The sequence below is a fragment of the Urtica dioica genome, chromosome 3 (genome assembly GCF_054948205.1).
Source record: "Urtica dioica subsp. dioica isolate 48M chromosome 3, U.dioica_male_clone48M_v1_H2, whole genome shotgun sequence".
Classification (NCBI taxonomy): domain Eukaryota; kingdom Viridiplantae; phylum Streptophyta; class Magnoliopsida; order Rosales; family Urticaceae; genus Urtica; species Urtica dioica.
The window spans coordinates 40,747,668-40,819,756 of NC_142758.1; the positions used below are offsets into that span (position 1 = coordinate 40,747,668).

General features: G+C 39.4%; 3 protein-coding genes across 3 annotated transcripts; 2 read left to right on the top strand and 1 right to left on the bottom strand.

Moving 5' to 3' along the window:
- Positions 1-2,207: 2,207 nt before the first annotated feature.
- On the top strand, positions 2,208-3,638 carry LOC149402790 (suppressor). The gene has a single exon (XM_089610095.1). The coding sequence runs from the start codon at positions 2,456-2,458 to the stop codon at positions 3,386-3,388; it is 933 nt and encodes a 310-aa protein (XP_089466221.1). The 5' UTR covers positions 2,208-2,455; the 3' UTR covers positions 3,389-3,638.
- Positions 3,639-20,102: 16,464 nt separating this feature from the next.
- LOC149402791 (uncharacterized) lies at positions 20,103-22,629 on the top strand. The gene is made up of 4 exons (XM_089609806.1): positions 20,103-20,529; positions 21,107-21,214; positions 21,375-21,486; positions 21,560-22,629. The coding sequence occupies exons 1-4, from the start codon at positions 20,521-20,523 to the stop codon at positions 21,682-21,684; spliced, it is 354 nt and encodes a 117-aa protein (XP_089465932.1). The 5' UTR covers positions 20,103-20,520; the 3' UTR covers positions 21,685-22,629.
- A 1,087-nt stretch (positions 22,630-23,716) lies between these two features.
- On the bottom strand, positions 23,717-27,190 carry LOC149402792 (uncharacterized). Its single transcript, XM_089608533.1, has 2 exons — positions 26,736-27,190; positions 23,717-24,017 (listed from the first exon to the last, which is right to left on the bottom strand). The coding sequence occupies exons 1-2, from the start codon at positions 27,188-27,190 to the stop codon at positions 23,717-23,719; spliced, it is 756 nt and encodes a 251-aa protein (XP_089464659.1).
- Between the last annotated feature and the right edge of the window lie 44,899 nt (positions 27,191-72,089).

Genomic DNA, 72,089 nt, shown 5'->3' on the forward strand with positions numbered 1-72,089 from the left:
TATGTCCAGCAACCGACCACTCTTCTTCTCTTTTATTTGATATTTATAGAGTTTCTATATCGTGGATTGGTCAAGCCCATGTTATTATTCGGTTACCGAGCACGTCCAATCGGAATAGGTAGTTATTTGATCTTTATTGTTAATTGTCTAAGTACGTGTTCTCAAGGAATTTATTTATAATGTGGCCACGTGTTTGAGAAATTTTTTATAACGTGGCCACGCGTGTTTATGTTTTAATTTGTTTTTGACCTACTAATTTTTTTTTTATTTAAAATTTGTCTTGGTAGGGTGTGTTTTTATCTTATGAGCGGTTTAGTTTCTTTGTTTGATATCACTATCTATTAATTAATTACTCGGATTTTAGTGTTGGATTTATGCTTTTTTTTTTTTTTTTGGTGACACCGAGCTCATTGCTTGACGTGTGTAATTTTAAGGAGTAACAACAGCACACATACGACATCAAGGAATGGTGATAATTTAAAAAATGGAGAGAGAGAGAGAGGTTTTTTTTCCTTCCTTTTTTGTGACAATACAAATGATCATGTATAATGTTCATCTCCACCCCAAGTTAACTAAAACTGATGACACCTAACGATTTGAAATGTAAGTTGGATATAAGTTAGCTAATACTTTATAAAAGGTAATTATTGTATGGCCAATATAGATTTTACTAGGCATCTATTATTGTGCATGTATAATTATTCATTAAGTTGTATGAAAACGATGCTCCACGAGGAGGAGGCAGCGTAATATTATTGGGCCATGGTAAATCTGATAGAGAATAATGATTTGTTTATGGGTATTTTAGCTATATATAATCATTTGACTTGTAACGTTTTGTATAATAGCTAATTTTTTGTAATTTTTTTATAAATAGCTACCTCAACTTATTTACGGTACTCAAAAAGATAAAAAAAAAAAAACCCCAAAATATGCGGGAATGTTTTTGGATATTGTTGTCTTTCTGAGTGCCGTAAATAAATTGAGGTGATTATTTACAAAAACATTTACTAAAAGTTGGCTATCTAGCAATTCTTAGACTTTGCGTGGTTTATGTAACTAATTTTTTGTTTGTTTAATGACATTTGTTTTCGATGGCGATTAAATTCACAACCTCTATTTCTCTATTTTGAAGTTGGTGTTGAATTATCATTAGATCAAATTAGATACTTCAGAAAATAATGAGTTATAAAAAAAACCAAAATGAAGAAAACAAAAAGACCCCTAAAAAAATAGTCATTTGGAAAAAAGTCAGAATTGTGTCAATTATCATAACTGAGTCATATAGGATCTATTTGTACATCCCAGAATAATGAATTAGTCTTGAATATACCAAATAGACCCCGTAGACTAATTTTAAGATAATTGACAAAATTCTTAGGATCTTATTCTTTTCTTAATTTAATTTGGCTTTTTTCCTACTCATTTTATATTCAAAATTTCCCCCATCATTTTCTGGAGGGAAATGGACTAAAAATAAGACTGGCAAATTTTTTTATCTGTTATTATTTTGAAATCATTTGAGAGTGTTCTCATACAAAAATATTATTCAATGAGGTCGGATTTGGAAAAAACATTAGACAGGGACTTTAATAAATTAGAAGATTAGGTATTAGATCTTCATTCGGATGGTTATGCTTGATAAAAAAATGAGCCAATAATAATTTTGTAGCACCATCATATTTGAAAATAGACCATGTTTTTTTTTTTTTTCAATTGTCTTAAAATTAGTCTTTCCTTATACATGTCAATTTCTTTAAACAACTAGCGATACATTTAATAAAGAAACTGACACACTAACATATATTATATAGCCCACATCCACTTGAGTGTAAATTCCAATCAATTACCAACTAGAAAGCCTAGAATCCAAGGGAAAAAATAGAGATAAATAAAGCACAAATCTTATGCCCCCGGCCCACCATGCCCAACACAAACCTCTTATTTTTCACAGCATGAGGAAAAAGATCAAATAATAAAAAAGAAAAGGGAAAAAAAGAAAAAGATTTTGTTTTTTTCCCTTTTATTGTAATTGTACCCCAGTAGCCAGTACTTTTATTTTTCTATCATCTCTCTTGTTGATTAGAACTAAAAATCATAAATTAACATCATGTGGGTCTCTGCCAAAGCGCCACCAAAATCTCCTCCATCATATAAGCTCTCTCCCACGCACGTTAAGATAAAATAAAATAAAAAATAAAATAAAAAAAAAGAAGCCATTGTAAGAAAATAAAATAAATTAGTTATTATAAAGGGACCTAATAATTCCACTACACTCGAGATCATTTCAAAACCTCCATAATAGCCCCTCTCTATATTATCCCACAAACTCTTCCCTTTTTCCCTCTCAGAAATAAATACCCTGACATAACCTTCAAACTTATAATAAGAATCACATTACACACATATAACATAAGAGAGAGAGAGAGAGAGAGAGAGAGAGAGAGAGAGAGAGATGTCATCAGTGGCCGGAATTTCACACCAAGACAACAACCTCCTCAAGAAGTCGTTCCACCGGAGAAATGACTCCGGCGAACTCGACGTCTTCGAAGCGGCGAGGTATTTCTCCGACTACAACAACGATGCCACGTCATCATTCTCCCAAAAGACCGCGAGAGAAGACCACAACAGGGCAAGATGGAGATCAGGAGGGAGAATCAGCCTCGACATGCCAAACTTACGCCACGTCATCAACAACCAGAATCCGACACGTCACAACTTCAACGACCACGACGATCATCAGAGCTCGAATAAGGACAAGACCAGCAAGCTACTATTCAAGCAACCGAGCTCTCCGGGAGGGAGGCTAGCGAGCTTCCTCAACTCTTTGTTCAACCAGTCAGCCTCCAAGAAGAAGAAGAAGAACAGCAAGTCAAACCAGTCGTCTCTGTCGACTTCGACCAAGGACGACGATCAGTCGGAGGATCAGAGCCCCGGCGGTGGCCGGAGAAAGCGGCGGAGCAGCATAAGCCACTTCCGGAGCTCGATCTCCGCCGCCGCCGGAGAATTTTCCGGCAAAAAGGCCTCGTCGGGCTCCGGGTTCCGGACCCCGCCGGCTTACACCGATACTCCGACGAAGGCTTACAGAGACTTGAAAAGCCTCGCAAACAAGAAAAACCCTAATAACATTGCAAAAGCCTTGGGCAGCAATGTTGCTGTTGATAATATAAAGGATGAGAAGAAGGTAGAGGCGTTCCGAAAGTTCGACGATTATGATGATGATGACAATGGAGGAGATAGTGATTCGAGTTCTGATCTGTTTGAGTTGCCAAACTATGATTTGTTGGGTGGTTCTTACTCGTCAAATTCAAGTAGCGGTGGTCTTCCTGTGTACGAGACTACAAACATGGAGAGCATCAAGAGAGGACCTCCTATTTCCACTGCCTAGCGATTAGCGATATTAATATTATTTTATCCATACCATGCATGTAAATCTAGTATTACTAATTTTGTTTGGTTTTTTACATTTTATTATTGATGTTGTGGTGGTGGTGTTTTTTTGGAAGAAGCTTTGAGAGAGAGAAGGGACTATCTCTCTCTCTCTCTCTCTCTGCGTGATTTTTGCTTCTTTGTTAAAGGTTTTTTTTTTTTTTCCTGTGTAGATACAGTTTGGAATGTTTGTTTGTCTATTGCTTTTTTTTTTTTTTTTTAGATTCTGGTGAAGCAACAGAAGTAGTTCCAACAATTTTTAGTGGCTCTTTTGATCTAGATTATCATATTGACAGGTAAGAGATATATGGATATGTTTTTCAAATAAGATAATAGTTTACATTATTATGGTACGAAAAGGAAATATATTTATATATATAGAAATATATATTATTATATAGTGGAAAACAAAGGAAAGGAATCATCAGAGCATGTTAGATGGCTTATCTCTATATGTTGACTTTAGAGTACGAGTAATCATAAACATGGGACATCAGTTAATTTTAAATTCTAAACTCAACATTAATTTTTTTAATATCTTGAATATGACATATTTCTAGCGTGCATGACAAAAATCATGTCTCCTTGTCTATCCTTGCATGCAAGATTACGAAAAAAGAAACCATACATTAAGAAATAACATCAGAGGTTTTGGAGATATTATTATTTATATGCTTAGTTAGTTAACTCGCTATTAAGTACCTCAAAGAAGTGATGATGAGTTAGGTCCATGGTACACATTATGATGGAAAGACACCTAATTTGCTATGTATCATATTAATAATAATCAATATTTTAATGTTTAAAATGTATAATAGGAACTTGTATAGGTTGTGTGGGATGACGTGACAATCATTGATCAAGTGGTTAATTTTTTTGGGACAAAAATTATTCACGCACGTATCGTTAACCTTTTTCTTTCTCCGGATTCAATAACGTAGTCAGGGTTTTTTTTTTTTTTTTTTTTTTTTGGTACTAAAGACGGTCTTTTGATATTTCCTTAAGAAAATGCAGTTGGTGTAGATTTGACAGATTAACGCTTTTTTTCCCCTTCCCAAATAATTAGTTGAGATTGATATGCTGAAAGATTGATATATTCTGTCTAATAAAATGATATAAACATAACGAGGGATTATGTAGTTATTAGTATTATAGTTAACTTGTGCTAATTGCCGGCAAGAAATAAATTAATCGCTCAAAATTACGTGGAAACTATTCATAAGTGCAAATAGTCGACGCCCAAGTTAGTTGGATCTTATTAGTGTTAGCTAGCTTATTCCTATTTCTTCCTTCTTCACATGTACATTTGATACATAGGGATAATAGAGAAGGCGAGAGGAACCAAAGGCCAATAGAAAAGGTTAGATCGTCGAAGTGTTTTTTGGTACCAACAAGTTGGGTGTGTGTTGTCGATTTGGTGATTAGGACGTGTCATAATCTCGCGGCAAAAATAGGGCTATGCATATGTATATTTATCGCACTTGGAGTTGGGAAACTAGTTTTTCAAACTTTGTGTCCCTTGCACGCACATATTTTTTTTTTTTTTTTTCACAAAGCTGGTTGGTTGAAGTCGGTAACATCATGTGCCCATCCATATCTCCGAATTTATCGGCTTATCACACATTAGCTTATCTTAAACTTTCTAGGCAGATAATTACTTTTTGGACGACTTTTTTTTTAAAAATTATATTAAACATACACGTATTTAAAAAAATATAATTTTGTAAGTATAAATGAAAAATAATAAATTTAACAATATATATATATATATATATATATATATATATCATTATCATTATTTAATAAATGTGAAATTTGTTGTAATTAGCCAAGTTTGTCATTCATATTGGGGGAATAGCTCAAGTTTCATTTTATTAAGCAAATAGTCCATATTTTCGGCTCAGACCTTAACACCCTTGGTAAATTCGCGAATAGGTTAATTTAATTAACCTACTGGAGTGAGTTAGGTTAATTAATTAACTTATTGGTTGAATATTAGTTTATGTTCTGATTTTTTTGTCAGTAAAGTTAATTTACTAAATGATTGAATTCGGAATTAGGTTAATTAATTGAATGCTTTGAATATCAATTGACTTAAATTATGATTTTTGTAAATTTTTTGTGAATTTCAAATCCTTCACGAATCAGTTAATTAATTAACCTAACTCACTCCAGTAGGTTAATTGAATTAAGCGATACACGAATTTACAAAGTGTCTCTCATCAATCCCCTCCATCGTCGCCGATTTCCTCTCCGCCGTCGATTCCTTTCCCCCCGCCGATTTTCGAGTCAATCTGAGTCGTCGATTCTCCGAGCATCGCCGCCGCCGGAGCTCGACGGAATCAACGCCGTCTATGGCAGATCTTGACGGCGTCTATGGCGGATCTCGCCGGCGACGTTAGGGATCAGCAACGAGGATGGACGATGATTGACGACGACGCAGCGGCGTGAAATGGATCGACGGCAATCGGCGGCGTGAAGTGGATCGGTGGCGTGAAATGGACGAAGATGAGAACGAGTTTAGGTTTAGGTTTTGGAAAAATTAAGTTTTGCGCTTATATATGAGGGTAAATTAGGTAGTGAAATATTAATTGGGCTATTCACTTAATTTATTCAAACTTGGGCTATTCTCCGAATATTGGTGGGTTGATTGGGCTAGTATGCTCACTCTCCCAAAGATTAAATCCTATAATTAAAAAAAACTAATTATATACTTAATTATTTATAAATTTAATAAATATATATATATATGTATCAGTTTAAAATGCCGGCGAAAGTGTCGTCAGAATTCGTCGGCGGAGACGCTGTCGGACAAAAATGGTCAACAAAAGCTCAAATGCCGTTTTTTTCACTAATTGGCGTTCGGAAGCCGACGAAACGACACATCGTTTGGGCGAAAAAAGACCGATCTTTTTTATTTTATTTTATTCGCAAAACACGTAAAACTTTGAAAATATCGACGATATTTGGAAGAAACGAAAAAAAAAATCGAAGCTCCAAATCCAGCAGCTGAGACGACCTTGGCGCCGGCGAAAATCGGCGACAATTGGAGGCGGCCCTTTACTTTCGACACGGCGGAGAGCAAAAGGCTCAAAATTTTGATGACATTCATTGATAATTGGTGATATCTGGTTTCGTTTTGAAACCCAGAAATTTATTTCGTAATTTTGATGAGTAATTTAATTTTTTTTTTCATATAATCTTGTTGATTAAAGTTGTTTGTATTGTGACGATTTATATTATATATTTTTCAGATTTTTTTAGACTTCCGGCAAATCACCACTTTTTTTTGGCGAACCACCCTTTTTTTCCGGCGAACCACCATTTTTTCTGACGAATCAAAAACCAAATTTACAACTTTTTATTTCTGTTTTTTTAAGTAAGCTTCTATATATATATATATATATATATATATATATATATATATATATATATATATATATATATATATATATATATTCACTTATACATATATTAATGTTTGAGTAATAGTTATTGGAATTGAAATTGTTTGGAATGATATCGATTGAATTGAACTTGTTGGAAATGATTTTGAATGAAATGAAATTGTTGGAATTGAAATTAATTGAAACGAAATTGATTGAAATATTGAAATGAATATCTAGGTATATGAAATATGAGTGACGAAGGAGTTCGTAAGTATTGTACAAATGTCAACATATCTGAACCATTTCACATGCAATTATTGTGGGCATGTAACGATGGGTAGAGGAATCACGCGGATGAAGTTTCACTTAAGTGGAAACGATCCAAAAAAATGTCAAAAAGTATCCGAGTTGTCCTACAGAAGTACGGGATGAGATGAAAGCATTAGTGGAGACGACTGTTCAGAAGAAGAAAAGAAAGTCTGTTCTAAATGAAACGGTTGAGCACTTGGCCTGACGTTTCGGTCCCACTCAAAAAGAGTTTGACCGCGACCAATAATTCGAACAAGATACGTTGCAAGCTCTAAAGAGAAGCCGACAAGAGTCACGGTCGGATGCATGGAGATCTGGCCCTTGTAGGGGTTCAAGGAGTGCACAAGCACATCCCCATTTTTCGGTCAGAAAGTGCGCGCCAGAGATCTATTCCTGAGATGACGAATCCTGCGTTGAAGCAATGATTAGGAAAAACCGTAAGCAGTTGCGTCATTCACGAAAATATTCCAACAAACAAAGTGAGGTCACCTCACTTACGACACATGATAAATGAAACTATGGCATTCGGTAAGCCTTTTGAATTTGCAGCAGCTCTTTGATTTTGCAAATATTGTAGTATGAAAATATACTTACGTTTTCAAACTTTACAGGTCCAGATATCCCGCTTGCTAGTCCGTGCGAGATTTACAATACGTACTTGAAAGATGAGGTCGCGTCTGTGAAGAAGTACATCGACAAGCCAAGAGAAACATGGAAGCGGTATGAATGCACCATAATGTCAGATGGTTGGATGGGATCAATGCATTTGAGCATCATAAATGTTAGTGTTTTTGGCTAGTAAGATCGTGTTTTTGAAGTCTGTTGATGCGTCAGACGAGATAAAAAATTATACATACATTTATAAGGTGTCTGCGGTGGTTAAAGAAGTCGGAGAACATAATGTTGTTCATATTGTCGTAGATAATGGTTCGGCGTACAAGAAAGCTGCATTGAAACTCGCGTTAGGCGCTATAATTTGTATTGAAGTCCGTGTACCGCGCATTTTCTTGACTCGATGCTCGAAGACGTGGGCAAAAGAGTAATTTTTGCCGAAGTGATTAAGAATTGTAGAGATGTCACGAAGTTCATCTACAACCACGAGATAGTCCTATCGAAGATGAGAGAACAAGGTCAAGGGGAGCTAATTCTTTCAAGTCCTACTAGATTCGCCACAAATTACTTAGCCTTAATAAGTCTCTGGAGCAATCGATTTGGGTTGAAGAAGATGTTCACTTCAGATTGGTGGGATCAATCTTCCTTTCGTCCAACTGCTGCTGGGCAATTTGCAGAATCAAAAGTATTGGAAAAACAACTTATGTATACATATTGATGGTGTGTCCAAGTGTTTGAGTCTATATACTCTGATTTGCGTCTGGTTGATATTGAAGTACTTTCGACTATGGACTTGTTTTATCACGTCTTTGAGTTGATGAAAAAGAAGTTCGAAAACATTCCTAACAAACAATGGGTAGTAGATATTACGGTTGAAAGATGGACAAGACAATTTTCTCATCCGTTACACCAAGCAGGTAAAAGTCATTTCACTTATTCATTGTAAATGTCTTTGTGTAATTTCTAATTGGTATCTTTGAATGTTTTACTCGTAGCGCACTACCTAAATCCAAAGTTTCAATATAATTTGGAGATCGTGATACTACCCGAGCATCTTACGTCGGTTACGTAAGTCTTTGAGGTTTTATTTCTGAATGATGAATGCGAAAACATTGGAAACGAACTTGTAGTATTTTGCGATGCGAGAGGCATGTTTGGTAACAAAAGCGCAGTAACGTGAAGATCGAAGATGACTTCCGGTAAGAACTCCATCTTTGAATCAAAAGTGTAATATTTAATAATTTAATGTTTACGGAGTTCGATTAATTTTGTAGGAGAATGGTGGGCCATGTTCAGAATCCAAACGCACACTTTACGAAAGTTGTCAATGAGAATCTTGTCTCAAACTGCATCGTCTCGGCACTGCGAGAGAAATTAGAGCATGTTCGTAGTTGTCCACTGATAAGTGAGATTTATTCACACTTATCTACGACTTTTAGATGAGAATCGAAGCTTGTTCTTCGTGTGTTTGATGTTATTTTGTGTAGTTTTAGTGTATTTTACAGTTTTTAAGTCAAAGAGAGAGTTTTGGAGAGTCATGGAGTAAATGAGGCATTCGAGAGCTAAACGAGACTATTTTGGACTTCACAAAAATTCAGAACTTGAGTCTTGTGGTCGGCGCGCCGCACCTAGAATATGTCGACACGCGCCCCGTAGTATATTTGTTGGAAAGAATGTCCGAGGAGCCAACGCACATCCACAGTGTGCCACCCCTTAAGAAATCCAGCTTGGTGCGACGCGCCATTGTGAATTTCCAAGTGGCGTGATGCTCCATTCAAGTGGCGCGGTGCGCCACGCCACTTTTTTAGCTTCCATATTCTCGCCTTTTTAGCAAATTTTGGCTCTTGGATCTCATCCATGGGTCCAAAATGGCTCCGAAAACACACTTTGGAAGGCATTATATCATTGTCTAGGTTTCAACTTGAGGGAGAACTCGTTTTTTTTAGAAAGAGAAGTGAAAAAGCTAGGTTTTGGAGAAAAGCTTGTTTTGTTCTTGAGCTTTGGAGTGACGAAGAAGAAAGACTGAAGTGACACCCTCTCCATCATCATAATCCTCACTAATAGTTCACTCTTATCCATTTCTTTGTTTATTTCTTGCTTTGTTGAACTCTTTATTTCATTTCTAGTCTTTGAACCTTATTTGACTTTTAAGTTGTTATCTTGAGCTGTGCTGATTTCTTTTATGTTATGAGCATTGAATATTGTTAATTTTGAAGTAATTCATTTGTTGAAGTTCAATATTGAAGTTGTGTTTCAGTTATGCAAGTTGGTTGATTTTAATGCAATTTATGGTTGGTTGTTGAGTTTAGCATTCAATGTCTACTTTGTTCTTTGTTTTGTTTCTTTCACTCATCTTTATTTTGCTTTGTTTATTTATAATCACTGTAGATAAGTAGTTAGAGAGGTGCAATGTAGTTAATGAGATGACACTACTACATAAAGTACATTAGAAGACTTGAGATTTAAGACGTTCTCTAAAATGCACAACTTTAATAATCTAAATTTTCGTTTGGATTTTCAAGTCATTTAAAAAACGTCTCAAACAGACTTTTGAAGTCAATAAAATAATATCTTCAAAAAATATATAAAAAATATTTTGAGTCATTTAAAAAATGACTTGAAATGCGTATATATTTTTAAGACATTTAAAGAATGACTTAATAATTTATTTGAAGTTATTTATTAAATGACTTAATAAATTAAATCATATCATTTAAGTCATTTAATAAACGTCTTGTAATATATAGAAATAATTTTACAATTAATTTTATATATTATTTTTTAAATTATTGTAAATTTATTTGTAATTTCCACGTAGGCAAATTAATCTCACGTGGCAATGAAAAAATAATTCCACATGATGTATGTGGGCTGTTACATATAAAAACAAGGTCAAAATTATTAAAAGCAAATCTTTGATTTCATAGCAATTGTATCCATTCGTATATGTAGCTTTACTTTTGAAAACAACAACAGTTTTTCTTAAACACACTTATACTTATCCTATCCTGTTGTTGTAACAAAAAAAAAACAATTCTCCTCCAATCTCTCGCTCACCACGACGAACACTGATGATTCCTCATCACCACGAACGTCAATCTCTCGCTCCAATCCAGAACAAGACGAAGCCGAGGATTTTATTGTCCACCACCAATTCGCCCTTCAATCAGTTCCTTCCACTCCAACTCAATCTTCTTCTCCGAAACGGAGGAGCCTCAGAATACTAGTAGCAGTGAGAGAGCCTACCCGTGGAGCCTGAGCGACGGCGACCCTACCCGTTCGAAGCCGCGGTCGATGAATCCGAAGAACCCTCTGTCGGACGACAACGCGCGGCGCAGGGGAACGCGGCGTACCTGTCTCGGCTGCGGCGGAACCAGGGGCCCTCGGCACAGACTCCGCTATTTCTTCTATGTATGTCCTGTATGATCAGTATTACTTGTTTTTTTTTGTGCAGAAAATCAATGACCATCCGATGGTGATCCAGGCGAGGCAATTTCCGGTCAGGATTGGGCGGTCAGGATGGTGATCCGATGGAATCCTCTAGGTGCTCGACAAAATGTCTGAGACAAAAAACAACGTTTCTCAGACTCAGAGTTTTGTTTCCTAGAAAAGAGAATTGTATTTTTATCCCCTGCCCCTTTGACACTTTTTTATTCAATCATACCCTTATTTATTTCTTCAACAAAAATATTCACTGACTTGTCAATCCATTTTCCAGTCTCTGTTCAAGAAAACTAGGGCAGGAGTAACTAGGTTTGACTAAGCAAACGTAATAGAAGAGTAAAGAGGTAAACTTATTCTTCTGATGCATTCGAAGCTGATCACCCGTTATTTTCTTTACTCTGATGAAAACGATTTAAATAGAAGATTACAATTCGGACGTGTTGTTAATATACCCATGTAAGTCATTTTCCTTTAAACAAAACGGTCAGTTTCCTTTTTTTTCTCTGAAGATGATTTTGTAGGACGTTCCTTTTTTTTATTAACGTAATTAGTTTCCTTTAAAATCATATATATATTCAATTTTTTTATTATTAGTCTTTCAGAAAATAGAGAAAAAAAGGGAAACCTAATTTTTCTTTGTTCTGAAACAGTTTTCCACGTTCTGTGCCTTCACTGTGCCCCCGTCCTTCACGATTTTTTTCGGTCCTTCCCATTGTTCGTCGAGTACGTGCAGACATTGTTTCTCTTCGGCCGACATTTGCTGATTCCAGTGGTTAGTATATATCTGTACTTGACTATGGTCTTCGTTTCTGGCTGGTTTTTTTTTATCTTCTGTATATGACTCTTGTGATGAATCAGTCTTTGTTTCTGGCTGCTTATTTTATCTTCTGTGGTCGTATATGTGTGCCCACTAATTTCAGACTTGGTGCCAATTTGTTTAATGTGCACTGATTAAGGTTCTTTCGCACATAGTTGAGTCATTTGAGTATCACTTTTATTATTTTGTCCATTTTCCTCTTTTATTCTTGGAAAATGTCCATTTTTTCATAGCTAGTCTCCATGGATGTGGGGTTTTGAGTTGAAAAATGAATGGGTTAAGCGGCTAAAACTCTATTACCAATGCCACACCAGAGCCCGTTTAGCTTTTTTTTTATGTCACAAGAGTTGTGGAACACATTCTTTTTGCAAAGTACTCTTTAATTAATTGTGCAGTGTAGGATTTTGTTAGTAACTGTTTGACTATCTCAGTTTACTTTATTAAAGGCTATAGAGTAGAACAAATTATGAAACAGTTAAATTAATATCAAATTTCATATGTAGAGTAGATCCCTTTTTCTCTACAGACCCAAACGAGAAGCTTTAGATCTTCAACTTCAACAAACAAACAGAAAAAAAAACAGTATTCCTTTCGAGAAAACTTTTAAAACGGTTGGTTTGTAAAGAGACCAAGGTTGAGTGAGAGGTAGCTATAAGCAAAACCCTAATTGAAAAGTCGTAGTGCTGAAACTTTACAGCATTGAGTTCTAGTCCCTAAAACGACAATTCACTACATTTACTATTTCAAATATGTCGGCACACATGTATCAAAGCTATACGTCATTTAAAAAATGGTTTCTTGGAGTATATAGCTAGAGTCTGTTCAAAATTTGATTATAGCCAAAACGAGTATCAAATAATTACTATAGTATCTAGGTCTCGAGTTATTAATGTACAATATTAATCTTAAATGACAGTCTTTGTTTTGTTATTTTTATTTTATTCAAGATGAATATATATAATGATGAATCAGTCTTTGTTTCTCAACCTTAGCATATATAGGGGTTCTAGTCACACTACGGCCAGAAAAGGGTGTCAATTTGTGGTATGAAGAGATTCTAGGTTGATATTTGTACAAGTCTAGCCTTTACCCTCCACGTGACATGTGACAATATAATATATGAAGAAGTAAATTAGTATATCTTCAAGGGATTACAGGTCTAGTATTTTTCCACCCACGTTATGTGACTCTAAGTTATAGTTTTAGAAAATATCTTAGCATCCTTATCTAGTTCTAGGTCCAGGCTTTTGGTTTCTATTTATTTATTTTTTTCTCGTATCCTATTAATTAGTGAAACCTCAAAAAGTTGTCAAATACAGGTGTTTCCAAATGGAAGAACATCTACTATTTATTACAAAGACAAATGAAAAAGCATAAACAGCTTATAGATATACGAGTAATTGCAAGCATAGGAAAAGAAACATATTTTCTTGGGTAATCTTGTTTTGTTATTAGTTTTTTTTCCGATATTTGTGTTAAGTCATTATTGATTCAATAGAATGGTAGCGTAAGGTTTGTTGGGTTTCATGATTATATTTCACTTAAATAATTCAAGGAACAAGCTACTATTTTTAAAAACATTCTCTCTTTATATATATAATATATTAAATGATACATGATATTATGAAGCTCACCTTACCACTAACATACACAATCTGTCTCACTTTGTCTTTAATGAAGGAAGTGAATAAAATATTGTGAGATGAAACGAATACCACCGTTTTTTGACATTGTTATTTACGTTTTTTGTCATGTAGAGTCATTGGACATTAGTTGTGATTGATGTTTCAGCTAAGATGGCTTATTACTTTGACCCACTGAGACAAACTATGAGTAAAGACACTTATGATATGCATTTTCTTCATTTCTTATTACACTTATTAGCGACGATGAATACATTTATTTCTCTCGTGATATATAATCATGCTAGAGCCATGATGAAGTTTGCATTGCTCAAATGAATGCGCAAAGTACAGCCAAAAAGTTTGTATTTCAATTTAACACATTGCAATGTAAGTATAGCTGACTTTTTCTTCTTATAAACCTTTAATTTGTTATTGATCTCTGCCTGTTTTGTAAGTAAAAAAATTGTAGTAGTTCTGCATGTCTTTTTAACATACTTTTTGCTTTCATTTTAGTGCCCAAGACAACCGTCGACTTTCGAATTGGCTTTTATGTACTGAGATTCATGCATGACCTTATAATTGCACGTGACTTTTACACTGTTCTTGATTCACATATAAGTGTATATATATATATATATATATATATATATATTAAGCTGGACTTACGCATATTTTTTGCACTTCAGTGCACTACCAGGTATATTTGAGTGCTAGTCTATCTCAGAGGTACCGTTAAGAAATGTGATTTCTTTCATACAGGTTTCTACCATAAAATAAAAATGAAATTAGCTAGTTTCTACCAGGTGTCTAACAGTTATACAATAATATTGCCAATAATCTTCCCTTTTCAGTTATATATTTAGTTTGTATGTATTATTATTGATATAATCTTTCCTGACCCTTTTTTGTTATTTTGAAAATGTACTTTGATAAAAGATCATTATATACGGCCGCTGAAATCAACGAAGTTCGAGCTATTTTGGCGGAATGTGTAATTGAAGGATTACAACTTAAAGTCTAACAAGAAGTTATGCAAAAAAAAAAATGAATGCAGCTTCTTCCCAAGGCATGCTCTTTTTTACACTATTTCCATTTGAATCCAATACTATAGTTGTTTTTGTTGTCACTACATTTCTGCTATATTCCATTGTTGCACTTTGGATTAATATATTGCATTTTGGATTGTTGATGCCAATTTGAGACTATAAATGAATTTTTTTTGTTGTTATGCTATTTGTAATTATAGATAAGGTGTTGAAAATATTATGAAAATATGATCAGGTATTAAATATATTGTGAAAATATTTAAATTTCTCAAAATTAATAATTGGGCGCATCCACGTAAGCATCCCAAATTGACTAATAAAAACGTCTTCTAAATTGTACCCATTTAAAAATAACGTCTTCTTTATTAAAAAAATAATAATAACGTCTTCTTAATATAATTCAACGTCAGCGATATGCAATTAAGACATAAGAAAAATGTCTTAAAAATGAGTACATGCCAGCAACATTGATTATGTCAGCGTTTATTACGTCGTTTTTTAAAGAATTATAAAGACTCTTATAAAACGTCTTCATAAGTTATCCACGTCATCTTTTATTGATGACATGGAACCATTTCAAGTCGTTTTATAAAGAGATTTAAGTCATTTTTTAAAATTCTACAAAGACATATAAAAAATGTCTTTAAAGACACCTCCACGTCAGCATTTCTTTGTCTACGTGGACACTTTTCTAATTCGTTCTATTCAAATATTAAGTCATTTTTTTAGGTGATTTAAAGACATTTAAAAAAAACGTCTTAAAAACTATAGACTTTTTAAGTCACTCACCTAGAGGTCGTTTTCTGGTACGACTCGGAAGGTATTTTAAGTCACCTTTTTTATGTCTTAAAATGTGCTTTATGTAGTAGTGTGAGTTGGTTGGTCAAATCATTATATTAGACTTTGTGCTTCATGGCTGGGTTTGAGAGTGAAATTCTATGGGTTATGGGTTATGTGGTAGTTCTAATTAGATTAGCTACCTAATTAGTGAATCTTAGGCGAGTTTAGAAACTGAGAGGTAATAAACGAGTGAGGTTTACTCTTCCCATCATTCACCTAACTGGAGCTATAGGAAGACTAGGGGTAGATGTAGTTGTTTAAAATCCCGGGCTAACTGCGGTTGTTTGTTTTAATAGAACCCAAACCGAGAGGTGTAAGTTCGTTAAATATCTAGGTCCCTAAACACGGGAGAGAAATTAGTGGATACTTTAGGGGGATTGAGACTAAGTGTTTCCATTCTTTATCTTTGTGTTTGAATCGCTGTTTAATCGCTTTTAGTTAATCTTGCTATTGAATTTCGTTTGCTCTAAAAAAACAATCAACCCCCCCCCCCCTCTATTACATATTCATAACTCGAAAAGGAAAACTAGTGAGTTGCTATCGTAAATCGTCTTGAGTCCTCGTCGGATCGATATTCATGCTCTTTGCACTCTATTACTTGAAGACACGTACGCTTGCGTCGTGCGAGTTTTTTTTAGTTAAGAAAATATCCATCATCCACACAAAGCAACGAGACGTCGCTGGCAGGAAAGATCCTTTGGATCCGACCAGTTCACCTCGACGATCAAGACCAGAATCCTGACCCACGCGTCCTCATGGGCTTGAGAGGAAGGAGTTGATTTGGACCATGTATTGAATGAACACGTTTGTCAGACTTCGCATGGATCATTAGACGATGAACATGATCCTACTAATGGTGACGATGATGGACGTGGTGGTGACTTTCCATAAATTTTTGGCAGAGTCGTGGTTTACAAAGAAGAAAGGAAAAAAATGCAAATAAAAAGCATCCATTGTCTAATGGATATTACAAAGGTCTTCTAAACCTTTGGTATAGGTTCAAATCCTATTGGACGCAATTTTTTTACATTTTATATTTATATGTGAGTAATGTTTTTTTGAATGATAAGAGGTACACATCTTAATATATGCTTTTTTCCTTATAACTTACCTAACCAAATTAATTTCAAGTAATTAATTTACTTATACTTTTTTTAAAGGACGGCTTTGGAGCTAGACAAGATGTTGGTGGGTGCTAGTGATGGAGGTCAACATTACGATCCTTGGACTATGGAAGAAGGTTATCAAGCTACACAAGATGAAAATCACAGGGCACGGCGTCAAAGATCTGACAGGTTAGTGTATTAAAATTTAAATGTTATGGATTTCTCAAACAATCTATTTATGACTAATATGAAAAATAATATATTATATGTTTCACATGTCGGGAGAATACTTTGACTTTGAGACCGGGTTATATTACGGAGGTGGGACACAAAGAGGAACAACGCACTTCATGTCTTCTAATAATATTACGGCAGTGTAACACAACAAGGATATGAATCATACATGTCCTCTGGTACTGAATATGTCGTTGATCACTTGATGTCTCAGGTCGACATTGTCATCCACTACATCAAACACACAAAGTGACGGTTCGTATACTTATCATTCTTACCATTATCCTAATCCAATAGGAGTGCGCAGCCACATGTTAATCCGCAAGGAAGTACACGTTGTACCTTTGTTGTATACGTAGATCGATTCAGTGTCAAGCACATTATAGCATGTGTACCCGGATGTCCACTCATAACTGATGTAGTGGGGTACGATCAAGCCGAGTACGACAAGCATGTTCAAAACTTCCAACAATAGTACAAGGGGCATTTCACATGGTGCTAATATTGCGAGCTTCAAGAAAATCAACCGAGTTTTATCCAACCGAGACGTCCATCGGGATTCTATTGATGTATTTCATTTTCTATTTAACTATATGCGTGTAGAACATCTTTATTTCATGATGGGTTGCAATGTTGTGGTGTGACTTTACCACTTATGATTTTCTTCTCTAGAACATTTATGTTTGATATGTATGATTTCAAGTGTTTTAAATTTGGACTACATTTACATATATATATTCGTTTATTTTGCAATATTATTTCCGTTCGGTTTTCCATCGGCATGTTAGTCTTCCATCGAAGACGACATTTCATTTGCCCTTTTCCACATTATTCCGTTTGGTTTTCCGTCGGCGTGTCAGTTTTCCGTAAATCGGGAGGCTCGAAACGGTATTTTAACCCTTGATATATATATATATATATATATATATGAAATTACTAAACATGTATTGATAAGGTTGTTCAACTATATCGGGTTGAACAACTATCAGCTAGTGCAAGCAAGCAATCAAACAAGCAGAAAAACAATAATGGACGCAGAGATTAGGTAACCTTGTTCGGTGATAAAGTACCTAGTCAGGGAAACTGATACATCCGGTGGGTGAAAAAATGATCCACTATCTCAATAATCAAAGGTACATGACTTTAGTTTGCAGACTTCCTCTTAAATGTCTAGCTTCTTTGACTTCTCCAATGTATGGCGATCTAAGCTCCTCTTAGATCAGAGACTCAATCTCTCTATCACTCAATCTCTTCCCTTAAGATTTACACAACACATAGATGTAAAATACCACTACGACAAATTAGGTCATTAGCTTCGAACAACTTTTGTATGTGACAAGTCGCATCCTAACGCATCACCGAGCTTCATAAAAAATATTGGTTTGAAGATAGATTTTTAACATTTAGATGCGATATGTCACGTTTAAAAATGTAACTAGACATTGGATGCAACTTTATCACATCCAAAAGTCAAAAAATTTAGCTAGATATATTTTCCTCTTTTATTTCATTCATTTAATAAAGCGGTGAATGTTTACTCTTTTATTCTTTTGACTTCGCTTTTAGAAATGAAACTCGTTTATTGTTTAGTCATTTCTCAAAGAGAAATTATATTATATGGACCTCAAAATTAACAAAATATCATGACTAGATCTCTTACTTCAAAATATCTAAAAACAGACTTTTTCCCCTATTTCGGACAAAAATACCATTATGACATAAAATGACATACGATGTCATACGATGCGTATGATGTCGTACGTACGATGACGTACGATGTTATATGATGCTATATGGTCAGAAGGGTATTTTTGTCCGAAATAAGGCAAAAGTTCATTTTTGGATATTTCTAAAGTAGGAAGTTTAGTTATCTTTGACGTTTACGCAATAATGAAATTTCTCTTCTCAAAACCTTCACGATCTCTCTCTCTCTCTCGCTCTCTCGCTTCAGCTTCTCCATCTTCGACAGCTTTGCCGGCCAATAAAGGACCCAATTCCTCCTCAATCTGTGGTATCGTCACTCGCCGCCACGAATTTGCAAGGACATTTTGAGACGTCGCGACCACGACCTCGGTGCATGAAATTTTGACAGGCTTCGCCAAACCTCGCGACTGCCACCTCCACCGCGACCATCTTGTCTCTGTTCCCTCCGGTACTTACGAACCTCTCTCTATCTCTTTCTCTATATTTTTAATCTCTCTCACTATAGATTTACGCCAATTTCGGATTTTCTCACTTTTCCAATTTTGGGTTCCCGAATTGTGACCTAATTTATATATTGGGCTTCAAAGTTTGAATTTTCTATGTAGATATATTGATTTTTTTAAGATGAATCTCGTATGTGTTGATTAATTGAACTACATCGGACTTTTCCTCTTGATTTTATTCTAAGCTTTGCACTGTATTTAAGACTCGAAAATTTGGAATTTTGATATGTTGGGGTTTCTATCATTGACGTAAGAATTGAAAATCTATTTGAGTAGGATTTCTTTAGTTGTTGATGGATGTATGTGTTAAGCCGTTTTTTGGATTAACACTTATGGATAAGTGACGTGAGCGAACATGGCCATGTGTCTTCGAATCTGTGAGATTAGTCGTGAAATATTCCTCTTATCAAGTGAAGAACATGAGAATTGGTTTCTCAAGTTCTTGGACACTTTTGTAGAGAAAATATGATTTGGCTTTGGAGCCTTAGGTTGTGAGGGAGAGTGAACTTTTCTTCTCCCACTCTAAAGAGAATGGAAGTAGATTGTTCATTTTTTTCGTGTGAAATTGTGTGAGAGAATTGGCTTTGATTTCTCTTTGTTTATGATTTCGGCCTTAAAGATCTATTTAATGAGAAAAATAGATGAATAGAGGATTCGACACATTCTAGTTAGAGAGAGAAAAAGTCAGCGTTTGACATGTATTTGTCTAAGATATTTATAACGATGTGACGAGTGTCGAGGTAGATTCGTCATTTTCTTTTTGCGCATGCAAAGACGAGCTTCTCCTTGGAAGAAAAGAGCGAGGACCACCTCCGTGGTGAAAAAGGTTGAGGACCCCCTCCTTGGAAGAAAGGGTCGAGGTCCCCCTCTTTGTAAGAAAAGATCGAAGCCGCCCTCTTTGGAAGAAAAAGTCGAGGCCCCCCTCTTTAGATCTTTCAGCCTCCTGGGTTGGTCAATTGATCTTTCCAGTTCGTTTCTTGGGCCGGGCCTACCATGCTCATTCGTTTGGATTGGGCCTTCATATTTTTTTGGATGAGAGAAAGTCTCTCACAACAGTATGCATCTGTAAATCTATATTTTTGCTGGTTTTTCTTAGATTTCGCAAAGTGGATTCTTGAAGTGAAGTTAGAATCTGATTTTTAATTTTATTTTTATTAAACAATGTGTTTACGTTTTAGTATTATCTTTTGTCTAAATCGTAGAGATTATAGAGGGAATCGTAAAGTTCAAGCTTTACACCTTTTGATAACTACCAGATCAATGTTGGGTCTGCCCTTGCTTCTCCTTCGTTCTCAGCCACGATCTGTTGTTCTGCTTCTGTTTGGCACGACAATGCTAAAGCTCGCACTGTTCTGAAACTTATCCGTGTTCTTCGTCTTGCTGTTTCAAGTAGCAAAGAAAAGGCCAACTCGTCGACCTGGGAATGTGCCATTGCTGAGAGGTACACGAAGTGCTGCTGAGGATGGAATTGGTAATAAATTTTACACTTGTTACTACTTCTATTTACAAAAATCTAAATGAAACTAAAATAAAAAAGTTTCATATAACTATGCATTTCTTTTCTTAATTGATTCCTAGAAATCTTAATTTGGTGTAATCTGTTCAGCTATATAGAAATGTTTCCTACATGATATATGTATTCATATTTGACAGGGGATAATTTTTTTTTTTTTTTTTATTGTCTTGATGTGGAAGTTCACCCTAATCTTTTTTACTATTTTTCTCTCCACCGGTATCTAAAATTTCATGTGTTCTTTTTATAGCAAGCCATTTTAATGGGTGGCTTCTCTGTTAAGCTTTCCATAGTGTTCTGCTACATAAATCATAGGCAGTATTGAGTGAGTCTAATAAACAGATGTTTTGCTGGTTGCTCCATTTTAATGCCTTGTCTTTTCTGATGTGAATTTTATTAGTTTGGTAAGCACCGAGAAAAGAGATGGTACAGCTGGATGAATGTCAAATTCACGAGTCATTAACTATGTTTGTGTGTGTGTTTGTATGTTGCTCGTTCTGATATTTGTTTTTTTTTTTTTCGTGCATTTGAACAGTCCTACAAAAGAAATAAACTTACCTTTACTGGGTTACAAGAGAACAAAGTTCCTTTGATCGGGTTCAGAGATGTCTTGAAGGAGGTTCCAAAGCCGGGCCAAAAGCAGGTACCTGAATTACAAGGGTAGTTGCGCTTATAAAACCCTTGAATTTTAAATTTTGGTTCTCGTAAATGCCATTTCATCTTAGTATCATTAATTACATTATTTATCAATATCAGGTGTCAACTTTAAATGCCATAAATTTTTATTTTCTATTCTTTTACAGTCTGCTGTGGAAATACACAGCGTATATGGGCGACACACGGTCAGCTTTGGTAAGCGTTGTTCAAGCTCTTCATCGTGCAAAGCATGGAATCGATATTATCTCCTGTACTCCGGTAATTCGAATGAAGTATAAAAATTTGAATACCAACCATTTTTTCTGACAACTAATTGAATCTTCTATTCAAGGTATGGACACACTTTGCCAGACCGTATTGGTTCAGCGTTCAAACCTGTCTTGGAGACACAGGGGAGCAAAGATTGGTACGGGGAAAAACCGTCACTGCTTACATTTTTTTAAGGATGGTAGCTGAGTAACTAATACGTAATCTCTGATGTGTGTAGTGTGTGTGTTTGTTTGTGTCCGTGAGGGCGTCTTAGATATAGGGGGGGTGTGTGTGTGTGCGCGCGTGTGTTTGTGTGCGTGTGTTTGTTTGTGAGTGAGTGTGTGTGTGTGTGCTGTGTGCGATTGTATGTGTATTTGTGTGTGTGTGATGTATGTGTAGTGTGTCTGAGTTTGTGTGTATTTGTGAGTGAGTGTGTTCGTGTCCGTGAGGGTTTATTAGATATAGGTGTGTGTGTCTTTATGTGAGTGAGTGTGTGTGGTTTGTGAGTGAGTGTGTGTGTGCGTTTGGTGAAGAAAATGCTGAATGTGCTGAGCTCGGTAAGGCTGCGTCAGTCAAAAGGGTAGTTTTGACATCTTCCATCGCCGCCGTTGCCTATAATGGAAAGCCTCTAACTCCTATAGTAGACTTGAGAGAGTTCAGGCCGGAGAGGTGGATGAGGGGCGGCGTTACGCGAGCGAATCGGCCTACAAGTTCACGGCATTCAACAGCGGATCAAGTCTCTGCTTCGGAAAAGACTTTGCCGCCAGCGATTAATGAGATTAAATGGAACAAATACCACGTGGATCTTCTTTCCCTTGATAATACGATTTACATTAGTGCGTACTCGATTATAATTCTATAATAAACTTGTATTTCAAGCGTGGGCGTAGTCTTTGGTGATCACCGGGTAGGTTTCGTTCTCGCTATCGGTCTCCTTGCTGCGTTGGACGAAGCCACAGCCAAAGCTACAACAGGGACCGAAGCTACAGATCTGTATTATGTTGGTTCCAACTTAATGGATCATTGAAGAACAAATTGAAGAAAATAAAAGAGATTGGACTTTTGGGAATTTTCTTTGTATTATTTGAAGAAGACAGAAAACAAGTCTGAGTGTGTGTTCAAACATTGCAACACCACAACCAATTTATACTAACCAAGACATAACGTAACCTTAATGGTAAACAAAAGAAAACATACACAATAAAACCAAACGAAAAACAAAGAAAATCGTAGGCATTAAGGAGAAACAATAATACCTATAATAAAGCCTATATTTATTCCACTAATTGTGTAACCAATGTAACGTTTTTGGCCATCAATTCTTTGACCAATTCATGATTAGATTCACAATCTCCCCCGTAAGCTTGATTTGGTTCGAAGTTGTTTACGTCGAACAGCTCCCGCATCTCCGCGAATTTGACTCTTGCTAGAGCCTTGGTGAGAATATCCGCACGTTGCTCTCCGGTACTTACGAACTCCACGACGATCTGTCGATTCTCGACACACTCGTGAATAAAATGGAAGTGAGTATCGATGTCCTTGCTGCGTCCATGAAACACCGGGTTTTTTTTTTACAATGCGATTGCAGACTTGAAGTCGACATAGAGAATTACCGGCTTTGGCTCGCTTCCGGTCACCTTGCTCAACAAACTTCTCAACCATAATGCTTGACACGATGCTGCAGTGGCTGCCATGAACTCTGCCTCATGGGATGATAGAGCAATGATTCGCTGCTTCTGGGATTGCCAAGCGATCAGATTCTCGTTGAGATAAAACGCTATCCCTCTGGTGCTTTACCTGCCATCTATATCACTGGCTAGAACGCTGTCAGTGAAACCGACAAGTTCTTCAGCTCCTCGTCCTCTTTTGTACTGAATCCCATAGCTCGTTGTTCCCTTCACATAGCGAAGAATTTGCTTCACTGCCTGTTGGTGTAGAGTAGTAGGCTGCTCCATGTAGCGACTCGCCATGCCAGCTGCATATGAGATATTAGGTCGAGTGTGGGTCAAGTACCCGATACACCCGATGACACACCTATACTCAGTGGGATTCACAAAGGTACCTTCCTCATCTTTTCCGAGCTGCAACTTTGCTTCCATTGGATACTTGTTCGGGTTGTAATCTGCCATCGCGAACTGTTCCAACAACTTCTATGCATAAGCCGATTGCTTCACTGTGATGTGGTCTTTCTTCTGGTCCACCTCGGTACCAAGGTAGTATGAAAGCAGCCCAAGATCACTCACTCGAACTTCTTCATCATTTGCTTCTTGAATCCCTCAACACCTTCAATGCTAGATCCCGTCACGATCAAATCATCGACGTATACACCAACGATGAGTTCTTCTGCTTCATGGTTCCTCGTGTACACCATTGGCTCTTGAGCACACTTCATGAAGTCGAGACTCATCATTCTCTTGTTGAGGCAAGTGTTCCATGCCCTTGGTGCTTGGCGCAGTCCGTAGAGAGCCTTGGACAGTTTGTACACCTTGTGCTCATTATTCTTGACGATGAAGCCTTCAGGTTGGCGACATAAACTTCTTCTTCGATATCATCATTGAGAAATGATGATTTGACGTCCAAGTGGTGAATCTCCCACTCACGATGAGCTGTGAAGGCAAGAATTAGCCAGACGGTGTCGAGTCTCGCCACCGGTGCAAAGGTTTCCTCGAAGTCAACTCCTTGCTTTTACACGTACCCTTTCGCAACCAATCTCGTTTTGTGTTTAAGGATGTTGTCTTCGCTGTCCCTCTTTAACTTGAACACCCACTTTAAGCCGATGAGCTTATGACCAGGTGCCAAGTCGGTGAGCTCTCACATCTTGTTCTTCTCAATGGACCCGAGCTCTTTCTTCATGGCCTCGTTCCACGCCTCCTAAGTTGCTGCCTTGTGATATGTTGCTGGCTCATCGGTGGTGAGCAACAACAATTTTTGGAGATCCATCTCTCTTAGTGGTGCATCTACACAGACGTCGGCAAAGAACAGAGTTTCTTAGAGCCATCTTCGGTTGTGGGCTCACCCTAGCGCTCTTGTTGTTAAGGAGAGTTCGGCATGGCTACTGGTGTTTTCGGTAACGTCTAGTGCGGACTTGTTGGTGGCGTTGCTGTTGTAAATGGTGCCCACAAGAAGAGTTGTAGTCTCTATTTATGTACATTTGATGTAATATAGTCTTACGAAGACTCTTGCTTGTAACTGCTGAATAATCAATAAAAGTTGAAACGTTCATTCATTCTTCCTTGTCTGTTTGAAGCTTTATGATAATCTATAGTCTTTAGTCCATAAAAAAAACCTAACAACACATGAAGAGACAAATGTATATTTGCATGAACAAACTCGTCATGGTTTGCTTAAAACGATATATTCGCAATCTAAGGGTCAAAGGACTATTGACCTCAGTACGATTGTTAGGAGAATCTATGATGTCTGGTTATGGGGCATTGAGAGTTGGAGACTCTATAGATCTTCTAGGTATCTTCTGAAGGTACTGAATTAACCAGTGCACTTCTAGAGACAAGACAATAACAAACCATTTAACCTCTTATGTCTCGAAGTTACTACGTATGAATTGCATCATGCTTACCTTAATCCTGAAATGAGACATGCTATTTCATAGCTTACGTATTCTCATTTGAGAAAGTTAGAGTTCGGACTCACTATGTGATTCTTAACAGGACCTATTGTTTAAGTACAAAGTTGTGAAGATGTCATGAGTAACTTTGTGAAGTTCTCATAGATATGGAATTCATGTACAAGATTGCTGAAATGCAATGTATATCACCTCATGCTTTGTTCCTTGGAATGTGAATAAATGAACTGGCCAGTGTCCAAATTGAGTCTTGCCTCTTTTGGATGAAACAATGTGACTTGTTAGCTCCTCGTCAATACATTGTTTCTAACTTATTCACAAGCGACAAAGGAGTTGAGGAAATGACAGCTAGAAGGGTAAAATGATAATTTTGTAAATCCCGACTAGCTGATGATATTCATGAAGGGTAAACATAGATAATATTCAGTGGATCCACTCATCACAATTTAGTTGAATTCTTGAGTAGAAAATAAATTCATTTGAACCGAGATATTCTCAGTGTCAACTCTTTAGTGGAGTCAGTTGACATTAAGCTAAACTTGGAAAAGGTGTGTGAACTTTTGAGTCCAAGTATTTTAGCTCAAAATTTGTTCATTTGGATCCATGAGGTCACTGTCACAAATCATATCGAGTAGGAATAGTTAAACTAGAAGCTAAGTCAAAACAAGAACGACACAAGTTTTACGAAAATTGTCAAAAGAGTATTTTTGTCCTTTGGACATAAAATGAAATGAATGTCAATAAATTTTTTGACATGGTCATATGATGGCTTAAATCACTCGACCATGATGAGTTCATTGGGCCTTGTGAATTAATTTCATTTCATAGAATTTTACTTGAAAATTCTTAATGGACTTTTCTTATGTTGTCATGAACAAGTAAAGAAAAATCTAGAAAGCCCTTCTAGAAGGTCTATGGTCGTCCAACCCTGTAGAAAAAGGAGAGTTTATTTTGTGCATTAATGTATGAAGATACTTGCCAAAAGAAAAAGAGGAAACAAATTTCCTCTATGAGGAGAAGGGATTTTCGGCCAAGGCAAGGAGAGAGCAAAAGAGGAAACAAATCCAAAGCTTCTAGAAGCCCCTCTTGGCCGTGTGGAATAAAGGGAAAGAGAGCAAATTTTGCTCATGAATATGCGATATTCTATAGAAGAGGAAACTATCTTATTGAAGGTAAAACCTCTCCTATAAATAGAGCCATCATTCTTCACATTTCATCCATCCCAAGTTTTAGAGATTTGAGTGCTTCTCTCTCTAGCTTGGCCGCCCCTCCCTCCTTCTCTCTCTAGTATACTTTCGTTTTTGTTTTGGCACCTAGGTCCACATTTGACCTAGTGTTTTAGCTCTTCGACACCAAGACTTGTTCTTGAGTCGTCGTGTTTAAAAAGTGCCCACTCACTAATTCCTTTTTCTCGAGTGATTTTAGTGATAGAAACTTTCGTCGTTGCTCGAGTTCCCGAGAAGAGAGATGTGCTGCGAGGGGAGACGAACGTTTCAACCTTCCGAAGGCTTCTCAACGTTCAAGCTTCTAAAAAGGTTAGTAAACATTTATGCTCTTTAATAGTTTTAATTTACATGTACTTGCACTTTGTCTAGGTTAGTAAAAACGTTTTACTTGTTTTAAAGAAAATTTTTAATTTTCGCCGCTTGCTCAAAGCGTTAAACTTTTTCTTAACCCTAGATCAATTCCAACAGTTGCTGCATTTTCCAACTCCTCTACGTCTCCGTCATCTTGTAAAATTCCAAACTCCACAAAATTTTGTACGACCTCGTCGCTGTCGTTGCACCATTCCCACTTCTTCTCCTCGAACACGGCGTCTCTGCTCACAAGGATTTTTCCATGTGGTGGATCAAGGAACTTGTGCGCCTTACTTCCGTCTTCGACGTCAATATACTCCATTGCTTGACTTCGATCATCGAGCTTCTTGAGATGTGGTCCTGCAACCTTCACATGTGCAGTACACCCAAACACTCTCAAGTGCTCCAAATGAGGTCGCTTTCTGGACCAAACTTGGTAAGGGGTACAATCTCCTAACAGCTTTGTCAGTAAGAGGTTAAAGAGATAGACCGCATGTCGCAGTGACTCTCCCCAGAGGTTCGCCGGGGCTTGCATGCTCTTCGCAGTACCCATTACGGTGCGATTTCTTCTCTCCACCACACTATTTTGTTGTGTTGGTTCCGTGAGGTGACGTTCGACTCCCTCTTCTTTGAAAAACTCCGCACACTTCTGAGATGTGAACTCTCCACCTCGATCAGTTTGCAAAGTCTTCAGCTTGTGCTCGGACTTGTTCTCCACGAGCCTCTTGAACTTTTTGAATGCTTCGAAGGCTTCTTATTTTTCTCTGAACATGTACATCCACATCCAACGACTATAATCATCAACAAGTAAGAGAAAATACTTGTTACCGACAAGTGATGTCGGGGTGATCAGACCACACAGATCCGCGTGCACAAGTTGTGAAGGATGCTCAGCTCGGAAGTTGGCTTGGCCAGGAAATAGAAGCCTTGTTCGCTTTGAGATCAAGCAACTTGCACACACTTGGTAGGGGTGTATGATTCTGGGCAGCCCCTCATCCATCTCCTTCTCCACCATCATCTTGAGCGCATAAAAGTTTACGTGCCCAAGTCTCGCATGCCATAACCAAGATGAATCTGCTAGCGACGACAATAGAGACACGGGTTTGTTCGTCTATAGGGAAATCTTGTATCGATTTGGCGATTTCTCCACCTTCATCAACAGGACGCCATTTTGGCGAACATCTTTAGGAACAAGCTGACTAAGATGACCGTAATGTCTTCTTCTGTCATATGAACGAGACTTATGATATTACTTTTCAATTTCGGAATGTAATATACCTCGGTTATTAGTCGCTGATCACGATTCTTGCATTGGAACAAGATGGATCATCGGCCCTTGGTCTCGACGAGTGAGCCATATCCAAACTTCACGTTTCCCGTGATCTTCTCATCGAGCTCATTGAACTTCTCTCAATGGCCCGTCATATGGTTGCTTGCTCCATTGTCAATGTATCACACGTCGGTGTGATTGTACTCCTCACCACTTGCGAGGATGTTCGCCATGACCTTCTTTTCATTGAGCATCAGCAAATCAGGTATCTTCTCGGCTGATTTTTTGTGCAAGATTCTAGTCATCTCCATAGTCGAGGTTCGTCTCCTCGTCTTCGGGAAAGGAGTTTGCTAACCCTCGGCGAACATCAATGCTGGCTCCTCATCATGGAGACTTGTGAGATTTGCCTCAACATTGGGCTCCTTGTTACGACACTCGTTCGCGTAGTGCCCATACTTTTGACAAGTGTAACACTTCATTGCGCTCTTGTCTTTACGGGGTTTGGTGTCTTCTTTTCGAGGTAAGCTGCTGCTGCAACCTCGCCCTCGTCCTCAACCTCTGCCATGACCTCGGCTATCTCCACCATTGCCGCTGCGACTCGACAAGCTTGAAGAAAAATCAGCCTATCTGTTTTTCTTCATTCGTGACATCCATTCTCCATGCATGAGCAAGATGTGTTTTTCCTCCTCTCGATCTCCGTAACCACGAAGTCTTTTCCTCGTGGACCTTGAGACGATCGACGACCTCTTCAACGGTCATGTTTTTTAGGCCGCCGAATTGCTCGATCGCGGTGACGATCTGCATGTATTTTTATGGTACGGCTCGAAGGAACTTCTTGACAACGTAGATCTCCTCCACCTTCTCCCCCAACGAGCAGATACCTATCACAATGGACGTCAATTTCATGGCGAAATCGTCCACCGATTCCCCGTCTTTCATGCGAATTGCCTTGAAGTGAGTCCTTAAGGTTTGCACTTTTGCCTCATTGACTCGTTCCACGCCAACGTGTATCATCTTCAATGTCTCCCATGCTTTCTTGGCGGAATCCTTCTCGGCCACCATGAGAAGGAGGTCATCGGGAAGCGCTTGATATATGGCAGCGAGAGCCATTCTATCTTTGTGTTCTTCAACCTCGTCGAGCTCCACGGCTTCTCACACTCCTTGCGCTTGTAAATTCACCCGCATCTTCAACACCCACACCGAGTAGTTACTCTTCGTGAGTAACGGATAAGAGAGCGTCACATTCCCTTCTCTTCCGATCTTCGTTGCTGCCATATCTCATCCGATTGCTTTGCTTGCAGACGAAATGTCCTTCGGCTAATGGCTCTGATACCAAATGTTTGTTCCAACTTAATGGATCGTTGAAGAACAAATTGAAGAAAAGAAAGGAGATTGGACTTTTGTGAATTTTCTTTGTATTATATGAAGAAGAAAGAATACAAGTCTGAATGTGTGTTTAAACATTATTGCAACACCACAACCAATTTATACTAACCAATACATAACATAACCTTAATGGTAAACAAAAGAAAACGTACACAATAAAACCAAAAGAAAAACAAAGAAAACCGTAGGCATTAAGGAGAAACAATAACACCTATAATAAAGCCTATATTTATTTCACTAATTGTGTAACCAATGTAACGTTTTTGGCCATCAATTCATTTAACCAATGCAAGATTAGACTCACATATTACTACTCAATATTCCATACTTTTATCAAATGACACACATTCGTTTACTTGATCCTAATTTCTTTTTGTGTGATTTGACTTTGCAACCGGTCAAGGAGTTACGCCGTGCTGGGTCGAGGAGCCCAGAGCCCAGGAATAGCCTTGACGCCAAGTCAAGGAAGCACAACGTGAACCCAGAAGATGGGAGCCCCGTTTCACAATGTTCCTCAGCCCGAACTCTCCGAACCTACCATTATCTCCCACGAGCATCGACTGTGCTCCAAGGAACGGTCAGAAAGAAGAGTACTCGAAGACCATCAATGACGAAGATTGTCATTCTCCTCCAGGCTTTCGGCATAGGTGTGGTCAGTTTTAGACGGCTATTATGACTGAGATTGTTTTTGGAAAGTTTATTATTATATATTATTAGGACATAGGTAAATATTCTACATTTTCTAGGTTTGAGTCTGAGAATTAGGTATGGACTTGTGTCGGAGATTTATGGCATTTTTTGTTTCATTGTAGGATTGTTTATATGCTTATATGTAATGTAATATCAGGCGTAATAGGTTATAGGTGCTTATGAAACTCTTTTTGGAATCATTGCCATTGTAACAAACACTCTGTGCAAATGAAATAGCGGGCACTAATTCTTGCCAAGATTTTGTCTTCAGAAAACTATCTCAAAATTGACGTCATTCTTAAATAAAGTGATGTCTATCATGTTGTACAAGATTATTTTTATGGAGATCTGGCATCACTTTATTATGAAGTGACATCTAAAACATGTTTTCCTAATACCAAACGATGCAACTTTTCACATCTAAAGAATTTCCGCGTTTCGACGGGAAGGGCTTTGGATGTGAGTAGTCACATCTAAAATCAGAAATTCCGTCAAATGAACGATGGCAGAGTTAAAATGAATTCGACAAGTCGCATATTGACTTTTGGATGTGACTAGTCACATCCATGAGCTAACAGCTTCAGACCAATGGATATCGCATCCAAAGTTGCATCCAAGTGTTTGGATGCGACTTTTATGTCGCATCTAAAGGTCATATTTGTCCTAGTGCACACACTCACAGGCTCTGTACAAATAAAGTAAAGCAGCAATAAGTTCCTTGAACCAGTTGTCGATAAAGATCTCCAAGGAGAGAGACTAATTCTAGGTTAAGATCGGCGTGAATTGACCAAACCGAAGAAGAATGATTAATCTAATTCGAGCCACATGGAGTTTTATTAGGTTAACACAAAATATGTTATTTTTGGAAACAAAATATTCGGGAATATCTATCCATAATATTCCAAGCTGAAAATAGGATATTTCCAATTATTTTCGCATGGGAGGAAAGTTAGCTTAAGTGACTCGGGTCTTGAACATCTTCTTGCAGCTTGTCTTGAACAACTTTAACAAAATTGTTTTATCAAATTTAAGCATGCCACAGAGGAACCAATGATCTCCTTCTTGGTATTTTTGGAAAAATAAATAGATACTACGCATAGTTCTTCGAGCTAACAAAACAAGCTATAACAGTTCTTAGCAGTTCAAGGTTAAAAAGTTAAGTATTGTTTAAGGTAGTTATTACAACCCCGAAAGAAATAACTAACAGCCAAAATACACCCCTTTTTTTTGCCCCACAAATGAGAAGGCAGAGAAATATAATAGTCTAAGTTGATAGTAAAAAGTCTTGAAAATACTTAAGAGAATAAAAAAAAAATTACATCATTTGTCACGCAACGGCTTTATCACAGTCTTCTTCTTCATCTCCAGTTGAGACATCTTCAGTTGGGTACTTTAGATCACGTAGGAGCAATGACACATGTATTATGGAAGTAGTAATCGTCTTGATCTCATCAGTCTAGAAATCGATCTCTACTTCAAGCTATCTGGCGATGCTCTCTTTCACAGCAGCATAGAGAGAAAATGATGAACCTCTACAAGGTAAAGATGGGAGAACATCTTTCAGAACAACTAGAGAAGTATGCACCCCCTCAATGTCACTCCTAGCTTCCTTGTGAACTACTTGGGATATGCATTGAAACGCAGAGGCACTTTAGAAAACGCATCATAATCTGTTTTCGACTCTGGAACAACATCTCAAACAAGTCCAAAATATTTTCTGAATGATTATGAGAATGAGTTTTGAAAATCTTTATGTTTCCAAAATCCCGAGACTAAGAACAAGGTATGCCACGATGAGCGTGGAAGATGTTACCGCTGGTGATCTGGCATAGATTCGACGTAATCTAGAACGACATGCTGCTGATGCAGCCACAAGGGATCAACAGAAAGAGCAACAAACTCGAAATTTGGAGCGACATGCTGTTGATGCGGCCAAGAGAGACCAACAAATGGAAGCACACAATCGAGCGATAGCGCAACAAATGGAGCAACAAAACCAAATGATTGTGCAACTGTTTACTAGGATTAACGAGCAACCTCCACCAAATCCCGAACCTCTAACGGGTAAGCAACATGAAATTCCACCTCATGTGCCTATGGCTCAACTAAAGGTACTGAATTTTGAAATCTCGAATGTGGTACTTCCGATAGGCGAGCCAATCTATAAAAGGTTTTGTAAGCAGAAGCCTATGACTTTTGATGGCAGCCCTGACTCTACTTTAGCTGAGAATTGGGTTAAGAAGATCCAACATATCTTTTTATATGGAGTTAACCGATGCTGAAAGGGTTGCTTGTGCTCTTAATAAACTCGAGAATGGGGCTAGAAGTTGGTGGAAAGTTGTCGTGTTTTTTTGAAGATGTTATAACCATGACATAGATACATTTCCTCAACATGTTCCATGAGAAGTATCTGAGTGAGGCTCCTCTGTCTGGCAAGGTACGAGAATTCTTGGTTTTGCGATAGGGAGGTTCCTCAGTAGTTGAGTGTGTTTTGAAATTTGAAGAGCTAGCTAGGTTCTCTCCAGCAATGACCATGCTCGAAAGATGAAGTTTATGCATGATATTAATGTGAGCAGTGTGTGCCGAGTGGATAGTGGGGACACAAGACCATGCAACAATGCAAACGCTTTGCAGAGAGTGTTGATATTTCAATCAAGGTTCTAGAATCAAAACCAATCGGGGACTACGAATAAATTTTCCCGAAGAAATGTGAATGCTTACTAGCAAGGCTTTGGCAATCGATTCCCTCAAAATGTCATAAATAGGATACATTCGGGAAGTTAGAATTCTGGTGGAAACAACAAAAGGCTAGGAACGTCCATTGTGAGCCTCTAATACTCAGCAACCGATGTGTAGATAAAGGTATTAGAATAGTACCATCCCCAACCGGTGTGTATTAGAAAATATACATTCGTGAATGTTCTATGTTGGATATGATCCCTAACAAAACGGTACAACAACAAATAGAAAAAATAGAAAAGGGTATTTCGAGAAAAAAAAAACCATTAATACAACGCTGAATTAATTTATTACATCTTTGCAATGACTTATAAAAGACCAATCTATGCCATTATAACTTCAAATCACTAACACATTTTTTTACTACACTACATACGTAACCACTAACTCACGTAACACGAACTTAGACACAAAATAGGATCTACTGACTACTCACTGTATAATACACACCACAATACTACTAAACATTCTTGACCAAATCAAATACCACTAACATAAACTAACCCATGGACATGCGGTCGTGACTTTCTTAACATGTAATTTTTTTTTTACAAGTCTAGATTAAAACTAATAAATCCCTTCTTAATCTAGTCTTGGATACTCTCATCTAGATCCACAGTACGGATTTTCTTCTCACGACCACGACTATCACCACCGTTTTTTTGCTCCTTTTCATCTGTGACACTCGCGAGTGTGGAGAAGCGAATGTCCTTCTTCCTTCTCATCGTAGCCACGAAGCCTCTCTTCGTGAATCTTGATATGACTTCTCATCTCTTCAATGCCAAATTTCTCGATCGACGTATTGATCTGCAAAAATCTTGGCGGAACGCCCTGGAGAAATTTCTTGACGACGTAGACTTCTTCTATTTTGTCGCCTAATGCTCGGATGCCATTGACGATCTCTGTCAACTTCATGGCAAAGTCATTCACTGACTCATCATATTCATGTGAAGCACCTCGAATTCACTTTTCAGGGTTTGCAACTCTACCTCCTTGACGCACTCCGCGTCCATGTGCATTGTCTTGAGCATCTCTCACGCTTCCTTGGCCGAGTCCCTCGCGGCCCACGTTAGGAGCAAACCTTTCTATTACTAAAGTGTCATGATGCGCCCTCTTCTACCCTTATTCATCACTACATCTGCGATGACTCGGGTAAGCGACGACATCTGCTTCGATATCCCTAACGCTTTGATATCACTTGTTGGATATGGTCCCTAACAAAACAATACAACAACAAATAGAGAAAATAGAAAAAGGTATTTAGAGAAAAAAAAAATTCAAACAACGCTGAATTAATTGATTACATATTTGCAATGATTTACAAAAGACCCACTCGGTGGTATTTAAATACAAACAAAAATAACTAACTCTCTAGATCTATGCCACTATAACTTAAAATCACTAAAATATTTCTGACTACACTACATACACGTAATCACTAACTCACGTAACGCTAACTTAGAGACAAAATATGATATACTAACTACCCGCTATCTAATACACACCACAATACTACTAAACATTCCTGACCAAATCAAGTACTACTAACACATGCACATGCGCCCATGACTTTCTTAACATGTACAATTTTTTTAACAAGCCTAGATTAAAACTATAATATTATATATTCTTGTATTAGCATTATTTCATAATAAACTTAGTACTAAGAGCAACTCCAACCCACACTAAATTTGGTGTGAGATGGGACACAAACCCACACCAAATTCTACATCAAATTTGATGTAGATAAATAATTTAACACCAAATTTGATGTGAGACTATTCATCTACACTAAATTTGGTGTAACACCATTTTTAATTGCAAATTCAACCTAAAAATTAATTTATTATTCTGACCCTAATTTAAATAAGTTATATAGAAAATACATATCATCGATTAAAAAAGAGTAAATAAGATAATGTGGGGGTCAAAAATCAATTTTCTAAAAAAATAATAAAACCATTTAAGTTGGGCTTTAGTTCGACCAAAGCCCAACAACAGACCCAGTCCGGCTCTCAAGGACATATCTGGACCCAGCTCAACTCTTGAAGGTCGGCCCAAGCCCAATGTTGTCGCACGAAAATGAACAACGATTATATACCTCGGGCGGTTCGATCCAAGGCCGGACCAAGTGATCGCACCCGGGCCAAAAATGTGAACTCAAAAATCTCGAGCTAGGTTTTCTCTGATCAACCCACCTCTCAGAGGAGGATAGGGGTGAGGAGGAGGAGTGACCGTGCCTTTGTGTTGTAGGCTGTCTACGTACCCGTGTGTGGGATCATGTCAGAATGTAGTTCAGGGCGTGTGAGATGCAGAATGAGACGCGGAGCCTGGAGGAGAGGCGTACTCGACGAAGGAGACGGAGCGCGGAGGAGTCCTAGATCGCGGTCGCGTCTAGCGTGTTAGACGCGTAGGGGATTCTCAGTGGAGATCCCTAGGAGCGTGTCTGGGCACTAGGGGGCGTTCGATCAGAGGGAGCGATGTCCGGGAGTCCCCGAGAGTGCTTCAGAACCTCTGAGAATGAGAGAAACTTGAAGAAGTGCTTCAGGCCAGAAGTGGCATCTAGAGAAGCAGAGGAGAGCGAGAATTCGAGCGTATCGATAGGAATGAATGAGATGGCTTCCCCCTCAGTGAGAGCAGGTATTTATAGGTGTTTGAGGGCCTTATGAGGGTCCTCTTTCGTCCATGTGGGACTAGGGGCGCGCGCATCATCAAAAGGAGGCGCGCAGCGCGCGCGGCGCGCAAAGTGCAGCGCACAACGCGCGGCGCGCAGGACATCGGGCGCGGCGCATGAAGCGCGCGGCGCGGGCATGTCTTGGTGCGGCGCGCGGCTTGCTGAGCATGGCTGGCCGGCGCGGCTTGCTACACGCGCGGTTTCCTTGAGGGGCGCGCGGTGCACGGCCTGTCTTGTCGGACTCTTGTGGTCTTCGGATATCACGCTCGTCACGCGAAATATGAAGATCTCTACTTGAGGAGGGTGACTCGACTCGATGAGCAAGGCTCAACTCGACGAGAGTGACTCGAGGCTCGACTCGAGGAGGACGACTCAAGGCTCGACTCGAGGAAGACGACTCTAGGCTCGATTCGAGGAGCGAGGCTCGACTCGAGGAGAACGGCTCGAGGCTCGAAACGAGGAGCGAGACTCGACTCGAAGAGAATGACTCAACTCAAGGAGCGAGGCTCGACTTGAGGAGCCGAGAGTTTGGCACGAGGACTTGCTAGTCGACTCGTGACGGAAGGCTTGCCACTCTTCAGGACCTCTGGCCTGACCATCGGCCCTTAGAGCGGCATGTCTTCTCGGCGTTCCGAGTTTTCCAAAAACGACCGACAACACCCAATAAGAAGCCCATTTCGCCACATGGAGGATGAGTCGCCCGCGTTGACCCAGCTAGAGGAATCGGTCATGGTCAGATAGAAGACCTCGTCGCGAAGTCCAGATCTGAGATAAATTTGACTAGCGACGTGGCAGAGCCGAACTGATGAACACATGTCCACTTCAACAAACCAGCCTCGACTATAAGTAAAAGCCGACATGTCAAATTTCGCACACGCAAGTTGAGAGCCTAACTTTCGATTTCTTACTTCTATATCCCTTGAGTTCGTCCCTGTTGAGTTCGATATTCCGCCATCTTCTAGTTTGTAATTCCTTCGATTATTAATAAAAGCTTTGAGTATTTATATTCATTTCTGTCCATTTCTTTTGAATTTCCTTTGCTTCTCATACGACGTCTTCTGAAAACCATATTCATAATAAATCAAATATATATACCGTATTATAATTTGATATTGTTGAAATCGACATCAACAATTTGGCGCCGTCTGTGGGAAAACTCAGAAAGGCTAACTTCGAAAGAAGCAAATTCGCCAGAAAAATAATATCATGTCTTCCACCTCAACTCACTATAAATCGGGAGAGGAAATCCCTCCGGGGATCAGGGAAATCCTAGATATGTTGAACAAAAAAATAGAAAGTCAAGAAGGAACCAACCGGAGCCTCAGTGCCCGGTTGGATTCCCTCTTGACCCCTCAAAATACTCCGGGTCAACAGCCGGAACCTGGCGAAGTGACCTCCCTAGAGTCCGCTCGTAACGCGGCGTCAGCCACACAGACGAGGCGGGCTCTTCCCCCTGGAGTCCGGATGGACTTCACCGGGATCCAGGTCTCGCAGGGCGTAGACCAGCCCCCAGGTTCGAGCTCACAGCTCGGGGGGGCGTGGAAGAGGTCGCCACAGAAGCCACGATCGATCCAGACGGACTGCCCTCGCCCCCGCCAGCGGGAGCACCTTCGGGATCCTTCTCAGCAGACTTCGGACCTCGCCCTGCGACGACCTTCCAAATTTTCACCCCCTGATATTTTGGCGGGCAGAACCAGACACAAACTAATCGGGACGAAGTCACTACGGTCACGCCAGTGCGCACAGAACTTCGCCGCTTTCAAGAGGGCGAACCCAGCACAACCGAGTTCGAAAGGTTCAAGGAGTCGGTAAAGGCCGAACTAAAAGCTGTCCGTCCAAAATTCCACAGTGCGACCAGCTCGGCCCCCGAGATAGACTGACTTGTCGCCGAAACAAGAAGGACCCCTTTCGCAAAAAACATCACCGATGTCTTTATTGGAGACGCAAGGAAAGTTCGACTCCCGCGGTATAATGAGACCTCGAACCTGAAAGCTTATATCCTGTATTTCAGTATCGCGATGGGACGAGCTATGCTGACAGAGAGAGAACAAGAGGTAGGATACTGCCAGTTGTTCGCTGAAAGCTTGTTTGGAGCTGCTTTAGATTGGTTCTCCAGACTCGAGCCTAACTCTATCGATAGTTTTGCAAAACTCTCGGCAGCTTTCCTAAAACATTATTCAATGTTTGTCGAAGACGAACTCACAATAGCGGACATATGGGGGGTTCAGCAGAAAGAAAATGAGTCCTTGAAAGATTATATGATCCGCTATAAGGACGTCCTCTCGAAAATCTCGAACGTCGACCCCGAATCCGCCATAACCTCTCTAAGGAATGGTCTGTGGCACGAATCGAGGTTCAAACTGGAGATGACTGTGAACCGACCCCTATCATTGGAAGACGCGATCCACAAAGCCGCAAACTACGCTAAGGTCGAGGAGGAGTTCGCCTCCTTGGAAAAACAGCGCGCGTCCGAAAAGAAACCCTACGCTAACACATGGGTGCGACCCGTAAGCGCAGGGAGCAATCCCGGAGGCCCAACCCCCAAGAGGTCGGACCACAGGCTAGGAAGCAGCACGCCCCACCAGGCTTTGCTTTCAACATAGGAGACGAGAGCAAAGAAGGAGGTCCCCAGGCAAAAAAATGGACTAGGGACCCAAACGCGTTCTGGGACTTCCATCAAGCCTCCGGCCACGCCATAATTAACTGCGAAACCATGCGCAAAGTGCTGGCCGAAAAATATGCAAAAGGGGAATTAAAGAACGTCGACCTAGGTCCCCCGCCCAAAAAGAATGTTTTTAACAACCGCGGTAGAGGCAAGACTTCGCCGAAAAGATCCAGGCTCATTGATGAAGGGGAACCGGAGTCCCCGCCGACTGCGGCAAAACATCGAGTCGACTTCATAATGGGCGGATCGAAGTTTTACAAAAGCTCAGTCAACTCGATAAAAGCCCACCAGCGTCAGCTGATGAATAAGACCGTCAAGATCGGAGAAGAACAAGATGTTCACATCTAATTCTCCGAAAGAGAAGCCCCCGGAGCAGCAGACCAGCATGACGACGCACTCGTGATAATGATCGACGTGTCGAACTGCGAAGTGCTCGAGTCCTAATCAACGGAGGAAGCTCCGTAGATCTTATTTTTAAAGATACCCTTAAGAGAATGGGAATCGAAGAATCTGAGATCGAGAAGGAGCAGACCCAATTAACGGGCTTCAATGGGTCGACCACTCCATAAATAGGAACCATTAAGCTGCCCGTAAAGACCAACGGGATAAATAAGTTGGTTGAATTCCAGGTCCTGGAGTGCCTCTCCCCTTATAACATCATCCTGGGATAACCATGGATACATCGGATGAAGGCCGTCCCCTCGACCTTCCTCCAATGTATTCGGTTTCCCACACCTGAAGGGATATGTGAGATAAGAGGAAACCAGGCAACCTCCCGTAGCTGCTACCTCACTAACCACAAGAAAAATATTAAAAAACTAGTGAGGAACAATAGAAATTAACGAACGAAGAGCCAACATAAAATGAAAATTCAAAACTGGAAGAGTCGGACTCCTCGAGTACTGAAATGACAGTACAAATACAGCTCGACGGCATCGATCCCTCTAAATGCGTGGGAATCGGAGCCGAGCTAAAGGGAGGCATACGACGAGAATTGATTTGTTTCCTAAAACAAAACAAGTCCATCTTCGCATGGACGACGGAAGATATGCCAGGGATTAGTGTCGACGTTACGTCCCATCAACTTAACGTAGACCCAAGTTTCAAGCCAATAAAACAAAAGAGGCGTAAACGTGGTCCCGACAGGGCATCGATAGTTAACGACGAAGTTGAAACACTCCTCAAGGCTGACTCAATCCGCGAAGTCAAATATCCGGACTGGTTAGCCAACACCGTCGCCGTGAAAAGAAAAATGGAAAATGGAGGGTATGCATCGACTTCACCGACCTGAACAAGGCATGCCCCAAAGACAGCTTCCCCTTGCCACACATCGACCAGCTGGTCGAGGAAACGGCAGGACATAAGATGCTTTCATTCATGGACGCATTTTCAGGATACAACCAGATCCTAATACACCCGGACGATCAAGAAAAAACGGCATTCATAACGGACCGAGGCACTTATTGCTACAAGGTCATGCCATTTGGACTAAAAAATGCTGGAGCCACCTATCAAAGGCTAGTCAACGAAATTTTTAAAGAAAAAATAGGAAAGACAATGGAGGTGTACATTGATGATATGCTCGTCAAGTCCCTAAGAGATTGTGACCATGTAGGGCACTTGCAGCAGTGCTTCGAGGTATTGAATACATACCAAATAAAGTTGAACCCTGCTAAATGCTCGTTCGGGGTGTCCTCTGGAATATTCTTCGGGTACTTAGTCACCCAACGCGGAATTGAAGCAAACCCAGACCAACTGAACACCCTAAGGGAGATGCCATCGCCTCGTAATAGACGAGAAGTGCAGCGACTGACAGGCCACATCGCCGCCCTCAATCGCTTCATCTCTCGATCTACGGACAAATGCCTCACATTCTATCGACTTCTAAAGGGAAATAAGAAACTCGAATGGGAGGAAAAATGCAAGAAAGCATTCAAAGAACTAAAAGAATACCTGTCAACACCCCCGATTTTAGCAAAACCTTTGACAGGGGAACCTCTCTACCTATATGTTGTCGTCTCCCAAGCAGCGGTTAGTGGAGTGCTTGTCAGGGAAGAGCAAGGGGACCAACGACCCATATTTTATGTGAGCAAGTCATTAGATGACGCCGAAACTCGATATCCTATCATGGAAAAATTGGCATTAGCCGTAGTTTCCGCGGCACAAAAATGTTGGAATCGATCTAGGGTTTAAGAAAATAATTAACGCTTCGGTAAGCGGCGGAATTTTTAAAAAATTTCTTTTACAAGTAAAACCATTTTTTACTAACCTAGACAAAAGAGCAAGTACACGTAATTAAAAACTATTATGAGCTAAGAAGTTTACTAACCTTTCTTGAAGCTTGATCTTTGAGAAGCTCTTAGAAAGTTGCAACGCTCGTCTCCCCTCGCAGCACGTCCCTCTTTCTTTCCTCGGCACCTCGAGCAACCACGAAAGTTTCTATCACTAAATCACTCGAGAGAAAAAGAATTAGTGAGTGGGCACTTTTAAACACTACGACTTAAGAACGAGTCTTGAAGTCGCAGAGCTAAACTCTAGGTCAAATGAGGACCTAGGTGCCAAAACAAAATCGAAAATAAACTAGAGAGAGAGAGAGGAGTTCGGCCAAAGTTCTAGAGAGAGAGTCTCTCAAATCTCTTAAACTTCGATGTATGAATTGTGAAGAAAAGGGACTCCTATTTATAGGAGAGGTCTCACCTTCTATAAGGTAGTTTCCTCTTCTATAGAATATCACATATTCATGAGCCAATTACCTCTTTTCCCACTTGAGATGCTCGGCCAAGGATGCCATCTAGAAGGCTTGGATTTGTTTCCATTTTTGTTCCTTGCCTTGCCTTGTCTCTCTCTTGGCCGATTACCCTAAAGCATCCTCATGCAAATTTGTTTCCTCTTTTTCTTTTGGCAAGTATCTTGATACATTTATGCAAAAAATATTCTCTCTATCTCTTGGGTAGTAGGCGCCCAACATGTCCTCTAGAAGGAGCTTCTAGAAGCTTCTTTATTTGTTCATGAGAACATGAAAAATGCCCATTAAGAATTTTCAATAAAATTCTTATCAATAAAATTCTTATGAAATGAAATTAATCCACATGGCCCAATAAGACTAGTATTGGCCAAGTGATGCATGTCATCAAATGACCTTGTCAAAAAAAATATTGACATTCATTTCATCATATGTCTCAAAAGACAAATATACCCTTTTGACAATTTTCGTTCTTGTTTTGACTTAGCTTCCAGTTTAACTATTCCTACTCGATGTGATTCGTGACAGTGACCTCATGGACCCAAATGAACAAAGCTTGAGCTAAACACTTGGACTCAAAAGTTCACAAACCTTTTCCAAGTTTAGCTTAATGCCAACTGACTCCACTAAAGAGTTGACACTGAAAATCTCTCGGTTCAAATGAATTTATTTTCTACTCAAGAATTCGACCTAATTATGATGAGCGGATCCACTGAATATTATCTATGTTCACCCTTCATGAATGTCATCAGCTAGTCGGGATTTACTAAATTACCATTTTACCCTTCTAGCTGTTATTTCCTCAACTCCTTTGTCGCTTGTGAATAAGTTAGAAACAATGTATTGACGAGGAGCAAACAAGTCACATTGTTTCATCCAAAAAAGTCAGGACTCAATTTGGACACTGGCCAGTTCATTTATTCACACTCCAAGGAACAAGCATGAGGTGACATACATTGCATTTCAGCAATCTTGTACATGAATTCCATATCTATGAGGACTTCACAAAGTTACTCATGACATTCTCACAACTTAGTATTTCACCAATAGGCCCTGTTCGGAATCACATAGTGAGTCCAAAATCTGACTTTCTCAAATGAGAATACTAAGGTGTGAAATGACATGTCTCATTTTAGGATTAAGGTAAGCACGATGCAATTCATACGTAGTGACTTCGAGACATAAGAGGTTAAATGGTTTGTTCTTATCTCGTCTCTAGAAGTGCACTGGTCAATTCAGTACCTTCAGAAGATACCTAGAAGAACTATAGAGTCTCCAACTCTCAATGCCTCATAACCAGACATCATAGATTCTTCTAACAATCATACTGAGGTCAATAGTCCTTTGACCCTTAGATTGCGAATATATCGTTTTAAGCAAACTACGAAGAGTTTGTTCATGTAAATATACATTTGTCTCTTCGTAAGTTGTTAAGTTTGTTTATGGACTAAAAGACTAAGGTTTTATCATAAAGCTTCAAACAAAGAAAGAATGAATGAACGTTTCAACTTTATTAATGAATAAGCAATTACAAGCAAGAGTCTTCATGAGACTTTATTACATCAAATGTACAAAATAAAGACTACAACTCTTCTTGTGGGCACCATTGACAACAAACTCCCACTTGACTCAAAGAAGATGTGTGTAGTCCTTCATGCCTAATCCCTCACGATGTTGGTCGAAGACCTTGTTCGCTAGGGCCTTGGTGAATGGATCTGCGAGGTTGTCCACCGTTGAGATCTTCTTCACTTCCACGTCTCCGCGCTGCACGATCTCTCGAATCAAATGGTATTTTCTCTCAATATGCTTAGAGCGCTTATGGCTTCTAGGTTCCTTTGAGTTAGCGACAGCCCCACTATTATCACAATAAAGGGTCATGGGCTCGTCGACGTTTGGAACAACTTCCAAATACTTATGGAATTTTCTAAGCCATACAGCCTCTTTGGATGCTTCACAAGTAGCCACATATTCTGCTTCCATTGTGGAGTCAGCAATGCAAGATTGCTTAATACTTCTCCACACAACAGCTCCACCATTAAGGATGAACACAGATCCCGAAGTGGATTTCCTGGAATCCTTATCCGCTTGAAAATCGGAGTCGGTATATCCCGTCATAGTCAGGTCAGTACCTGAGTATGTAAGCATCAAGTTACTAGTTCTTCGAAGATACTTAAGAACATGCTTAACAGCAATCCAGTGCTCGGGTCCAGGGTTGGATTGGAAACGACTAACTACGCCAACGGCGAAACAGATGTCAGGTCTAGTGCAAAGCATAGCATACATGAGGCTTCCTACGGCAGAGGCGTAAGGAATTTTCCTCATGTCTTCAATCTCTTGTGCAGTCTTGGGAGACTGGTCCTTAGAGAGTGAAACTCCAGGCCTAAACGGTGTTTGACCCTTCTTGGAGTCTTGCATCGAGAAGCGATCCATCACCTTATCAATATAAGATGCTTGAGAGAGCGACAAGGTTTGGTTTTTCCTATCTCGAAAGATTTGGATCCCCATAATGTACGCGGCTTCTCCTAGATCCTTCATGTCGAATTGCTTTGCTAGCTAGACCTTAACCTCAGATAACTTACTCACGTCATTACCAATGAGTAGTATATCATCGACATATAGTACCAGAAACACAACTTTGCCTTCGTGTATTAACTTGTAAACACAAGGCTCATCTATTGACTGTTCAAAGCCGAAGCTTTTCACAGTTTTATCGAATCTGATATTCCATGACCTAGATGCTTGCTTTAATCCATAAATGGACTTAAGCAACTCACAAACCTTGGTCTCTTGACCTTCTTCCACGAAACCGTCTGGTTGAGCCATGTAAATGCGCTCATCAAGATTGCCATTCAGAAAGGCTGTCCTGACATCCATTTGCCAGATCTCATAGTCGAGAGCTGCAGCTATGGATAGGAGTATGCGGATGGATTTAAGCATTGCGACTGGCGAGAAGGTTTCCTCATAGTCAATCCCTTCTTGTTGGGTATAACCCTTTGCCACAAGTCGTGCTTTGAACGTCTCGACGTTCCCATCAGGACCCCTTTTCTTCTTGTATATCCACTTACACCCTACGGGTTTAATCCCTTCAGGAAGGTCTACAAGTTTCCAGACTTTGTTGACATACATCGAGTGCATTTCAACTTTCATGGCGTCAAGCCAAAGGTTTGATTCAGAACAAGCCATCGCTTGGCTATAGGAAACAGGATCATCCATGTCAGAGACGGCTGCGAGAGAGTCTCCATAAGACATGTACCTAAGGCTTTTGAATAGCCCTCCCACTATGTCTAAGTACTACTTGACGAGATTCTGATGAGTTAGGTTGTGTTTCAGTTGGGGTAAGAACAGTTCTTACAGATGAGGTAGAAGCTTCCTCACCCAACTTTTCTTAAAGCACAATTTTGCTTCTAGGCTTTGCATCCTTCATAAAGTCCTTCTCAAGGAAACGAGCATTCGTGCTAACGAAAGTCTTATCGTCCTCGGGACTATAGAAGATGAAACCCTTGGTTTCCTTTGGATATCCCACAAACAAGCACAATTCTGACCTACTAGCCAACTTGCTAGTCTTTTGCCTTAGCACGTGTGCAGGGCAACCCCAAATTCTGATGCGGCCAAGATTCACTTTACGGCCAGTCCATCGTTCATAAGGAGTACCAGGAACTGTCTTCGACGGAACTTGGTTCAGAATATAAGCGGCTGTTTCGAGGGCATATCCCCAAAAGGAAAGAGGGAGTGATGAGTAACTCATCATTGATCTAACCATCTCCATAAGAGTTCGGTTTCTTCTCTCTAACACTCCGTTTTGTTGAGGTGTGCCAGGTGCGGTAAGCTGAGAAGCGATACCTTCTTCTTTAAGAAAGTCATCGAACTCTCCAGACATATACTCACCACCTCGATCAGATCGAAGGATTTTGATCACTTTGCCAGTTTGCTTTTCCACTAAAGCCCTAAAGACCTTAAATACGTTAAAGGTCTCGGATTTGTGTTTGAGCAAATAGACAAACCCATATCGTGAGTAATCATCGGTGAAGGTAACGAAGTATTCGTATCCTCCACGTGCCTGTTGGTTGAGCGGACCACATACATCAGAATGTACTAGTTCCAGCAACTTAGTGGCTCTTCGACCCTTATCGGAGAAAGGTCGCTTAGTCATTTTTCCTTCTATGCAGGATTCACAAGTAGGCAGTGAACCTATTGCAGAGGCTTGGAGTGGACCGTCCCTCACAAGTCTCTTAATCCTATCTAGACTGATATGACCAAGTCTCAAGTGCCAGAGGTATGTTGATTTTGTTAGATCGTAGGATTCAGAAAGTTTGATCCTCTTTGGCTCCCTAATTAGATCATTATCTATTTCCGTGTCTAAAAGAGAAGGTTGAGTGGGATAGATGTAAAAAAGACCATTCTTCATACATGCATCAGTGACAAAAGAATTAGAAAAAGAAATTCGAATTCCATTCTTTATAAACTTTAAATAATAATTTTGCTCTAAAAGTTGAGCAACAGATATTAAGTTTTTCCCAAAGGAAGGAACATAATAAACATTATTCAAATTTAAAGTGCGATGTTCAAAAGATAGCGTCACGGATCCCACAGCCTTCGCAGACACCACGCTCCCATCACCCCACTTGAAGCAGAAGTCGCCATCATCTAAGCTTTTGCTTTTCCTAAAACCAGTTAAGGAGCAGCAAATATGTTTAGTAGCAGCGGAGTCAATAATCCACGATGATACATTATCAGCTACTAAACAAGCTTCAGTAACAAGTACAATACCTTTTACTTTGGTTTTGAGGTAGGCAGGACAGTTCCTACGCCAGTGACCAGGCTCATTGCAGTGGTGGCACTTGTCTTTAGACTTGTCCACCTTCGGAGCCTTTGGCGCCTTCTTCTTCGTTTGAACCTTAGGTTGGTTCTTCTTCTCGGCATTGCGATGTCTCTTCTTAGATCTAGAGGTGGAGGCAGTAGCATGTACTTCTCCTTGAGCCCTCTTTTTCTTAGTGAGTGCCTCGGCGGTTTGAAGTTCCTTTTTGAGCTCGGTAACAGTGTACTCTAGCTTGTTCATGGAATAATTCAACTTGAAGGTATCAAAGGTTTCGGGGAGAGTTTCCAAGATCATATCTATTTTAGTCTCCCTATCAATCTCGGATCCAAGGATCTCCATCTCGTTTAGATAGCTAATGATCAGCATCATATGATCTCTAACGGGAGTTCCGGCCTTCATACGACAGTTCATGAATTGTCGGACCGCTTGTTGCCTAGCTTGACGTCCTTGCCCTCCAAACATCTCATGGAGATTGTAGAGCATATCGGTGGCAGTTTCGTAATCACGATGTTGTTGTTGCAACACATTGTTCATCGATGCCAGAATGTAGCACCTCGCAATCTAATCGGATCGCAGCCAGGCCGCCAGGGCGTCTTTTTCCTCTTGCGTCGAATCTTCATTCGTTTGAGGACAGGGGGTGGTGAGAACCCATTTGTGCTTGTCGACAAAGGACTATGTCGAGGTTATGTTTCCAGTCGACGTAATTGTCGCCTTCGAGTTTATTCGAGGAAAGAATGGTTGAGAGAGGGTTGAGAGACATATTGTCTATAAAAGTTGAAACAAGTTTATGATTATTCTTTGGTTAAGGATTTAAGTTTCATTAAGACTTTTATAAAATCCAAAGGTGTTATAAACCAAACGATAATTTACTCCCTCAAGAGAAGGCCGCAAAAAATCTCCATTTATAAGTAAATGACACATCATTAATGCTAAGCCAAGATGTCAATACATCAATTTTGATTAGCCACCTTTTAAATTGGTTTGATCACTCACATCCTTTCGCAGAGCCTCAAGGGAGAATTACTAGGGATTGAGCCTAAGTGTGCAACCAACCACTTAGTCCAAAAGGTCAACTTTGAAAAACAATCCCGCAAGGGGAGGCCTTGTCATCATCGTCTCACTCTCGGACGTAGCTCATTGAGCAATGATCGAAGCAAGAACGCCTTGGAGTACTCCCATTTAAGTGAGGGTCGCAAGAGCGACTCTTAGTCCCACGTTAATTGCTTCTTTCATTAGTATTGGGGATCGCGGGTTACAAACAACAAATATAACCCTCCCACTTAGTTTTTGGAGTTGGTTCATCGACTCTTATAAGTTCGGAAACAGATTTCCTAGTTAAAGAGCGACAGAGCGGACAACTAGAAGAGAATCCTAGATCGACATGTTCAGAGCAATATTAGTGCATAAAGGCATAAGGTACATACTCGATCTTTTCCTATTTTCTATTTCGGGAAAGTGCATGTGGGAAGTGTGAACTTCAACTCACTCGAACACTTGAAAGTTTGAGATTACACATCTTTTTATTTTTCGGCTTGTCTACAAGGAGACCTCCCACTCAAATTTTTCAAGAGCATATAGATTTTGAACATATGTGATATAGATATAGTTTTGAAAACATTTTGAAAACTTATTTGATTTGGATGACAAAATATTTTCAAGTTTGAAAGTGAAAACGGTTTTTCAAAATTCAAACTAGTTTTGTAAAAACTCAATTTCAATTAAACTTTCAAAAATCAAAACATTTTAATCTTACACATCATGTTTATAATCATATGAAAAACATTTTTGCTCAAGAAAATTTTCTCATTAGAGTTCTATAACTCATGGTAGTGGGGTTTGAAAATCCGGATTTCTAAAAAAACTGGAGTTTCAGCACAGCCGCGCACCTCAGAGTAAAATCGCCATATCTGGCGGCTCCGATGTCTTTTTGAGCCGAAACCGGTGGCATTGGACAGAGGACAGACAGAGCTTTAATTTTCTTCAAGAATCATTAAATTTAGATTTCTGAGAAGAGAGTTATGCCACTTTTAATGCGGGTTTACTCCAGCTCAAAGAAAAAGAAATAATTAAAGCTTGGTCCTTTTTAGGTGCGAAAAAGAATTGAGTGTAACGGAACGTTTTATGAAGGTTGTTAAAGCTTTTATTTTTGTTTTATTAGCAAGGTAATAACAAGGCATAAAAGAAATAACAACAAGCATAAAACGATTCAAGTAAAAATAAGAAACTAGTAAGACAAGATAACTAGTCACAAAATTTTACTCGAAATTTCTCAAACCTTTAAAACACATTTTTCAATATAAAAAATTAAAAACTTTTAGAACTGATTCTAATGTGTTTTAAAAACATCCCAAACTCATAGAAAAATAACATGATTTTTAATTTAAAGGCATGAGCAATAAATTAAAAAAAAATCTAAGATAACAATTCTAACTTGTCACAAAATTAGTAAACTTTCGAAAACGATTTTCAAGCTCATAATTTTAAATACATGTACATGCTAATCTTTGACCATAGCTCTGATACCATTTGTTGGAATCGATCTAGGGTTTATGAAAATAATTAACGCTTCGGTAAGCGGCGGAATTTTTAAAAATTATCTTTTACAAGTAAAACCAGTTTTTATTAACCTAGACAAAAGAGCAAGTACACATAATTAAAAACTATTATGAGCTAAGAAGTTTACTAACCTTTCTTGAAGCTTGATCTTTGAGAAGCTCTTAGAAAGTTGCAATGCTCGTCTTCCCTCGCAGCATGTCCCTCTTTCTTTCCTCGGCACCCCGAGCAACCACGAAAGTTTCTATAACTAAATCACTCGAGAGAAAAGGAATTAGTGAGTGGGCACTTTTAAACACTACGACTTAAGAACGAGTCTTGAAGTTGCAGAGCTAAACTCTAGGTCAAATGAGGACCTAGGTGCCAAAACAAAATCGAAAATAAACTAGAGAGAGAGAGAGGAGTTCGGCCAAAGTTCTAGAGAGAGAGTCTCTCAAATCTCTTAAACTTTGATGAATGAATTGTGAAGAAAAGGGGCTCCTATTTATAGGAGAGGTTTCACCTTCTATAAGGTAGTTTCCTCTTCTATAGAATATCACATATTCATGAGCCAATTACCTCTTTTCCCACTTGAGATGCTCGGCCAAGGATGCCATCTAGAAGGCTTGGATTTGTTTCCATTTTTGTTCCTTGCCTTGCCTTGTCTCTCTCTTGGCCGATTACCCTAAAGCATCCTCATGCAAATTTGTTTCCTCTTTTTCTTTTGGCAAGTATCTTGATACATTTATGCAAAAAATATTCTTTCTATCTCTTGGGTAGTAGGCGCCCAACATGTCCTCTAGAAGGAGCTTCTAGAAGCTTCTTTATTTGTTCATGAGAACATGAAAAAGGCCCAATAAGAATTTTCAATAAAATTCTTATGAAATGAAATTAATCCACATGGCCCAATAAGACTAGTATTGGCCGAGTGATGCATGTCATCAAATGACCTTGTCAAAAAATTTATTGACATTCATTTCATCATATGTCTCAAAAGACAAATATACCATTTTGACAATTTTCGTTCTTGTTTTGACTTAGCTTCCAGTTTAACTATTCCTACTCGATGTGATTCGTGACAGTGACCTCATGGACCCAAATGAACAAAGCTTGAGCTAAACACTTGGACTCAAAAGTTCACAAACCTTTTCCAAGTTTAGCTTAATGCCAACTGACTCCACTAAAGAGTTGACACTGAAAATCTCTCGGTTCAAATGAATTTATTTTCTACTCAAGAATTCAACCTAATTATGATGAGCGGATCCACTGAATATTATCTATGTTCACCCTTCATGAATGTCATCAGCTAGTCGGGATTTACTAAATTACCATTTTACCCTTCTCGCTGTTATTTCCTCAACTCCTTTGTCACTTGTGAATAAGTTAGAAACAATGTATTGACGAGGAGCTAACAAGTCACATTGTTTCATCCAAAAAAGTTAGGACTCAATTTGGACACTGGTCATTTCATTTATTCACACTCCAAGGAACAAAGCATGAGGTGACATACATTGCATTTCAGCAATCTTGTACATGAATTTCATATCTATGAGGACTTCACAAAGTTACTCATGACATTCTCACAACTTAGTATTTCACCAATAGGCCCTGTTCGGAATCACATAGTGAGTCCGAACTCTGACTTTCTCAAATGAGAATACTAAGGTGTGAAATGACATGTCTCATTTCAGGATTAAGGTAAGCACGATGCAATTCATGCGTAGTGACTTCGTGACATAAGAGGTTAAATGGTCTGTTCTTATCTTGTCTCTAGAAGTGCACTGGTCAATTCAGTACCTTCGGAAGATACCTAGAAGAACTATAGAGTCTCCAACTCTCAATGCCTCATAACCAGACATCATAGATTGTTCTAACAATCATACTGAGGTCAATAGTCCTTTGACCCTTAGATTGCGAATGTATCGTTTTAAGCAAACTACGAAGAGTTTGTTCATGCAAATCTACATTTGTCTCTTCGTAAGTTGTTAAGTTTGTTTATGGACTAAAAGACTAAGGTTTTATCATAAAGCTTCAAACAAAGAAAGAAAGAATGAACGTTTCAACTTTATTAATGAATAAGCAATTACAAGCAAGAGTCTTCATGAGACTTTATTACATCAAATGTACAAAATAAAGACTACAACTCTTCTTGTGGGCACCATTGACAACAGAAAACTCCGGCCATATTTCCAATCCCACTCCATAATAGTGATGACGACCCAACCGCTGAGAAGTTTCCTACACAGCCCTAACCAGTCAGGCACACTGACCAAATGGGCAATAGAACTAAGCGAATACGACATCGAGTATCGAATTAGGACCTGCACTAAATCTCAGGTTTTAGTAGATTTCCTTATCGAACTCCCAAGAGAAGACCCAACCGTGACTGAGGATGATGGCACTTGGACACTAAAAGTGGACGGCACATCATCAAAGCAAGCGGCAGGCGTAGGAATACACCTGACATCACCCCACGGCGAGGTCATCGAACAGTCATTCAGACTCGACTTCGTTGCATCCAACAACGAAGCCGAATACGAAGCACTAATAGCCGGACTAAGATTGGTTACAGCCGTGGGAGCAAAGCAAGTATACGCTTATTGCGATTCTCAGCTAGTAGCAAATCAATACTCCGGCGAATACGAAACAAGGGATGAGCGAATGGAAGCCTATTCGAAGGTCGTAAAAGACCTTGCGGCACAATTCAAGCAATTTTCTCTAAAGCGAATCCCTAGGGGTGAAAACACCTCTGCAGACGCATTGGCCACATTGGCATCTACCTCGGATCCGGACCTCAAAAGGATAATACCAGTCGAGACTATCAAACAACCTTCTATATCCATCACTGTCACGGCAGTAATAGCTATAGAAGGGGGGATTGGAGGGATGAAATCATACATTACATCACGATTGGTACGGTCCCCTCCGACAAGATGGCAAAGCGAAGGCTCATGCTAAGGAGCGCAAGATTCTGCATAATAGACGGCAACCTGTTCAAAAGAAGTTTCGCAAGACCATACCTCAAGTGCGTCGGCACGGACGAATCAAAACGAATCCTAGAAGACGTACACGAGGGAGACTGCGGAAGCCACACAGGAGGCAGGGCACTCGCCATCAAAATAAAAAGGCAAGGCTACTTTTGGCCGACCATGCTGGCAGATTGCGAGGCACATTCGCGCCGATGCGATCGATGCCAACGCCACGCACCTAACATAAAAAGACCCGCGGAAGAGTTATCATCCATCTCGTCTCCATATCCATTCACGAAATGGTCTATGGACATCGTGTGACCAATGTCATCCGCCCCCGACGGACTAAAGTTTTTATTAATCTTAACAAATTATTTCTCCAAATGGGTCAAAGCAGGCGCCTTCGTCTTGATAAAGGATGTCGACGCCACCGCATTCGTCTGGAAAAATATAAACTGTCGGCATGGAACCCTCCACGAAATCGTAACGGACAACGGATCACAGTTCATATCAAAAAAATTCAGAACTTTTTGTTTCCGCAATAACATTGAGTTGAGGATGTCGACACCACGGTATCCTCAAGGAAATTGGACACTCGGAAGTAACAAACAAAACTATAGCAGACTCAATAAGGAAAAGGCTCGATGCCAAGAAAGGACGATGGGCAGAAGAATTGCCCGGTGTGCTCTGGGCATACCGAACGAGTCATCGAAGGCCGACAGGAGAAACCCCATTCTCCCTGTTTCACGCAGTTGAGTCAGTCATCCCGATCGAACACCAGGTGCAACCCCTTAGGGTGACACATGCGCTTGAGGATGAGTCAAAAAATAACGAATCACTATGCGACTCCTTGGATTTTGTCGAAGAAAGGCGGGATGCGGCCCTGGCACGACTATCCCTCTATAGGCAATCCATTGCCAGATTCTACAATAAGGGCGTCAACGCAAGAAGATTTGACATAGGAGACTTGGTTCTCCGAAAAATCTTCCAAAACACTGCCGAAGCAAACGCGGGAAAACTCGGTGCAAATTGGGAAGGCCTCTACAGGGTCACGAAAATATCACACTTCGGAGTCTATGAACTCGAAACACTCATTGGTGTTCCCGTTTTGAGATCATGGAACGTGATCAATCTAAAAAAATATTACTACTGAAAAGGCAAGAATCGAACTACGACCGATTTGATCCCTGCATAAGGGTACGTAGGCAGCCTTTCTCTGCAAAGGCACAGTCCCAAAAATAAAATAACCTAAGTCGCTCGTTGGGTGACAATTGCGAAAGCATAACAATAAGACTTTGAAGCCCATACCTCGTCCTAAAGGCATAGGCCCCGGACTAGGACCACGGTGTAAATAACTCACGACCAAGGCGAGATCCGAAGTCTCAACTTGTCATCTCACGTGACATCTGAATCAGAGGACGTACCTCGCCAGAGAGGACCTCGCATGGGAAATACATAGCGAAGATTTTTGGATCTCGACAATCTAAAAAGATTAGAAAACACCCGGGTAAGATTCATTTGTTTACTCTAGCCTAAGGGAAGCGTTTCAGATCTTGGTTATCTGAAAGACTTAGTTGCTATAAAAAACATATGTCAACGTGACTGCGGCCTAGGGAAAATATTTTAGATACTTCGATGATCTAAAAGACTTAGCCAATTTGAAAATATTGTTGTCAATGGTGCCCACAAGAAGAGTTGTAGTCTCTATTTTGTACATTTGATGTAATAAAGTCTCATGAAGACTCTTGCTTGTAATTGCCTATCTATTCATTAATAAAGTTGAAACGTTCATTCATTCTTTCTTTGTTTGAAGCTTTATGATAAAACCTTAGTCTTTTAGTCCATAAACAAACTTAACAACTTACGAAGAGACAAATGTAGATTTGCATGAACAAACTCTTCGTAGTTTATTTAAAACGATATATTCGCAATCTTAGGGTCAAAGGACTATTGACCTCAGTATGATTGTTGGAAGAATCTATGATGTCTGGTTATGAGGCATTGAGAGTTGGGGACTCTATAGTTCTTCTAGGTATCTTCCGAAGGTACTGAATTGACCAGTGCACTTCTAGAGACAATATAAGAACAAACCATTTAACCTCTTATGTCTCGAAGTCACTATGTATGAATTGCATCATGCTTACCTTAATCCTGAAATGAGACATGCCATTTCACACCTTAGTATTCTCATTTGAGAAAGTCAAAGTTCGGACTCACTATGTGATTCCGAACAAGGCCTATTGGTGAAGTACTAAGTTGTGAGTCTGTCATGAGTAACTTTGTGAAGTTCTCATAGATATGGAATTCATGTACAAGATTGCTTAAATGCAATGTATGTCACCTCATGCTTTGTTCCTTGGAGTGTGAATAAATGAACTGGCCAGTGTCCAAATTGAGTCCAGACTCTTTTGGATGAAACAATGTGACTTGTTAGCTCCTCGTCAATACATTGTTTCTAACTTATTCACAAGCGACAAAGGAGTTGAGGAAATAACAGCTAGAAGGGTAAAATGGTAATTTAGTAAATTCCGACTAGCTGATGACATTCATGAAGGGTAAACATAGATAATATTCAGTGGATCCGCTCATCATAATTAGGTCGAATTCTTGAGTAGAAAATAAATTCATTTGAACCGAGAGATTTTCAGTGTCAACTCTTTAGTGGAGTCAGTTGGCATTAAGCTAAACTTGGAAAAGGTTTGTGAACTTTTGAGTCCAAGTGTTTAGCTCAAGCTTTGTTCATTTGGGTCCATGAGGTCACTGTCACGAATCACATCGATAGGAATAGTTAAACTGGAAGCTAAGTCAAAACAAGAACGAAAATAGTTAAAAGGGTATTTTTGTCTTTTGAGACAAAGGATGAAATGAATGTCAATAAATTTTTTGACAAGTTCATTTGATGACTTAATGTCACTCGGCCATGACTTGATCATTGGGCCTTGTGAATTAATTTCGTTTCATGAGAATTTTATTGAAAATTCTAAATGGGCATTTTCTTATGTTGTCATGAACAAGTGAAGAAAATTCTAGAAGCATTTTTTCTAGACACAATGGGCGCCCAACATACCCTTAGGAAGAGAGAATATTTTGTGCATAAATGTATCAAGATACTTGCCAAAAGAAAAAGAGGAAACAAATTTCCTCTAGAAGGAAAGCACAACTTCGGCCAAGAGAGAGACAAAGCAAGGCAAGGAACAAAAATGGAAACAAATCCAAGCCTTCTAGAAGGCATCCTTGGCCGAGCATCTCAAGTGGGAAAAGAGGTAATTGGCTCATGAATATGTGATATTCTATAGAAGAGGAAACTACCTTATAGAAGGTGAGACCTCTCCTATAAATAGGAGCCCCTTTTCTTCACAATTCATTCATCCAAGTTTAAGAGATTTGAGAGACTCTCTCTCTAGAACTTGTGGCCGAAAATCCTCTCTCTCTCTCTCTAGTTTATTTTCGATTTTTTCTTGTCTTGGCACCTAGGTCCTCACTCGACCTAGTGTTTAGCTCTGCGACTTCGAGACTCGTTCTTAAGTCGTAGTGTTTAAAAGTGCCCACTCACTGATTCCTTCTTTTCCAGTGATTTAGTGATAGAAACTTTCGTGGTTGCTCGAGGTGCCGAGGAAAGAAAGAGAGACGTGCTGCGAGGGGAGACGAGCGTTGTAAACTTTCCAAAAGCTTCTTCAAAGTTCAAGCTTCAAGAAAGGTTAGTAAACTCTTAGCTCATATTAGTTTTTAATTACATGTACTTGCTCTTTGTCTAGGTTAGTAAAAACTGTTTTTACTTGTAAAGAAATGTTTTAAAATTCCGCCGCTTCCCGAAGCGTTTAATATTTTTCTTAAACCCTAGATCAATTCCAACCAATGGTATCAGAGCTATGGTCAAAGATATGCATGTACATGTTTTTAAAATTATGAGCTTGAAAATCGTTTTCGAAAGTTTACTAATTTTGTGACAAGTTAGAATTGTTATCTTAGATTTTTTTTTTTAATTTATTGCTCATGTCTTTAAATTAAAAAGCATGTTGATTTTCTATGAGTTTGGGATGTTTTTAAAACACTTTAGAATCAGTTCTAAAAGTTTTTAATTTTTTATATTGAAAAACGTGTTTTAAAGGTTTGAGAAATTTCGAGTAAAATTTTGTGACTAGTTATATTGTCTTGCTAGTTTCGTTTATTTACTTGAATCGTTTTATGCATGTTGTTATTTCTTTTATTCTATGTTATTACCCTGCTAATAAAACACAAATAAAAGCTTTAAAGAACATCTTAAAACGTTCCGTTACACTCGATGCTTTTTCGCACCTAAAAAGGACCAAGCTTTAATTTATTTCTTTTTCTTCGAGCTGGAGTAAACCCGCATTAAAAGTGTCATAACTCTCTGCTCAGAAATCTAAATTTAATGATTCTTGAATCAAATTAAAGCTCTGTCTGTCCTCTGTCCAATGCCACCGGTTTCGGCTCAAAAGGACATCGGAGCCGCCAGATATGGCGATTTTACTCCGAGGTGTGCGGCTCTCTGAAACTCCGTTTTTTTTTAGAAATCCGGATTTTCAAACCCCACTACCATGAGTTATAGAACTCTAATGAGAAAATTTTCTTGAGCAAAAATGTTTTTCATATGATTATAAACATGATGTGTAAGATTAAAATGTTTTGATTTTTGAAAGTTTAATTGAAATTGAATTTTTACAAAACTAGTTTGAATTTTGAAAAACCGTTTTCACTTTCAAACTTGAAAATATTTTGTCATCCAAATCAAATAAATTTTCAAAATGTTTTCAAAACTATATCTATATCACATATGTTCAAAATCTATATGCTCTTGAAAATTTGAGTGGGAGGTCTCCTTGTAGACAAGCCGAAAAATAAAAAGATGTGTAATCTCAAACTTTCAAGTGTTCGAGTGAGTTGAAGTTCACACTTCCCTCATGCACTTTCCCGAAATAGAAAATAGGAAAAGATCGAGTATGTACCTTGTGCCTTTATGCACTAATACTACTCTAAACATGTCGATCTAGGATTCTCTTCTAGTTGTCCGCTCTGTCGCTCTCTAACTAGGAAATCTGTTTCCGAACTTATAAGAGTCGATGAACCAACTCCAAAAACTAAGTGGGAAGGTTATACTTGTTGTTTGTAACCCACGATCCCCAACACTAATGAAAAGTGCAAGTGTCGCCGGACTAAGAGTCACCCTCGTGGCCCTCTCTTAAATGAGAGTACTCAAGGGCGCTTTGCTCTGATCATTGCTCAATGAGCTACGTCCGAGAGTGAGACGATGATGACAAGGCCTCCCCTCGGCGGATTGTTTTTCAAAGTCAATCTTTTGGACTAAGTGGTTGGTTACACACTTAGACTCAATCCCTAGTAATCCTCCCTCGAGGCCCTGCGAAAGGATGTGAGTGATCAAACCAATTTACAAGGTGGCTAGTCAAAATTGATGTATTGACATCTTGGCTATGCATTAATGATGAGTCATTTACTTATGAAATGAGACTCGTTGCGGCCTTCCCTCGAAGGAGTAAAGTGTCATTTCGTTCATAACACCTTTGGATTTTATAAAGTCTTAAACAAACTTAAATCCTAAACCAAAGACTAATCATAAACTTGTTTCAACTTTTATAGGAAATATGTCTCCCAACTCTCTCTCTTTCATTCTTTCCTCGAACAAACTCGAAAACGAAAACTACATAGACTCGAAACGTAACCTCGACATAATACCTACCGTTAACAAGCACAAATGGGTACTCACCACCCCGTGTCCTCCTCTGACGAATGATGATTCAACTCAAGAGGACAATGACGCCTTAGCGGCCTGGCTTCGATCCGATGAGATTGTGAGGTGCTACATCTCGGCATCTATGAACAATATGCTGAAAGAGCAACATCGTGACTTCGAGACTGCCGCTGACTTGCTCTACAATCTCCTTGAGATGTTTGGAGGGCAAAGACGTCAAACAAGGCAACAAGCAGTCCGACAGTTTATGAACTGTCACAGGAAGGCTAGGACTCCTGTTGGAGACTTTGTGATACTGATCATTAGTTTTCTGAATAAAATGGAAATCCTAGGATCTGAGATTGATGGGAAGAATGTCATAGATATGATCTTAGAAACTCTCCCCGCATGTCTTGATACCTCCAAGATGAACTACTCCATAAACAAGCTAGAGTACATTGTTACCAAGCTTATAAAGGAGTTTCACACTGCTGAAGGTCTCACTAAGGGAAAGAGGAATCAAGGAGAGGCACATGCTACTGAGCAAAGAGCCTCCGCCTCTGGAACTAAGAAGAGACCTCACAAGGCCGATAAAAAGAACTGTCCTGCCAATCTCAAAGCAAAGGAACATAGTATTGTACTAGTTACCGAAGCATGCTTAGTAGCTGATAATGTATCAACGTGGATTCTTGACTCCGCTTCTACTAACCATATTTGTTGTTCCTTGAATGGTTTCAAGAAAACCAAAAGCTTAGAGGAAGGCGAGTTCTGTTTCAAATGGGGTGATGGGAGCCTGGTGTCTGCAAAGGCTGTGGGATCCGTGACGCTGTCTTTTGAAGACCGCACTTTAAACTTGAATAATGTTTATTTTGTTCCTACCTTTGGGAAGAACTTAATATTCGTTGCTCGTCTTCGTGAGCAAGATTATTGTTTAAAGTTCATTAAGAATGGAATTCGTATTTCGTTTCCTGATAATTCTTTTGTCACTGATGCATGTATGAAGAATGCTCTTTTCTACATCTATCCCACTAAACCTTCTCTTTTAGACACCGAAATAGATAATGATCTAATTAGGGAGCCAAAGAGGATCAAACTTTCTAAATCCTCCGATCTAACAAAATCAACACACATATGGCACTTAAGACTTGGTCATATCAGTCTAGAAAGGATTAAGAGACTTGTGAGGGATGGTACACTCCAATCCTCTGCAATAGGTTCACTACCTACTTGTGAATCCTACATAGAAGGAAAAATGACTAAGCGACCTTTCTCTGATAAAGGTCGAAGAGCCACTGAGTTGCTGGAACTAATACATTCTGATGTATGTGGTCCGCTCAGCCAACAGGCACGTGGAGGATACGAATACTTCGTTACCTTCACTGATGATTACTCACGATATGGGTTTGTCTATTTGCTCAAACACAAATCCGAGACCTTTAACGTATTTAAGGTCTTTAGGGCTTTAGTGGAAAAGCAAACTGGCAAAGTGATCAAAATCCTTCGATCTGATCGAGGTGGTGAGTATATGTCTGGAGAGTTCGATGACTTTCTTAAAGAAGAAGGTATCGCTTCTCAGCTTACCGCACCTGGCACACCTCAACAAAACGGAGTGTCAGAGAGAAGAAACCGAACTCTTATGGAGATGGTTAGATCGATGATGAGTTACTCATCACTCCCGCTTTCCTTTTGGGGATATGCCCTCGAAACAGCCGCTTACATTCTGAACCAAGTTCCGTCTAAAACGGTTCCTGGTACTCCTTATGAAAGGTGGACTGGCCGTAAAGTAAGTTTGGGCCACATCCGAATTTGGGGTTGCCCTGCACATGTGCTAAGGCAAAAGACTAGCAAGTTGGCTAGTAGGTCAGAATTGTGCCTGTTTGTGGGATATCCAAAGGAAACCAAAGGTTTCATTTTCTATAGTCCCGAGGACGATAAGACTTTCGTTAGCACGAATGCTCGTTTCCTTGAGGAGGACTTCATGAAGGATGCGAAACCTAGAAGTAAAATTGTGCTTGAAGAAAAGTTGGGTGAGGAAGCTTCTACCTCATCTGTAAGAACTGTTCTTACCCCAACTGAAACACAACCTAACTCATCAGAATCTCGTCAAGTAGTACTTAGACGTAGTGGGAGGGCTACTCAAAAGCCTGACAGGTACATGTCTTATGGAGACTCTCTTGTAGCCGTCTCTGACATGGATGATCCTGTTTCCTATAGCCAAGCGATGGCTTGTTCTGAATCAAACCTTTGGCTTGACGCCATGAAAGTTGAAATGCACTCGATGTATGTCAACAATGTCTGGAAACTTGTAGACCTTCTTGAAGGGATTAAACCCATAGGGTGTAAGTGGATATACAAGAAGAAAAGAGGTCCTGATGGGAACGTCGAGACGTTCAAAGCACGACTTGTGGCGAAGGGTTATACCCAACAAGAAGGGATTGACTATGAAGAAACCTTCTCGCCAGTCGCGATGCTTAAATCCATCCGCATACTCCTATCCATAGCTGCAGCTCTCGACTATGAGATCTGGCAAATGGATGTCAAGACAGCCTTTCTGAATGGCAATCTTGACGAGCGCATTTACATGGCTCAACCAGACGGTTTCGTGGATAAAGGTCAAGAGACCAAGGTTTGTGAGTTGCTTAAATCCATTTATGGACTAAAGCAAGCATCTAGGTCATGGAATATTAGATTCGATGAAACTGTAAAGAGCTTTGGCTTTGAACAGTCAATAGATGAGCCTTGTGTTTACAAGTTAATACATGAAGGCAAAGTTGTGTTTCTGGTACTATATGTCGATGATATACTACTCATTGGTAATGACGTGGGTAAGTTATCTGAGGTTAAGGTCTGGCTGGCAAAGCAATTCGATATGAAGGATCTAGGAGAAGCCGCGTACATTCTGGGGATCCAAATATTTCGAGATAGGAAAAACCGGACCCTGTCGCTCTCTCAAGCATCTTATATTGATAAGGTGATGGATCGCTTCTCGATGCAAGACTCCAAGAAGGGTCAAACACCCTTTAGACATGGAGTTTCACTCTCTAAGGACCAGTCTCCCAAGACTGCACAAGAGATTGAAGACATGAGGAAAATTCCTTACGCCTCTGCCGTAGGAAGCCTCATGTATGCCATGCTTTGCACTAGACCTGATATATATTTCGCCGTTGGCGTAGTTAGCCGTTTCCAATCCAACCCTGGACCCGAGCACTGGATTGCTGTTAAGCATGTTCTTAAGTATCTTCGAAGAACTAGGAACTTGATGCTTACATACTCAGGTACTGACCTGACTATGACGGGATATACTGACTCCGATTTTCAAGCGGATAAGGATTCCAGGAAATCCACTTCGGGATCTGTGTTCATCCTTAATGGTGGAGCTGTTGTGTGGAGAAGTATTAAGCAATCTTGCATTGCTGACTCCACAATGGAAGCAGAATATGTGGCTGCTTGTGAAGCATCCAAAGAGGCTGTATGGCTTAGAAAGTTCCTTAAGTATTTGGAAGTTGTTCCAAACGTCGACGAGCCCATGACCCTTTATTGTGATAATAGTGGGGCTGTCGCTAACTCAAAGGAACCTAGAAGCCATAAGCGCTCTAAGCATATTGAGAGGAAATACCATTTGATTCGAGAGATCGTGCAGCGCGGAAACGTGGAAGTGAAGAAGATCTCAACGGTGGACAACCTCGCAGATCCATTCACCAAGGCCCTAGCGAACAAGGTCTTCGACCAACATCGTGAGGGATTAGGCATGAAGGACTACACACACCTTCTTTGAGTCAAGTGGGAGTTTGTTGTCAATGGTGCCCACAAGAAGAGTTGTAGTCTCTATTTTGTACATTTGATTTAATAAAGTCTCATGAAGACTCTTGCTTGTAATTGCCTATCTATTCATTAATAAAGTTGAAACGTTCATTCATTCTTTCTTTGTTTGAAGCTTTATGATAAAACCTTAGTCTTTTAGTCCATAAACAAACTTAACAACTTACGAAGAGACAAATGTAGATTTGCATGAACAAACTCTTCGTAGTTTGCTTAAAACGATATATTCGCAATCTTAGGGTCAAAGGACTATTGACCTCAGTATGATTGTTAGAAGAATCTATGATGTCTGGTTATGAGGCATTGAGAGTTGGGGACTCTATAGTTCTTCTAGGTATCTTCCGAAGGTACTGAATTGACCAGTGCACTTCTAGAGACAATATAAGAACAAACCATTTAACCTCTTATGTCTCGAAGTCACTATGTATGAATTGCATCATGCTTTCCTTAATCCTGAAATGAGACATGCCATTTCACACCTTAGTATTCTCATTTGAGAAAGTCAAAGTTCGGACTCACTATGTGAATCCGAACAAGGCCTATTGGTGAAGTACTAAGTTGTGAGTCTGTCATGAGTAACTTTGTGAAGTTCTCATAGATATGGAATTCATGTACAAGATTGCTGAAATGCAATGTATGTCACCTCATGCTTTGTTCCTTGGAGTGTGAATAAATGAACTGGCCAGTGTCCAAATTGAGTCCTGACTCTTTTGGATGAAACAATGTGACTTGTTAGCTCCTCATCAATACATTGTTTCTAACTTATTCACAAGCGACAAAAGAGTTGAGGAAATAACAGCTAGAAGGGTAAAATGGTAATTTAGTAAATCCCGACTAGCTGATGACATTCATGAAGGGTAAACATAGATAATATTCAGTGGATCCGCTCATCATAATTAGGTCGAATTCTTGAGTAGAAAATAAATTCATTTGAACCGAGAGATTTTCAGTGTCAACTCTTTAGTGGAGTCAGTTGGCATTAAGCTAAACTTGGAAAAGGTTTGTGAACTTTTGAGTCCAAGTGTTTAGCTCAAGCTTTGTTCATTTGGGTCCATGAGGTCACTGCCACGAATCACATCGATAGGAATAGTTAAACTGGAAGCTAAGTCAAAACAAGAACGAAAATAGTTAAAAGGGTATTTTTGTCTTTTGAGACAAATGATGAAATGAATGTCAATAAATTTTTTGACAAGTTCATTTGATGACTTAATGTCACTCGGCCATGACTTGATCATTAGGCCTTGTGAATTAATTTCGTTTCATGAGAATTTTATTGAAAATTCTAAATGGGCATTTTCTTATGTTGTCATGAACAAGTGAAGAAAATTCTAGAAGCCTTTTTTCTAGACATAATGGGCGCCCAACATACCCTTAGGAAGAGAGAATATTTTGTGCATAAATGTATCAAGATACTTGCCAAAAGAAAAAGAGGAAACAAATTTCCTCTAGAAGGAAAGCACAACTTCGGCCAAGAGAGAGACAAAGCAAGGCAAGGAACAAAAATGGAAACAAATCCAAGCCTTCTAGAAGGCATCCTTGGCCGAGCATCTCAAGTGGGAAAAGAGGTAATTGGCTCATGAATATGTGATATTCTATAGAAGAGGAAACTACATTATAGAAGGTGAGACCTCTCCTATAAATAGGAGCCCCTTTTCTTCACAATTCATTCATCCAAGTTTAATAGATTTGAGAGACTCTCTCTCTAGAACTTGTGGCCGAAAATCCTCTCTCTCTCTCTCTAGTTTATTTTCGATTTTTTCTTGTCTTGGCACCTAGGTCCTCACTCGACCTAGTGTTTAGCTCTGCGACTTCGAGACTCGTTCTTAAGTCGTAGTGTTTAAAAGTGCCCACTCACTGATTCCTTCTTTTCGAGTGATTTAGTGATAGAAACTTTCGTGGTTGCTCGAGGTGCCGAGGAAAGAAAGAGAGACGTGCTGCAAGGGGAAACCAGACAGTTTATTGATATTGATGTCAATAAACCAGACAGTTTATTGAGACCGACGAGAAAGACAGTTTATTGACATTATAATTACCGCAAAAATCTCCTTAGTGAATGGCCGAGATTCACGGCCAATTTCAAAATGCATATTTATTGACATCAATGTCAATAAATCTTCAAAGGAATTTCCCAGAACCGTTGAAGATTTATTGACATTAATGTCAATAAAAATGCATATTTATTGACATCAATGTCAATAAATCTTCAAAGGAATTTCCTAGAATCGTTAAAGATTTATTGACATTAATGTCAACAAAAATGCATATTTATTGACATCAATGTCAATAAATCTTCAACGAAAACCCAGAAACGTTGAAGATTTATTTGCATTAATGTCAATAAAAATGCATATTTATTGACATCAATGTCAATAAATCTTCAACGAAAACCCAGAAACGTTGAAGATTTATTGATATTAATGTCAATAAAAATGCATATTTATTGACATCAATGTCAATAAATCTTCAACGAAAACCCAAAAATTTTCATAAACTTTTCAAAATTTTCCAGAATCCCGAGAGTCGTTTTTACTTTGTTTTTTAACTTCAAAAACTACAGAAATTCAACGACTTAAACCCTTTTAATAGGACCAAAAAATTTTCATGAAAATCTCTAACCATAAACTGAAAAAACAAAGATGAACCCAAACAAAGATGACGAACTGAAAAACGAAAAGAGAGAGTGGAAGAAAGCTGAACCCAAACCTTATTTCCTTGAGTTGAAGCAAAGAGAGAGACGTGAGAGAAGACAAAGAGACATGAAATGCGTAGGAAAAGAGAGAGAAGAGAGAATGACGTGAATAACCCATCCCATTAATCCAAAAATAAAAAAGAAAGTCAAATATTTAAATAAGAAAGAAAATCAAATGTTATTAAAAGTAAGGGTATTTTTGTATTTAGTGAAAATAGGTGGTCATAGTTTAAGATTTATTTGGGTTTAGTAGATTTTGGTCCAAAATCTTGGTACAAGTCATAGAATAGGAATAATCCCTTATAAGTTTGAGCCCAACAAATTGATCCAAATTTGAAAATCTTGAAAGTACGGAAAAAAAAAGTGGAAATTGCTTTAGATACTCATTTCTTATTCCTTTACTGTTTTGGACTCTATTTAATTGTATTTATTGTGTAAAATTTAACTTAGAAAATAATTGTTGACCCTTTGAAAAATAGCTATCTTTGAAATGTTACACCTTGTTATTTTTGTAATTTCTCCAAAATAAAAATCAAATTGCCCTTTAGGCAAGCGGCTCCACTTTTTTAAACCATGCTGGGCTGCACGCCTGCACGGGGTCGACGAGCCATGTGAAGCCTGCAGCGTCGGAGCAAATCAAGTATGTCATTGGTGCCTTGTGGCCTTGGTGCCGACACGTGATCTCTGGCTTGTTGGGAAATCGTGTACGCAAATATCATTGACAAGTTGAGATTTACACACCTCCAGAAATGCCCATAGTTTCTACTCGTCGACATAACTACCTCTCGTGCTGAGCCAAAAACTACACATAGAGGGCCAATTGTCAAAACACTAGTACAAAAAATAGCAACAGGTGCGAATTTTTTCGCACCCGAAAGTCAATTTTTGCATCCAATGATACCTTTGGGTGCGACTTTTCCGCACCCGAAAGTCCGCACCTAAAAGTCTTAGGTGCGAAAAGTCGCACCCGAAAGTCTTGACTTTCGGGTGCGACATTTAGGTGCGAATTTTCGCACCCAAAATCGCACCCAAATAGTCACCAAAAAAAAAAATGGCGACAATTAGGCCCTGGTTCTGTAGCTGTCCGGAGTCTTGAAGCCTCAAGAATTCGTGCCGAAACAAAAAATTATAGCCTGATTGTTTGTTCCTCAATATTATCAGTACACTAGATTTTCTTGTAGGCAAATGAAGCAACCAACATTTTGCTCCAGAAACTTTCAGATTTGCATAAACAAAGGCAATGTAAATGTAGACAGAATACCGAACAAGGAAGAAAAAAAAACTCGCGACCTCAAATCAATACTTGGAACCAAATACTTGTCAAATAAGAATCTTGACTCTCAATACTCTATCAATAACAGATCAACAAGGTATGAAATTACAACCAAGATAATATTACTGAGAGGCCTGGCTCTCGTTCTCTGGGTCGTTCTAGTGAAGCGGTGGGGTCAGAGCTTGCTGGTGGAGGACCGGGGTCGAAATCGTCCCGATCCAGTGCTCGAGCAGCAACGGGTTCCGAATAACTTCCTCGGCTCTTGAGCAAGCCTACGAGAGCGCCGAGTCGCAAGGTCTTCGAGTGAGAGGCGTGTTGGTGACGAACCCTTCGAACCCGCTCGGGACAACCCTAGACGCGAAGAGATCGACCTCCTAATCGACTTCGCGTCCGACCGGGAAGTCCACCTCGTGAGCGACGAGATCTACTCCGGCACCGCCTTCGACGACGCCTCGTTCGTCAGTGTCGCGCGCCGAGGCTCTCTCCGACCGAGGAAACTTCTGGACTTTGCCGGTGGAAGGCGTTGTGCAAGCTCCAATGTGGTTGTGGAGTTCGTGAAGAAACTTGGGCTGTGGAGGTCGAAGATTGAAGATTCTGCAGAGGAAAAAAGTGATAGAGGCGGAGAGAAATGAAAATCTGAATACCTAGAATGAAGATCCACTTTTTATAGAAATACCTAGAATTTAGGTGCGACTTTGTCGCACCCAAAAGTGTCATTAGGTGCGACGAAGTCGCACCCAAAGATCTGAATTGGACTTTTGGGTGCGAAAAGTCGCACCCAAAGATCTGAATTGGACTTTTGGGTGCGACAAAGTCGCACCCAAAGATAATGAACATAAATTAAAAAGTAGGAATCTCACGTAGAAAAAAGTGGGGGGAAAATCATGCCGCTCAAATTTTTTTGACTTTTGGGTGCGACTTGGTGCGACTTTGTCGCACCCAAAGGTATTAATGAACTTTTGGGTGCGACTTTTCGCACCCAAATTAAAAAAAATCAGCGAAATTTTTTAGTTGCTTCAATGTCTTTTGGATGCGACTTTTCGCACCCGAAAGTCTTTTTTGGTGCGACTTTTAAGTGCGAAAAGTCGCACCCAAAAGTCATCCGCACCGAAAGACTGTATTTGTAGTAGTGAAAATTATAGATGAAAATAGAAGTATTTTTCATTCTGTTTGAAAAATAGGATGATCCAAGAATGATTTAAGTTATAAGAACAGGATAAAGAGCAAAATTATTGATTATATTATATATATATATATATAAAAAAAGAAATTTAAAAACTAAAAAAAAATATTAAAAGCTAAGGCGAGCCTGGGTTGTACCTCCGACTCTTCTTGTGCTCTTACTTCAATGTCATTTCCAAGAGCTGCATTTCACTGAGAACGAAGTCTCAACGGTGCTACATTGTGGCGTCTACGTGAGCGCTACACAACCGGATCTTTCATCGTAGGTATTCAATTGATTCGTGATGTCTCGACCTCGCCATGTCTTGAGCCATCTTATTTGATTTTTTGCCCGGTGTGACCGTGGCTGCTAGAAAATAATATAGAAAATGATATATCATAAAAAAAATGTTCATTAGGTATATAGTGATATTTACAGTTTCACATTGCTATATAGCTAACGTTTCATAAATCTTAAGTAAATAATCACACCAATGTAATTACACAGGTAAATTGACGTAAATATTCCACTTTTTAATCTCAATGAAAATGGCAAACCAAGAATGCTACGTCATTTTTATGGCTAATTACGAAACAATGGTTATATAACAATCCTAAACGTTTTAGTTGGCTAGTTACCTAATTTTTATTAAAAAAAATTAAAAACTTATATATATATATAGTTCCAAACACAAATCAAGGGAGATTAATTTCAAAAAATAAGAAGAAAGATTAACTACCCGTTCCGAACAATTTTTCACACATCGATTATATGCTTGCGCTAATCAAATTGTGCGGAAATTCAACATAGAGTATATATGGAACGACATAAGCTCTAATACGAGTTTTATAGTTGACGTGCATAGTACCAAAGTTTAACACATATCTGATACAATTTGAGCATGAAAAACAATAATAACTCTATCGTTCACGAGACAGAGTAATGAGAACTCAAATCAGTTTCTAGTCAACACACGAATAAAAATAAATTCGTTTTTCTGCTGCTTGGTCTAATGATAATTATACACGTGTAAAATTTGCTTAGTTTAATGGAAAATGTAATGTTGGAAAAAGATGCGTGACAAGATGCACAAAGTATAGTGATGAAGAATTAAAGAATACGTAATAAAAAAAGAAGACAAAATGAATTTTTGACCCAATTTGATGTAATTTCATCTACGTTTAGGGAGTTCTTTTTTTTTTTTTTTTTTTTCCAATAATACACATCAGTCTTATTTGAATGATCATTTATTCGGATCCTTTTTCATATTGCTCAACCCATGATCTCTCAGAATCGAGATCCCGTCACTTTCACTAAAATACTCGCCGCCCAAGTGTTTGTTATTACTTTCAACAATGATCCATGAAACATCAATCACAAATAAATGGGAAAAACGGGACGAAAATGAACCTACAATCACTCAGAGTAATCTTTTGACTCACAAACTCTATATCAGGATTTGAGAGAAGCAGAGCTATGAAGTTCAGTTGTATTAATTAACATAAGAGTAGCCAAACAGCATTACAAGGTTTATATAGTTAACCTGAACAGGGAAATGAAATCAAGTGCTACGCAGAGCACAACAGCTAAAGCTAACTACCAATGAAAATAAAAGAAAAGGCCATGTCATAACTATGCCTTAATAGCCCCCCTCAAACTCAAGTCGGATAGAGAGACGACTTTGAGTTTGGACCGGAGACTAGGAAAAGAAGAACTCGAAATGGCTTTAGTCAATACATCAGCTAGTTGATCACACGCTGGAACATGCTTGACCTGAATCAAACCTTGCGCCACTTTTTCACGGACAAAGTAGAGGTTCATCTCAACATGCTTGGTACGAGCATGGAGAACCGGATTAGCAGATAACAGAACAGCCCCAATGTTGTCACACCAAACATTTGGAACTCGAGTCTGGGAGATACCAAGTTCAGAGAGTAAAGAGCATATCCATGTAACCTCCGAGACAACACCAGCAATGCTTCGAAACTCTGCCTCAGCAGTAGAACATGAGATAGTATGCTGTTTCTTTGATCTCCACGCGATTAAGTTTTCTCCCATAAACACACAAAACCCAGAAGTAGAACGACGATTATCCAAGTCGCCTCCCCAATCTGCATCACAGAACGCAGTGATATTGAAGTTGGGAGATTTTGTGAGATGAAGACCATGATCCACAGTCCCAGCCAAATATCGAAGAATCCTTTTCACTGCAGCCCAGTGAGATTGCAGAGGATTATGCATAAATTGGCACACCCTATTTACTGAAAATGCAAGCTCAGGTCTTGTGACTGTGACGTACTGAAGACCACCTACAATACTTCTATAAAGCTGAGCATCCTCAACTCCATCACTGCCATCAGCAACTAGACGTAATCCACTGGTCATAGGTGTATTGCACGAGCGAGCAAATTGCATTTTTGCCTTCTCAAGTAACTCCTTGATATACTTTGATTGACAAAGAAGAAGACCATCATCAGTTTTGAGCACCTGAATTCCGAGGAAAAAATCCAAAGTACCCAAATCTTTCATTGAGAACATAGCACTGAATTTGTCAATCATCGCCTCTACTGCTGTAATATCACTGCCAGTAACCAAAATGTCATCCACGTAAACCAGGACAAACAGCTTGGAACCTGCAGAGTCTTTGACAAACAAAGAGGTGTCATTTTTGGAAGCAGTAAAACCCAGCGAAGCCAAAGCAGCAGAAAGTTTCCCAAACCAGGCTCTAGGGGCTTGTTTTAGGCCATACAAAGCCTTTTTCAAGCGACATACATGAGACGGGTAGTTTGGATCAACAAACCCCTTCGGTTGCTGCATATAAACCTCCTCTTTGAGCTCACCATTCAAAAAGGCGTTATTGACATCCAATTGACGAATAGGCCAGGAATGAGACAAGGCTAAGGAGAGAATAATACGAATCGTAACAGGTTTAGCCACCGGAGAAAAAGTCTCATTATAGTCAAACCCAGCTGTTTGACTATATCCTTGGGCCACCAACCGAGCTTTATATCTATTCAGGGAGCCATCAGCATTCTGCTTGAGCTTGTAAATCCACTTGCTGCCAATTGCTTGCCTGTTACTTGGTAGTTCAGTCAGATACCAAGTGTCATTCCTCATCAAGGCAAGGTATTCATCTTCCATAGCAGATGTCCATTCACTAGACTGAAGAGCCTGACCAACTGAAGCTGGTTCCACTGCAGCACTGAAAACCTTAGGCTTGAAAATCCCATCTTTGGCACGAGTGACCATGGAGTGAACATTCACAGATTGGCCAGGTCTATGTTCAGCTGGAAGCCCAATGACTAAAGTTCCTGAGTTAAACTGAACCGACTGAACTGGTATAGACTGAGCACTGTGGGAATCCGTGCATTGATCAGCCAAATCATGACCTGCCACATTAGTTGGTGATAATGAAGGAGAACAAGATTGCACACATTGGTCATTAGGAACAGTTGACACAGACTGAGATGGGACAAGAGGAATGGCTAGACATGGAGAAAGCTCTTTCTGAGGACAGGAAGCACAAATGGAAGATTTTGACTGAAACAAGGATGGATAAGGAAAAAGTTTTTCATTGAATATAACATCACGAGAAATATACACTCTACCAGTCCCATCTAGGCATTTATACCCTTTATGATCGGGACTAAGACCAAGAAAAACACAAAGAGTGGATCTGAAAGCCAACTTATGAGCATTGTAAGGTCTGATATTAGGATAACATGCACAGCCAAAGACACGAATGCGATCATAATTTGGTGATTTATGAAAAAGCTTTGTGAAAGGAGTAGAGTTTTGAAGAACAGGAGTAGGGAGACAATTATAAAGAAACACAGCAGAACGAAAAGCTTCATCCCAGTATTTAAAAGGCAACTGAGCTTGAGCAAGAAGAGTGAGGCCATTTTCTACAATTTGCCTATGTTTGCGCTCAACTAGACCATTTTGCTGATGAGAATGAGGACACGGTTTTCGATGAACAATGCCTAAGCTCTCTAAGAATTTTGTGAAAGGTCTGAATTCTCCTCCCCAGTCAGATTGGACACACTTAATTTTGTGAGAGAATTGAAGTTCAACTAGAGCCTGAAAATTTTTAAAAATAGGAAAAGCCTCTGATTTATTCTTCAGCATATATATCCAGGTGTATCTAGTGCACGCATCTACAAAAGTTATGTAGTATCTGAAACCATTGCGTGACTGAATAGGAGAAGGACCCCATAGATCAGTGACAACAAGATCAAAAGTGTATAGACCGTTTCAGATTTTGGAAAAGGAAACTTGTGAATTTTTCCATAACAACAAGCTGCACATGTATCCATATCAGTTTTATTCAAGGTGAAAGGAATGTTACACTGTGACATAACATTTTGAACTATCTTACAAGATGGATGACCTAATCTATTATGCCACAGTTGAAACAATTCAGAATTTGGAACACAAGCAGAAATGAAAGCCTTACAGTTGGAAACAGATTTTGTACAAGAAGGATGTATAGACTCAGACTCTCTAGGCTTAGACATTGACCTTAGACACACTTGATCTTTGTCAAAGACGTACAATCCATTCCTAAGCACCCCCTCCAAAAGAGTAGTCCTGGTATTCTGATCCTTGACAAAACAACAAGCAGAATGGAATTCAAAGAAAACGTCATTATCAGAACAGAATTTGGAGACACTCATCAGATTTTTTGTTATTTCAGGAACATGAAGTAAGGTCTTAAGATCTAACTGGTGACTGGAAAAAGGAGACTGAAAAGATGATTGACCAATGTGCTTAATCAGTAAACCCTTACCATCACCAATATGAAGCTATTCTGAGCCATGATATTCAGTCTTGAGATCCAAATTCTGCAGCTCGGACGTCACATGATTCGTAGCACCTGAGTCTGGATACCAATCAGCATCAGATGAGTACCATGACATGTCTTGATTGTACCAGTTCTGATTCTGAACATCCTGAGGCATGACTGCAGAGTGAGCCACATGGCCTTGAACGGTACCAGATGACTGAGCCTGATGTCCAGAGTTGTGCAATTGCTGAGGACCTTTGAATGACTCGTCAAATCTATAGAAACAAGCAAGAGCCAGATGACCAAGCTTTCCACACACTTGACATTGAGGTCTGTTGGATTGAAATCCTCGAGGTGCAGAGTTACGACCACGACCACCTCGATAACCACCACGATAGAATCCATATCCTCTTCCACTAGTCTGGTGATTACCATGGAATTGACCTCCGCCATTAAAGTACTGTCTCTGACCTTGATAGCTTCCTGAACCTCCTCATCTTCGATCGTTGAAAGAGTTCATCGCCGTGTAGTTCACAGACATCGGCGAATTTTTCTGTTGAGGCAGATCAAGATCAGCATTCTTCCTCTCGATTCGTGCCTCTTGAGAGAGAAGAAGTGCCTCAATTTGATCAACAGAAAAATCTTCAGTCCTTGTAAGAGTAGAGACTATGAACGTCTCATATTCATCTGGTAATCCCTCACAAATCACATCAACATGCTCTTTAGCTGAGAAATTTTCTCCAACCAAAAGAAGAAGATCCACTAGGTTCCTGATCTTCAGCAGGTACTCGTTCATCGTCATATCAACCTTTTTCGTTTTCCTCAGTTGAGTTTTGAACTGAGAGACCTTGGCTCTAATTTGTTGTGCGAAATATACCTCAAGAGTCTTCCAGATCTGCGCTGATGAATCGCAATTCACCATTCGAGACAAAACTCCTTCAGTCATGGACGATAGGAGCCAAGACACCAGCAATTGATCTTGCCGCTCCCAAAGACGAAATGCTGGATTGATCCTCATCAGTTCTTCATCTCCAAGCTCTGCAAACTTCGCCGGAACTTCGCCGGTGCCAAGAAGAAAATCCTGTAAATCATGACCTCTGACGGTCGAGAGAACTTGCTTTCTCCAAACAAGAAAATTGTTTAGATCCAGTTTCATTCCAATCGAATTGTTGAAAACAATTGGATTAACCGGATTCACTCCTCCAGGTGTAGATCGTGCTGTGTCCTCCATTGTTGTAGTCGTTTCCGTCGCCATGATCGAACTCCCTTTCCGAAGCCGGATTTAGGGCTCTGATACCATATCAGGATTTGAGAGAAGCAGAGCTATGAAGTTCAGTTGTATAATTAACATAAGAGTAGCCAAATAGCATTACAAGGTTTATATAGTTAACCTGAACAGGGAAAGGAAATCAAGTGCTACGCAGAGCACAACAGCTAAAGCTAACTACCAATGAAAATAAAAGAAAAGGTCATGTCATAACTATGCCTTAATACTCTAAAGCTCAAAAACAAACAAAACGTGAAGAAGAACC

What these genes read in the sequence shown, in the direction of transcription:
- LOC149402790 (XM_089610095.1), top strand. Translation starts at nt 2,456, where the DNA reads ATGTCATCAGTGGCCGGAATTTCACACCAAGACAACAACCTCCTCAAG.
- LOC149402791 (XM_089609806.1), top strand. An exon ending in CAAAGCCGGGCCAAAAGCAG is followed by an intron (nt 21,215 to 21,374) that starts GTACCTGAATTA and finishes ATTCTTTTACAG; the next exon opens with TCTGCTGTGGAAATACACAG. An exon ending in ATATTATCTCCTGTACTCCG is followed by an intron (nt 21,487 to 21,559) that starts GTAATTCGAATG and finishes CTTCTATTCAAG; the next exon opens with GTATGGACACACTTTGCCAG.
- LOC149402792 (XM_089608533.1), bottom strand. Translation starts at nt 27,190, where the DNA reads ATGGGTACTGCGAAGAGCATGCAAGCCCCGGCGAACCTCTGGGGAGAG. An exon ending in ACTGTTGGAATTGATCTAGG is followed by an intron (nt 24,018 to 26,735) that starts GTTAAGAAAAAG and finishes ATGATATCGAAG; the next exon opens with AAGAAGTTTATGTCGCCAAC.